General features: G+C 40.8%; 2 protein-coding genes across 4 annotated transcripts; both read left to right on the top strand.

Moving 5' to 3' along the window:
• The first annotated feature begins 7,336 nt into the window (after nucleotides 1-7,336).
• On the top strand, nucleotides 7,337-28,661 carry IGBP1 (immunoglobulin (CD79A) binding protein 1). 3 transcript variants are annotated; one of them, XM_004694453.2, is made up of 6 exons: nucleotides 7,337-7,672; nucleotides 8,022-8,315; nucleotides 14,767-14,959; nucleotides 16,589-16,668; nucleotides 17,368-17,480; nucleotides 28,252-28,661. In XM_004694453.2, exons 1-6 carry the CDS (start codon nucleotides 7,482-7,484, stop codon nucleotides 28,401-28,403), a joined length of 1,023 nt encoding a protein of 340 aa, XP_004694510.1. In that variant the 5' UTR covers nucleotides 7,337-7,481; the 3' UTR covers nucleotides 28,404-28,661. The 3 variants fall into 3 exon arrangements, with proteins under 3 accessions (XP_004694510.1, XP_012589397.1, XP_012589396.1); XM_012733943.1 differs by lacking the exon at nucleotides 28,252-28,661 and adding an exon at nucleotides 19,711-19,834; XM_012733942.1 differs by lacking the exon at nucleotides 28,252-28,661 and adding an exon at nucleotides 19,139-19,670.
• Nucleotides 28,662-38,203: 9,542 nt separating this feature from the next.
• On the top strand, nucleotides 38,204-64,746 carry DGAT2L6 (diacylglycerol O-acyltransferase 2-like 6). Its single transcript, XM_004694430.2, has 7 exons — nucleotides 38,204-38,294; nucleotides 57,567-57,677; nucleotides 58,355-58,425; nucleotides 58,772-58,976; nucleotides 60,336-60,510; nucleotides 63,477-63,688; nucleotides 64,111-64,746. The coding sequence occupies exons 1-7, from the start codon at nucleotides 38,204-38,206 to the stop codon at nucleotides 64,263-64,265; spliced, it is 1,020 nt and encodes a 339-aa protein (XP_004694487.2). The 3' UTR covers nucleotides 64,266-64,746.
• The last annotated feature ends 7,343 nt before the right edge of the window (nucleotides 64,747-72,089 follow it).

Below are 72,089 nucleotides of genomic sequence, written 5' to 3' on the forward strand. Positions count from 1 at the left end.
TTCCTGGAGGATGTGATCCTTGAGTTAAGTCATGATAATGAATAGAAATTTGCCAGATAGACATAGAAAAGAAGGATATTCCAGGCAAAACACACAATCCATGTAAATGCATGAAGGCCTAAGGGAACATAGAGCTCTGGAGATTTAGGAGAGTTTGCTAAAGGTAGAGCTTAAGACCAACGGAGGAATAGAATAAAACAAGATGTCAGCATCAGATCACATCAGATTAGTCCTATAAGACAAAAATGGAGTTACACATTTAACAGCATATCCCCTCTAGGCCAGTTATTCTCCCCAGTCTTACCAAATTATGCTTTAATTGTTTGTTTACCAGTCTCTTTCCTTGAAGTACCATGCCTTTTTCTTAGAATCCCTGGTGACTAGCATTCATGCGACACACAACAAAATTGGAAAGAAGGCAAAAGGGACTTCTGCAAAATCATCAAGCTGTACCAGGGTGGTATCTAGGAAAAGGGGAAGTTCCAGGTTCCCTGCCCCACCCAGAAGTGGGGTGGAGCTGAGCAGAGAATAAGAAGGGAAGGAAGCAGGATGGAGAACAAGGAGACCTGAGGAAACCACATGGAGCAGCAAGCATGTGATGAAGAAACTGGGCTTGTTTCCTGACCCTGGACTGGCTAAGGCAGATGTGGGTGAGATACCTGTAGGGAGGTGACTGTGGCAGTGTTTATATTGATTTTGATTTTGCTCTTTTCCCCCCAGATTTGTCTGGCCATTTCTGACCCTTTTCCCTGGGTCCCGGCCAGAAGGTGCTTTAGTCTAGTGGCGGGCTTTCAGGCCTTGCTTTGGGCCAATCCCTTTTGGGTTGACTTTTGCCCACGATGGGATGGGTAACTTCAGGTGTTTGATTTAGAAGTTATATTCTTTGTGTTCCGTAATGTATATTTACTGTATTAAAGTCCCTTTTCATTAAAGTTTTATATGTTTTGTCTTGTTGCAGCGGATGGTAGAACCCACTTAGAGCAGGCAGGTTTGGGGGCTTCAGGGGTGTCCCTCTCCCCCTGTCCTGTAACAGATTTGGTGTCCTATAACAAAGCCACTCCACAGCAGAGACAACACTCAAATCTAGGTTTCCAGAGTAATTTTTTTAAGATTTATTTATTTGTGCATACAGAACTGCAGTACAGGCCAGAGATGCAGGGGAAGTGAGATGATTCACCAGAGAAAGAGTGGGGAGCAGAACAGGCCGACTGACAAAGCACACTGCTGAAGGAAGCAACGGGTGGGTCAGGAGAGGTCTGCTGGGCCATGTGGATCGCCTCCGGGGCAGGCAGGGATGAACCCCTGCGGAAGTGGCTTTAGCTTCTTAGTCTGCTTTAACGGGCTACACCACCAGGGAGGGCCCTCCAGTGTATTTCTAAGTGTTTCACATTCCTCAGCAGTGTATATAGAAGCAGGTATTTAAATATTTCATTTAAAGCAATACTCATTGTATTGAAGGTATTTTTTTTTTCATGGCTTAATGAATTTCTTGTCACCGAAGAGGCAAATGCAAATTTCAAAAGTACTTGGTGAAGGGCCCTCCCTGGTGGCGCAGCGGGTTAAAGCACAGCACTGAGAAGCTTAAGCCAGTTCCACATGAGTTAGATTCCCGCCTGCCCCGGAGGTGACCACATGGCGTGGCAGACCTCTCCTGACCAGCCCGCTGCTCCCCTCAGCAGTGTACTTCGTAGATCTGCCTGTTCTGCTCCCCACTCTGTCTCTGGTGAAGCCTCTCACCGCCCCTGAGCCTCTGGCCTGTACCCCAGTTCTGTATGCACAAATAAATAAATCTTTAAAAAAAAAAAGTACTTGGTGAAGCTAGTTTGAACAATAAAGATTAAAAAATTAGTTTGAAGGTTATTTTTTGACAAGTGACAGACTGCTCTTAACTTTACACAAGTTAGTCCCGCTCGGCTAGTGACATTACAGACATTAGAGGTATGAATATCAACAGAATATCACTCACTTGAGAAAAAACAGCAATAGTCCCTCTAAAGCAAGCCACAGAAAGTCTAATCAGCCAAGCAACTCTGACAAGAGAAATTCAAAGAACTGTTTTAATTCTTTATTGTCCAACATAGTAAATCTCTGTGAACATCGGATCATGACTAATCAATATTCATCATTTCCATCAGGGATTCACAAATGCAAATATTTACAAGGTCATCCCATTTCTTCAGTGACGCATAGATTACTTAAAATGCTTCCTGCCTTTCTCCTGGACTTTCCGTTTCTTCTTATCCCAACTCACTTCACCTATAGTTGTCCAATTAAATTTATGTCTGATCTTGGGCAAGTCACCTAACTTCTCAAGGTCTCCGTTTCCTCATCTGCTAAATGAGGGCGGCAGGCTACTTAAGTGATTTTTCTATTGTGCTACTTAGGAGAAAGATGGGCCAGAGGCTGAGTTGGAGGCGCTTGTGTATCCACTTCAAACACAGCAAGCCTTTTAGATACAATGTATCTGTCTAAAATTTGGTTTGGAAAGATTGTAATGTTACTACAAAAAGAAGTACAGCAGTCTTCTAGTAACATTGTTTAGTTAGAATGTTGATGAGAAAAATATCAATGGGTTTCAGAGCCACTGCCTGTGCAGAGTGTGCTCATTCTCCCCATGTCTGACGGGCTTTTTACCAAGTACCCCAGTTTTGTCGGCTTGTCTAAATTGTCTCAATCTGAGAAAGACACACACACACACAGAAAGTGAGCCCTGTTCACGGTGGAGGCTCGCCTTATGTCCTGAACTGCCAGCAGAGACGCTAGCACCCTCCACCCTAGACTAGAGGGCTGGGAAATGACTAAATGAATAGAAATAATTGTTTCTTATTAGAAGTCTTTTGAGACTTTATTTAGAAGTTTGGTGATGTTGTTGTGACCATACTTATGCCGTAGGAAGCAATTAGTCTATAGTGAAATTGTTTTATGCATGGTTCGGTTCTGCTTAAGGTTAGTTTCCAAGAACCTCTTGGTGATGATGACATTAAGTGAGGACTTATTGTACCACTATACTTATATGATTTCTAACGCCTCTCGCTCTCCTAAACAAAGTCTTTAAACATTTTCCCATACACATTAGGGGTTTAATGTAATAAAGTTTTACACACAGCTACAGCATAAACAACTGTTTTTTTTTTAAGATTTATTTATTTATTCATACAGAACTGGGGTACAGGCCAGAGATGTGGAGGGTGAGAGGATTCACCAGAGACAGAGTGGAGAGCAGAACAGGCAGATCGTCGAAGTACACTGCTGAGGGGAGCAGCGGGCAGGTCAGGAGAGGTCTGCCTCGCCATGTGGATCTCCTCTAGGGCAGGTGGGGATCGCAGAACAGGCTTAAGCTTCTTTGTGCTGTGCTTTAACCCGCTGCACCACCAGGGAGGGCCCTAAACAACTGTCTTTATTATTACTATTTTCCTAACCACTTTTTAATTTTGGCATCATCTTAAAATAAGATGAATGCAATACTTAACATGGCAATTCTAGTATGTAATATGTACTCTGAAAGTAGTTGACAACTACTATAAAGACTGTCACTTTGAGAGGCCTGGAAAATGGCTTACAAAGTTCAGGACCAAATTCAAATTGTGCTTGTTTTTCCTCTTAGGCAACAATAAAGCAATGTGGGGTTTTTTGTAACATTGGTTTACATCATTCCATGAATTCCAGGTGTACAGCATTATAATTCAACATTTGTATACAGTAACTCATGATCACCATCAAAAGTCTTTAAGTGCATCAACATACACTTAACCCCCTTTACCCATCTCACGGATCTCCAAACTCCCCTCTCCTCTCCTCTTGTAACCAATCGCCAATCTGCTCTTTGTACCTAAGAGCATGTTCTGTTTGTTCACTCACCAAGCTATGTCTTAAGCCAAGTAAATTCGAGAAATAAATGATGTGTAATTTCACAATTACTGAGTTCCCAAGTCTCTCCACAAATAGTATCTTTCTTCTTTGTCAACCAGGGCAAGGCTCACCCTGAAAGTTCAGTTTATTCGAATCAATATGAAACTGGAAACCCATATCACACAGTGCAGGGCAAGACAAGTTCTTTCCCTCCACTGCCTCAGCTATGGAGCAGGTGGGTCAGGGTGGTGGTTTCCCACCCACTGCCAGAGTTGCCGCCTGTGGGCAGCCCCTCCTCAGGTGCCAGGTGGTTTGAATGCTGGACCCCCAAAACTCCCACAGTGGCAGAGTGGAAGTGTTCTGCTGCCCAGCCATAGACGATCTCTGGGCATCACCCAGGCTGTCCTGCAGCTTCCAGGAGGCTACAGAGGGACCAAGCGCTGATGAGGCTTGATGGGTTTTGAGCACCTGAGCATCCCTACCCCCTGGGCTCCAGTGCACAGCTCCAGAAGCTGGCAGGCAGGGCTAGTTTTATCAGCTGGCAGGCATCTTATTACCCACCAACAGTGGCTCTGCTGGGGTTCAGGTTGTGGGCAGAGGCCGACAGTGATGGCAGGTGGTATGGGATTCCCCTGCCATACTTCAAGGTTACCCTGTGCCCAAGCAAACTCTGGTGTAGGAAGCAACAGCTAGCCCCACATTCCCTAGTTCAGGGCCCCAAGGAGGAGCTCAGGCCCCACTGGACCATCACAAGCAGAAGCTGCAATTTTACACACAGATACAATGGCTGAACGACACAAGAAATGGCCCAACATAGCTCAGCGAGGCTCCTGCTCTAGGTCTTCACCTTCCCTGCCAGGCTGTAACAGCAGCAAAACAAGACTGCTTCAGTCGCTTGGCCAATTGCAAAGCCTCCAAACATTTCTTCATTGAGGTTGTCTGCTGGAGGCCTCTCCACATGCTTGCAGCAGCCTTCTGGAAGATTGGTGCTGTGGAGGCCAAAATCACTGATCTCGGAATTGCTAAAGACCCCCCAAAACACTAACTGCCAAACACTGAATGTGCAAATGTTGAATCCTCAACCCGGTATCCAGGGGCTGCTTCTGCTGTCCTTTATATTTCTTATCAGTCTCTATCCCCATATGTGATACTTTTTAACATTTTTCCTGGGGCTATGTATCCTCACCAGAAGCAGCCTCCAGGGGGCACCACATGTAACAGTCTTCGGCTTTACCCACAGTTACAATCTCAGTGACTCCAGCTGTGAGCACCTTCAGCTGCCAAGGTGAGTTGGATCTTGACCTGCTGCTTACCGGTTTGCCATGAGCTCCAGGCCCTCATCTACAGGACAGCACCATCTTGAACAGCAGCCTTTGTTTGGCACTTTTGGACACCGTGGACACTATCTGGGGTGTAAGACCGAGCCACCTGCAGAGAAACAAAGTTTCCCCTATTTGTTAAATAAACCCCATTGCTGTTGTTTCCCGGACCTGCATGGTCTTGATTGTACATGCAGGCGAGAAGCTACAGTGACCTGTTCTCTATCTCAGCACTGTCTTTTGTCCCTTGAAGCACTGCTGTAGGTCTGTTTCAGATACACAGCCTCCATGAGATGTTCACCTTGGTGAAGGTTATGAGCCCTGCACAACCCCTGAGCTGTGGTATCCACAACTAGCAACAATAACGGATTTCAGCCAAGTCCACTCTCTTTGCTTTCTCAGCCAATGTAGTTTAATTCTTCTGTTCTCAAACCCCAGTCATAAAACCAGTACAGACTCCCCACCCCTTGCACCTCCCAGACTTTCATGCCCCAAGAGGTCTCCTTGCAGTACCCTTTTCTTGCTCTTTGGATAATCAAGAAATGCTGCCTCCTCACCTGCCCTCACCAGTGCCTGTGGCATCTTCTTTTCAACCCTGACAAGAAGGTCTCAAAGCCCTTTACTTGGCTTGGGAGCAAAAACCTTCAGTCTTTCCCTCTGACTCTTGGCAGGTGGAGCAGTGAATAGCAGTTGGTAGTGTTGCAGGGCAACCCAGTGTGAACTGGGCTACCTGTCTGTGGGCCCTCACCTGCCAGGACATCCTTTCCCCATAACAGGAGGCTGATAAATTACCACCTATTTTGTGGGGGAGATTGGGATCAGACTGAGAAGTCCCGAGCCTGTTATCTTGTTGAGTAGTAGACGTGAATGATTTGTAGCTTCTTGGTTTTCCAAGTCTGTAACACATTACCTAGTTTCTACATATTGTCCTATCATGACAGGTTTTTTCCCCCTTAACTATACTTTGAATGCATTTTGTTAGGAAGATAAATCTCTATGTCAGGTATTATGTGTTCTACTTAAGTCTCTTAGGACAACTTGTCCTAAGATAACCAGTATGTATTTATATTGATGTGTTCAAAACAATGACAACGCTTCTTTCAAAGTCCTGGAGTTGTATTTTACATTAGTGTTGTCTAATAGAAATATCATGGGGACCACAAATAAGTGCCTGGTATGTTATTTTAAGTTTTCTAGTAAACACATTTAAAAACGTGAAAAGACACAAGTTATTATTAAAATTGATTTTAATAATATAGTTAATCCAAATGTATACAAAATCTTCACATCTCAACATCTAGTCAGCATAAAAATTAAGATATTTTACATTCCTTTTTAAAACCAATGTGTATTTTACTTTTACAAAGCATTTCATTTCAAAATAGCCACATTCAAGTGCTCAACAGCTGCACGTGGCTGGTGGCTACTATCGGAAAGAGCAGTTCTGCATAACTATGCTGCTTTTCAGCACATCCCCAATTTTTCTGTTTACGTGACACCGAACACTTAATAAGTACCAGGTACTGGACTAGCTATAAAAGTGCAAAACTTATCAAACTTATTCTGGTGAGAAAAATCGGTAAATCACTGGCGACAGCACTGCGCGTTGTGTGTTAGGTTTCACGGATGACATCTTAGTGTTTGAACTGGGGCACAAAAGGAAGCCGGCTGTGGGATGACTAGAGTTGCAGGTTACCAAATTATCTGGACTAAGAAAAGATACGTGTGTGTGTGACTACGAGTAAAGGGGACTAAAGGACGGAGAGGACTGGTTAGCAGGAACCCAGGACTCCGGCTGGTAGATGGAAGCTGAAGGGGAAGTGGGTGCTACGGAACCTTTGAGCTTACGCACTCAGATCCGCCACCCCCGGCCGCCCTACGCCGGACAGGAACCCCTGCGGCTACCATCCGTCAACACTGGGGGCGCTCCGCGAAGTGGGGAGCGCGCCCGCCCTCGCGCTCTCACGCGCAGAATTCCGCATCGCCCCCTCAAGGTCTCTGAGCCCATGGAATTTACCGTTCCAGTGTTGGCGAATAGAAGCACCTAGTAAAACAGCGCCTGGCGTTCTGCTCGCTCGTTTGATTTTAATGGCCGCCCAACCACTTGCAATAGGAAGCCTGGTCGAACGAGTTTATAGAAACGGTTGCCGGGGCCGGTAAACAGAGGCCGGAAGTCGCTTGACGCTTTGGTAACCTTGTAGCAACTAAACCAATGGCGCACTTCTTCCTGTTTCGTGTGTCCTCGCCAAGTTCTTTTCCACCTAGGTTGCCTTTGATCCCGGAAGTGAAGCCACGGCTTCCTTCTTCCCCAAGATGGCAGCGTCTGAAGACGATTTGCTCCCGCCTCGGCTCCCGGATCTCTTCGAAACCAGCAAGCAGCTTCTAGACGAGGTGGAAGTAGCGTCTGAACCCGCCGGTTCCCGCATTGTCCAGGATAAGGTGTTCAAGGGATTAGAACTCCTGAAGAAGGCTACCGAAATGTTATCACAGCTTGACTTATTCAGGTATGGGGGAGAGGGTGATAATGGCTGAGAACGTAGGCAAATAATGGTAACCAAGGATGGAGCCATTTGAACCTAGGTTCATTAGATAGGGAACCTTTCTTTCCTACCGCCCGCTGTGACCTTGTATGCATTGTTTACATTCTCTGCCTCTCCTCCGAGGTGGTCGATCATTTTCTCCAGCTTCTTGCATAGGTACTGGGTGTGAGCACCCAGCCACTTTAACTGCAGAAAACCGGCCTCTGTTTCCCGTGGTTCTTCCCTTTGCCCCAATCATTCCTTCTCGCAGGAAGCAAGGGCCGCAATTTGAATACCCATCCAGGCTTCACAGCCTCCTCTTTGCTCTTTCTAGCCAAAATGAAGAACTGGAAGAGATATCTTCCACTGACCTGAAGTACCTATTGGTGCCAGCATTTCAAGGAGCGCTCACCATGAAACAAGTCAACCCCAGCAAGCGCCTAGAACATTTGCAGTGGGCTCGAGAACACTTTTTAAACTACTTGTCTCAGTGCCGATGCTATCACATAGCAGAGTTTGCGCTGCCCAAAACCAAGGACGACTCAGAGGAAAATAACACAGCTCATTCCTCGGTGGCCTACCCTAACCTTGTTGCTATGGCATCTCAAAGACAGGCTAAAATAGAAAGGTAAGTAAGTACCTTTATATAAATTGAGGCCCACCCAAAGTGAATGGTATGTGGTGTTCTTTTGGTGAGAGTAAAACTTAGTAACAGTATTCAGATGTTACAGTGGAGTAAAAAACTTTGAAGGGCACAGTATCTTGCAGCTGTAGTGTATTTACAGGTTGAGAAAGCTCTGTTCTCAAGAGTATTGGATCAAGTGTGTGACACCCATCCTGAACTAATCTTAGTCTTGGAGTAGCTTCATTGTGACACAAGGTGTTCAAGTTTAGTTTTAAAAAAAAACAAAACATTTAATGAGTGCCCTTTATGTCTGGGAACTATGTTAGACACTTGGGATATTAACTGAATATGGGTACCTCTAAAAAGGTGTAGGTTTTCTCTGCTCTCTAAAAGTAGAGCTTTTTTTTTGTGAAAGCTTTTATAAGCCAACATGGTGTGAAGACATGCAATTATTTTTAGTTCATATGGAAAAAATGCTGAGTGTTCCCAGATCCAAACTATAATCTACCAAATAGTACATAAACCCTGAAATAACTAACATACAGGAAAAGCTAGAATGCCCTGATACATATACTGCCTGTATAAAATAGTTCTCGGGCATTGAACTTGGTACACCATTCTTGCTGTGGAAGGTGAGTGCTGCCTCTGACAACTTCCTCAGCTTCTGGGAACAGACACTGAAGACTGTTTCCATGCCCCACCTTTTGTCATAAAAGTGGAAAACCTCTTCAGATTTTTCCATTAGCAAAAACAGATGTTAATAACAACTCTTTCATAAAAAACCAAGTGGTGTAATGGGACCTTCCAAAAGTGAGACTGCCTGTATTATTTTCATTTGCATTTCTTTGGGTAACAAGCTCGATCCTCTGAACAGAGTTTTTAAGTGTCCAACAGAGGAGATAACAACATTACCTTTTGCTGATGGTCCCCATATTTGTATCACTAGTCCAGACCTCTTCTGAGCTTCACACTCCTTCTTTCGGCACCCTACATGGGTGGTTTGCCAACATAGAATGCCCTAATTGAACCCTTGACTTTTAACCCCCCAAAAGTGTCCCCACACTTTAACACCTTAGTAAAAGTACCACCATTTACTTGGCCTTAAGCCAGAGGCCTATACTGTAGTTTCTCTTCCTCCCTTCTTCTGTATTGCCACATCTGCTTCATCAGCAAGGCTTGCCAATTCACCTTCAACATGTATCCTAGGTCCTGTTTCCACTTCTACTATCATACCTTAGTCTGGGCCACCAGTATCTCTTGTCCAGAACAGCCAAACCACTAACTACAAGGTGATCTGGTGCCTGCCTCTTTCCAGTCTACTGTCTTCCTGTTCATTGGACTCAGCCACCATGGCCACCATGGCCACCTTTCACTTCTTCAGAAAGACAGAGCACCTCCTTTCTACTGTCTTTGTTCTCATTGCATGGAATACCTTCACTTATCTCTCTTTGGTTCTCTCTCTTTCACCAGTACATATTCCATGAGGGCAGGACCCATTTCTGACTTGTTCTCTGGGGTATTACTAGTTCAGTGCCTGACATGTAGAAAGTACACAAGAAATATCTGTTGACAGAAAGGAGGAACAATATGAGCAAAAGCCCCCTAGTAGGTAGTTTGAGGTATGTGTGGGGCATGAGAATAGGCTGGTTTGGCAGAAGCTAAGAGTAGTATTGTGGGGTATCTGCTTAAGGGAAGAAAGCAGAAATACAAATTATGTATTAATAGTACTTAGACTAGGAAGAAGGAATGAGAATGAAGTTACAGCAATCAGACAGTACTTTTCTACAAAGCATTTAGATGAACAGAAACAAATTATTCAGATTCTTACTTACTGTAAATCCTTACTTCCCATCATGACTTTTATTCTGAGACCATCCTACATAAAATACTCAAATGCTACACCCTCTCTCTCAAAAACCTGTTTTTCCAGTTATCTTCTCTGCTCTAATTCCCATCTTTGAGGAGTAAGTCTGATTAAGTGCACCTCCTTTCCTATGAGGAAAATAGAGAAAAAAAAATGGAAGCTGAGTAATTAGTGAGCCTAGTTTTAGATTTACTAGCTTTAGGTCCTAAAGGAACAACTGGATAGCCATGTCCATAGACGGATGGAACTATGCTTCTAGAACTTACAATCCTAAAGGAACAACTGGATAGCCATGTCCATAGACAGATGGAACTATGCTTCTAGAACTTACAAGACTGTTTTATAGTTAGTGCCAAACATTTAGAAACGTTGGTAAGTGTGAATAGTTTGTCAAGCAAAAACATGCAGAAAGAAAAAAGCCAAGGATAAAACTTTGGATGTAAGGGAAAAAGAAGAGGAAGAAAAGAAATTGAACAGGGTACAGATCGATGGACTTGTAGAAGTCTGAGGAAAGAAGAAAGCAACTATCACATCCTCCTTTAAGCTTCCCTTTACTTATGACACTTCCCAGATAACGGTAGCACTTGAGTTCTGTCACTTACCACAGCATAACTCTCTTACTCGCTAGGTTTGGAACTACTAAAGGTCAGAGATCATGACTAATTGCATCCGTAGTATCCTAGTAGTGTCCTTGTTGTCCAGACCCATAATAGGATCATACAGACAGAGGACAGATAGAACAGTTGTCAGGAAAATGGAAGCAATATGATGTAGCAGAACAGACCTGGACTTTGGACTCAGATCTGGGGTGACCAATTTCTGCCACTTTAATATATGGGGCCGTGTAGCATGTCCTACCCTTAATTTTCTCATCAGCTAACTATTATTACTGTTTGTAAAGCATTTTCATGTGTATTACTTAATTTGATTCTCTTTGCAGTCCCATGAAGCAGATACTACTGCTGTGTTAGAGAGAATGATTTTCAGAATTGATTTACCTGAAACTGTATAGCCAGGCTAGAAGTCTTCAACTTCATTTCTAGTGCTAGTTCCACCATAGCATAGAAAAGAGAAGGTTGGATATTTGAAAAGTTAGAACGTGGGTTAAGGGAAGGTATCTCAAGGGTAGGGGGAGGCGCTAGTAGGGTGAAAGGTGTAAATGCTCACGTCAGGGAGGGTGATTGACAGAGTGACACCCGGAAGAATGTGGATAGAGGCTGAGAACAAAAGCAGGATGGTAAGCAGATTGCCTTGGTAATGGCAACATTATCTGCTTAAACAGGAATGGAGACACAGTGAAACTACGGAATTAAGATGAAGGCGCAATGGCTGGCCATGTGGGGATGTGATGGTTATATGGAATCCACAAAAAATGACTGCAGTGGTAGCTGAGCAAGAATGGCCGCTCAGCTGGTGTTTTATAATGTGAATTTGCATTCCACCCACTTGACACAAATTCGTAATTCACTCTTTCTTCAGCAGCTTAGCAACAGAAAAAGGAGTGGTGAAAGTTGCCCAGTCAGAGGGGGACAGGAATTGATAATTCAGGAGTTTCATGTTTTGGTGTCAGGTTTGCCATGGGGGCTAGAACAGTGATGACAGTGGTTTTTAGTCTGTTTGTGCTCTGAGATCCCATTGCAGTATCTGGGTAGGAGGGATTGGGAGCCTTCTTGAATAACCAGGATGGGTTGTATCTATTGTTCTCTGGGGTTCCATATAAGCTCTCATTAGAAGAAAGGGTTCTACTGCTGAGACAAGTTGTTTTAAAATTCTGGCCTATAAGAATAGGTGTTAAGGAGCTAGAAGTCCCACAGGTGACAGGGAGCAGGCATAAGACCAAGAAGGTAGACCAGGGAAGGTCAGAGAGGACCAAGAAGGTAGACCAGGGAAGGTCAGAGAGGGCCATGTGTGTGTGTGTATATATAGAGGTTTTTTTATAGATCTATATATTTTTATATTTAAAGAGTAAGTTTATTAGAAAGAGACGGGAGAGGAAAAGGCACTTGCATAGGCACAAGTGGGCAGGAAGAGCTGCCCTGAACGGGACAGGTTTGCAGAGAGTGAGAAAGGCCTGCAAGGTTGCAGGCAGATGGCCTTAGGAGAGCGGCCTCCCCTGAGGGAGGTCAGTGCAGAGAAGTCCCGACATGGTACAGGTCACGGGCAGGCTGGAGGCTGCTGCCCAGCAGAGGGAGAGAGTGGGTGGAAAGAAGCACCTGCATAGTCACAGGTGGGCAGAGGAGTGGCTGCCTAGATATAGATATTTTTTTCTAAGACTTGGAATGCCTTCTCTTTCCTGACTTAGGTACATCCAGCAAAGTGGGTGGAGGGCAAGAGTGGGACTCGTGACATGTTCTCCAAGAGTATTCATGAACTAGGAATTGACCTTTGCAGTCAGAAGTATACCTCTGATTCCATGACCATGACAATTATTTATAATAGTATATAAAGTGCCTGCTTGTTCAGTTAAAGAAACAGAAGGAGCCTACAAGTTTTCACAATAAAAAATTGTTTCCAATCAAAACTGGGGACATGGGACTATGGTGATATCACACAGGTGAAGTGATGGTGGGAAGTCCACAAGGATTGCAACTGAGATGAAAAATGTGCAAAATAGGGCCCTCCTTGGTGGTGCAGCGGGTTAGGATGCAGCACTGCAAGCTGGCCGTAGCCGCTTCAGTGCAAATTCGATCCCGGGCCCTGGAGCTGACCTGCATGGCGCGGCAGACCTCTCCTGACCTGCCTGCTGCTCCTCTCAGCAGTGTACTTTGTCCATCTGCCTGTTCTGCTCCCCACTCTGTCTCTGGTGAAGCCTCTCACCACCTCTACATCTCTGTGTTTGTACCCCAGCTCTGTACAAGAAAGAAAAATGTACAAAATAAAGAATGATGTAAAAAATATATAAAATATAAAAAAATACAAATAAATAAATAAAAGTATGGTCAGACCAAGGAAAGGAAATGTTTCCAGAGCAGTGGAAACACTTGTTTTCATAGGCTATAGCCTTCATGGATAATTTGATAAAAACCGCAATGCCTCTACCTGGCAAAACAAAACAAAGACCCTACATGTAGAATTTGGTAGGAATTTCAGAGAGTTCAAAAGATAAGCACCCTTCCCGCTCACCTGCCTCTCCAAAAAGAAACAAAAAGAAAACCTCTGTCCGTGGACCGCAGGTTAAGAATCTCAGGCTTAGATAAATATCTACAGAGAACATCTGATTTTGGAGGTTTAGAGTAGGGTGCTAGGCATAAAAGATTTCAGGACACTTTCCTGGGAATGTGTGGAATTCTTCATTGACTCTTCAGTTGTCCTCAGATCCTTACATCCAGTCAATCAGCAGTTCCTTCTGGTTTATATTTTAAATGTATCCGCACTTAGCACCTCTCTGTCTCAAGCCACTGTCTCTTACCTGAATTGCTGCAGTATCTCTTAATTGATTTTCTGCTTATGTCCTTGCCTACAGTCTCCTCCACAGCCAGAGTGGCCCATACCAAAAAGTCTTTTCATGCCACTCTAGCCACGTCACATATTCTCTTCAAAAGCCTCTAGTTGCTTTCTCATCTCTAAATATGGCGTCTGATACTTTGGGTTTACAGACTACAGGATTCTACAAATGATGTCTCTGGCTATCTCTCTGACCTCACTTGCTGTTATTTGTCACTCCATGCCAGCCATGTGAGCCTTCTTGCTATTTCCCAACCAGGTCAAGCCAGACACGCTGCCATCCAGACATGCTGCCATCCCAGAACCTTGGTATTTGCTTTTCCCTCTGAACACTTCTGGATGTTGCCGTGGCTTGTTTCCTTCAAGTCTTGTTCAGATGACACTCTTCAGAGAGGTCGCGCCTGAATATTAACAGCACCCTTCCTTTCAAACCATCACTGTCTGCTTTGCCTTGCTCTTTGCACCACCACCTGACTCATCAACTGTTCCTTTTTCATCTGTCTTCTCCCACTAGAGTGAAAAGTTTGTGAGAGCAAGAACTTTCTTCCATATACTGCTCTGTCTTCAGCTATCAGAATAGAGCCTGTCACACATTAGGCACTCAGTAAATACTTGCTAGATGACTCGTAGAACACACACCACAACACCTGCCGGAAGCAGGCAGGGTGCTTAGGGGCCTTTATATTGGGATGGGTCTGAAGAGCTGGGGAGATTTTGCTCAGAAGAAAAAATGGCACCATTTTTTAAGGTTGTTTCACTAGGAATTCCTGCACCAGTGGCAGGCAAATGACCTGTAAGAGTCTGAGTCCCCAGTGGGCATCCTGTGATAGTAAACACCTGGCCTAGTTAGAGTTGATGTATCAGAATGACTAAGGTACTCCCTCCCCAAAGCTAATGGGAGGATTTGCTTGGGTGCTAGTATTTGTGTATTTTTTTGGCTTCAGGAAGTGTTTCTCAGATTCTGCTGATCCCATCGTTGTCTTGTAGCATTAAGGAAACTGCCTTAATGGCAAGCTCTGTATTTTTGTGAAGATGGAAGTTGGCATGTTCCTGCCCGGACATTTACAGAGGTAAAATCTAATTGTGGCCTTCTCTTGAAGAACTGTTTATTTTTCTATTCATGGGTAATGCTTTTCTGTGCAACAGATACAAGCAAAAGAAGGAGTTGGAACAGAGATTGTCAGCACTGAAACCTGCTGTGGAAAGTGGTGAAGCAGATGAGGAGGTTGTACGTGAATATTACCTCCTTAACATTCGAAGATGGGTTGGCATCAGCTTGGAAGAGATTGAGAGCATTGACCAAGAGATAAAGATCCTGAAAGGAAGAGACTCTGCAGAGGTAAGCCTGGTCATTCCTGTATAATTCAGAGTGACTGTCAGAGACTTGAATATTCTACAAGAAAGTAATTAAATTCCTTCAAGTGTCTGAAATCCTTAATCTTAGTATAAGATTAGTAGAAGATGGCAAGGTTCACTGGAGAACTTTCAGCTTACAGTATTGCTTCCCAGTGCTTTCTAATCTTTAGCAGTCTTCTAGTCATTTGTAATTTTGTGACATGTCACGGGGGTTGGGGGGTGTCTCTGAAGTAAAATTTGGTTTTAGCTATGGGAAGTCATGACTGCTGAAAGAAGACATGGGGGCTAGACCATTAAAGTATGTACTGGACTGTAATAACGGGAACAAGGAATAGGATGGGAATGGAAAAAGAAAGGTGGCAGGGGAGGAGCGAGATGAGTAAAAAGAACATACAGTATGTTTCAGGTGGGGAGGAGTTAGAATTGAACCTTCTCACACCTTTAGATCACACAGGTTTGAGACACAGCAAGGCATCTTCGTGCCCCAAGTGTCAAGCAAACTGGGAAAGAAAACCTGGTGTAGCGTGGCTTTGGCTGTCTTTGAAGATCATAACCTTGTTTTAGAGCTGCTGCTTCAGAAGATTAGACTCTGCTGCCACTTTTTGTGCTTCCACTTTTTGGTACAGGATGCAACTTGTTTTGTTTTGTTTCGTTAAAATTGTATTTATATATATATTTACATTATTGTTCATTTTAAAACAATGTTTACTTCCCCCTTGCCCCCACTTTGCCCACCCATCACCACCATAGTCTCCCACGTTAGAGGATGCAACTTGAATTGAGTTGAATTTATCAGCTAGTCACAGAAAATTTATTTAGGTCCTCAGTGAACCCCCTTCCTAATTTGATTTGTACTAATTAGCCCAAGAGCTTTTGCCTTAGGGTAACATCAACCTAGTTCCTCATGTTAAATGATCAAAGAATGAATAAGGCCCCTTGAGCATTTGTAGGTGAGTGGTTTTCAAGCATTTGAGGCTGGATTCTTCTGGGTCCTTGCCTTCCCTTTCTTTGTTGGTGGGGGGGGGGTTGTTTTTAATGCTCCCCCATTTGGTATTGTATTGACTCTGGAAGTGATAGAGATAGAGATATCTCTTCATGGTCCATTGTTCTTTCTATTATTCCCTGGACAACCAGACTTTCTCAAAACATTTCTGTACATGAAAGTTAGTAACTGATTCTTCCCCTTTGCATTTAGAAACATGCACTTGTAAAACACCCCAGAAGCTCTTGACCATAGATAGCATAATTCCACTGAAGAGCTTTTAGAGGGAGATTTAATAATTGGACTTCAGCCTGACAGCTGAGGAAAGGGCCTTCAGATTCAGCTCAGGGGATTTAAGACAAAACATGGAAGAAGGCTTTGGTTCTCCTTTAAAAACAAAGTAATTTTTATGTGAGATGAGAGAATTCCTGGGAGAGCTTTTTCTTCCTCCCTTTCAGCAAAGCAGTAGGGAGAGCTAAGTGACCACCTTGATGAGTAACCTGCATCCGCATCTTAGAGAGTAAGTGCAGTATGAGTATAGGGCCTTTCAAGCACCTGAAAACTTAAGACTCTGCTTCATGGGGTGGGCACAATGGCAGATGTACTTCTGATAATTAATTTCCTTTTCAGGCATCAACTTCTCACTCATCTCAACAAGACAGGCCTCCAATGAGACCCTTTATTCTCACTCGGAACGTAGCCCAAGCCAAGTAGGTAGTACTGAAAAGTGGGTTACTTTGTCATCCATCCCGTTTTTTATGGTTCACTTGTAGTGCGTGAGTAACAGAAAGGGAATTGTCAAAAGGTCATGGCTTCACCTGCGAGGGCTATTCTTTCATCAAAGGGATATTAGCTCTTCTAATTCATTGTCCTCATTAGACATTTCCCTCACAAACTTGTGCTTAAGACTAAGCACACAAGAATGCAAATGAAAAATAGAAAGAAAGAAGAAAGGAATCTAAGGGAGAGATACATGCTTCAAATTGTTTTCCATTATTGTTTTCAGCTGCAGTTCTCAAAAGGCTGTATTTGCCTGTCTCGGATTTAATTGAGTCTTTGAGATGCTTTTCCATAGGGTGGCAGGTGATCTCCTTCCTTTGTATACTGTCTGGGCTCACCAGCTATAAATACCCCCTCCACAATGCCAGTAATGCTCTGTGAGACATCAGCTTCTCACATTGCTTACTGGAAGATGATTCTGAACTACCTTCTCATAAAAGCTTCTTGACTTTAATGCCTCTGCCTTGGGTGCCTCCTTTTAGATGTCCTTCCAAAAGTTTGCACAACTCCTCAAAAGAGAGCTAGGTGAGAGAGCAATGATGAAACAGACACAGATTTTGTCACTGAAGAAGAGACTTTTATAAAGAGACTTTACATTTGGTTTTCTAAATGCCGTGTGATTCTTGCAGAGTATTTGGAGCTGGCTATCCAAGTCTGGCGACTATGACGGTGAATGACTGGTACGATCAGCGTCGGAAATACGGAGCATTGCCAGATCAGGGGATAGCCAAACCAGCACCAGGTACGAGTGGCGGAAAGAATATAGAAATAACTGCTATGTCCCTTACTTGGTTGCATTTAAATTGACACCAAGTATTATTGCTCTTTAGGAGCAGAGCAGTTTGGACAAAGATTCTGAATAATAGATTCTAGGGAATATTTCATTTATTATTAAATTAAACAACAAATGATACTGGGAGGATGGGAGCAGTGGAAACAGTTTTGACTCCATGTATCTTGGCATAAAAATGGATTAAGCAACTAGATTGCAGTACCAAAGTCCATGGACAGCAGTTCCACTTGTGGTAATGACAGGCTAGTTTGTATCAAGCCAGCCTCTCCTACACGCATGCACAACAGTTACAAAGTGAGCTAAATAGAACTTTAAAAACCAACTCCTCAAGACACTGCAGTGTAACCAAAAGCAAATGTAGACTGTGGACAGTGAGCACTTAGGAGAAGGGAATAGTATTTGGAATTTCTAGAAGGCAAGAACTTTGACTTACTGTGTTCTTGGTGCCCAGCTTGGTAATTAGGTCATAGTAGGTTCTTTAAAAAGGAAAGGTAAGAGGGTGGTCACTAGAAAATTGGAAGCAGTCTGATGTTGCAGAAAAATAACAAGCCTGTAATAATCAGTTCTTCTTACCATTTAATAGCTAGGACATCTTCTGGCCTCTCAGTTTCCTTGTCTAGTATCTCACTTGATCTTAACAGTGCCACTAAGCAGACATTCTTGGCAAGATTTTAGGATGAGGAAATGCTGTTTGAGATCTGACTTACCCATAGTTAACATAGCTAGAAAGTGGCCAGGCTTGAATTTTAACTCAGACCTTAATTTTCCTAATGCCAGTGTTGTTTCTACAATAGCATAGAGAAAGAGAAGACTGGCTATTCGAAAGGGTTTTCTATTTTCCATAGCATTTCTTCTGTGGGTAGACTACTACAATTGTTGTGATGTGGAGGATAGGTAAAACTGGACTAGAAAGTTAGCCAAAGGACTATTTTGGTCAAAGAATGAGAAAACTGACTTCAGGATGACTAGCAGTTGAAATGTGAGGGGTGGGATTCCTTAAAGGAGAGAAGCATAGAGGAGTATCCCTACCAAATTCTCTCTAACCCCTGCCCAAATTGCTGCCTGCCTTCCTGGAGTTTGCATTCTCGGGATAGACTCCACATACCCCAGTTAGGGCTAAAATTGCTGAATGGTGAATTCAACTGCTGCCCAAGGCACAGGAGGTAGAATTTGGTACTTTGGTTCTAGCGAAGTGTACTGCCTGCTAAAATGAAAAATAAGTACACTTCAAAGGAATAAAACAATGTAAGATCTCTACCACATACCACTCACAGACTGAGATTCAATGCTAAACTACTATTCATGTGGGGGAGGGGGGGAAGATGGGGAAAATGTGACTTTTCCTTAAGAGAAAAAGCAATCAGTAAGGCCACTTCAGAATGACTCAGATGTTGGAGTTAGCACACAGGGACTTTAATGCAGCTTATTTCTCTGTTCAAGGTGGGGAGAGGGAAATATTCTTATAAAGAGTGAAAAGATAAGAATTCTCAGTAGAAAAATAAAGTATACCCCAAAAGGTCTAGAACTGAAAAATCTATAGAGTTTGAGAGTCATTGAATGAGATTAATAAATTGGCACTACTAATAGAAACATCTGTTAATTTGAAGGTAGGTCAGCACAAGTCACCCTATCTGAAAAACAAGAGATCGGAACAAATTGAACCAAGCCTCAGTGACCTGTGGAACAGTATAAAATGGACTAACAATAAAACAATACCAAAAAAATACCAGTAAACTAGTTATATTAAAAGGAGAACAGAAAAAGAATGAAGGGGTCAGATAATAATACTTGCAGAAATGATGACAAAGATATAGATTTAGAAATATCAACAAACCCCAATCGTGTTTGAATACAAAGAAAATCACATATGGGCACATCACTGTCAGACTGTTAAAAACCAAAGAAAAAGAGAAAAAATTTGAAAGTAGTAGAGATAAAGTACATGTGAAGTACATCAGAATAATGTTATGAATTACTGCTTGCTTCCTATCAGAAATAGTGAGAGCCCAGACACGGGGAAGTAACATCTTTAAAGTGTTGTGGGGGAGAACCTGTCATCCCAGAATTTTATGTCCATGAAAACTGAAAATATCCATAAAATTGAAAGCAAAATTAAGATATTTTCAGACAAATGAAACTAAAAGAATTCTTCACCAGCAAATTGGCACTAATTCTTCAGGGTGAAGGGAATGATACCAAATGGAGACATGGATATTCAAGAAGGAATGAAGAACAGAAGTGGTAATTACATGGGTAAATACAAAGGACTTATCTCCATTCCTCACCGCAGCCTAATTTTTTAAGACTACATATGGCTTCCTTTATATATATATATATATACATATATATATATTTTTTTTACATCGTTCTTCATTTTTATACAATGTATGCTTTATCATCTTATGTATGGTCCCCAAGAATTTCCCATCACCAATATACCTGTGTACCATCACCATAGTCCTTTGTGTTCTTCCCAGCCCTGTTTTGATCCAGTTTCCTCCCCCCCAACCCCCAAAGAGTGTCAATGGTTTATAGTTGCCTGTTGATTTGATTTTTACTTTTATTTGGGTCCCCTACATCCCTCCTATAGGTGAAACCATCTGGTATTGTTCTTTTTCTTTCTGGTTTATTCCATCCATATTGCTGTGAATGGCACAATTTTTTTTTATTACAGAGTAGTATTGCATTGTGTATATCACATCTTGATCCAGCCATCTATATTTGGGCATTTGAGTTGTTTCCATAGCTTACCTATTGTAAATAGTGTGTCTATACTTGGGCATTTGAGTTGTTTCCATAGCTTACCTATTGTAAATAGTGCTGCAATAAACATAGGGATGCAGGTATTCTTTTGAATTAGTTTTTTTGTGTGTTCTTTGGGTAGAATCCTAGTAGTGGAATTGCTGGGTCATATGGTAGCTCCATTTTTAATAGTCTGAGGAACGTCCATACAGCTTTCCATAGTGGTTGGACCAGTTTGCATTCCCACCAGCAGTGTAGGAGGGTTCCTTTTTCTCCGCATCCTCTTAGTGTAAACTATAAGTAACTAGGAAGTTGGGGGTATATATTGTGTTCCCTAGAGCCACTACTAAATGAAGCACCAAGAGAATGAGAAGACAATCCACAGACAGGCAGAAAACATTTGCAAAGGACATCTGATAAAAGACTAGTGATGTAAAACACACAAAGAATTTTTGAAACTCACCAATAATGAAACAACCCATTTAAAATATGGCCAAAAGGCCTAAACAGACACTGCACCAAATAAAGATATACAGAGGGTAAGTAAGCATGTTGAAAGATGCTCAACATTCCTGTCATTAGCGAATTTGAGATTAAAACAAGGTACCATTAAATAATTTCTTGATTGCTAAGTGACCAAAATCCAAAACACTAACAGCACCAAATGTTGGCATGGACATTAAACAGCAGGAGTTCTCATTCACTGTTGGTGGGGATGCAGAATAGTATAGTATTGGAAGATACTAGAAGATAGTTTATCAGTTTCTGATTAAGTACTCTTACCATATAGTTTAGCAAATGAGTTGAAACTTAGGTCACACAAAAAACTGCATGTAAAGATTATAGCAGCTTTATTTATAATTACCTAAGCTTGGAAACAACCAAGATGTCCTTTAGTCGGTACATTGACAAATTATCAAGCCATAAAGAGTTATAGAATGACCTTATATGCGTATTGCTAAATTAAAGAAGCCAATCTGAAAATGCTTCTTTCTCTGTAAATGCTAACAATCACATTCTGGAAAAGGCAAAACTATGAAGACATTTAAAGAGCCAGGGATGGCCAGAACTGGTGGAGAAGTGATATACAAGCAGGGCACTGCAGTTTGGGGGCAGTGAAAAGACTGTTTCATGCTATGATGGTGGATGTATGTCATTATTTATACATTTGTCCAAACCCATTGAATGTACAACACCAAGGGAAAACTCTGAAGTAAACTATGAACTTTAATTGTAACAAATGTGCCATTGTGGTGCTGATGTTGATAGCAAGGGAAGGCTATACCTGTGTGGGAGGAGAGGGTATGCGAGAACACTAATTTCATTCAGTGTGTGAACTTAAAAACTGCTCTAAAAATACTCTTTAAAAAATAATGTAAAGAGTCAAAGCTAAAATCTTAATCAAGAAATTAAAAGGGAAGAAGACAGGAAAGAATGAACAGAGGAACAAATGCATATGAGATGAAGCAGAATGGTAGATCCTAGTTCAGCCACTTCAGTGTAAGTGGAATCAGCCTTTAAATCAGAGAAAACAAAATCAAACCTTAAAAATCATGGTTATCAAACTCGACTTCATGCTGACTGTAGAGATGCATTTTTAAAAAAGGCACAGATTGATTGAAAGACGATAAAAAGATATGCCATGATAACAGCATGAGAAAGCTGCAGTAGCTATAGTAATATCAGACAGACTAGATGTCAAGACAAATGGTGTTACTGGGTATAATAGGACATTTCACAGTGATGAAAGGAGTAATTTATTGGGAAGACAGAATAGTCATACACATGATTATACCTAATAACATTTCTGATTACATGAAGAAAAATTAAATGGAGAAGTAGACAAATTTATAATCACAGTGGGATACTTCTAATAACTGATATAATCACTAGATAGAAAATCAATAAGGATATAGAGAATCTGAACAACACTAGCACCCACTAGTGCTACATCCTGGGCCATTAATATCAAAATCACTCTGAATATGTTCTCTGACCACAATGGAAAGAGAAATGAGTTAGCAGTCATCAACATAAATAAGAAATCCCCAAATATCTTAAAATTAAACAACACACTCTAAATACTGATAGGTCAAAGAAGAAATCACAAAGAAAATTGGAAATTATTTTAACTGAACCATAGTGAAAATGCAACATCAAAATTCTTGGGCTGCAACAAAAGCTGCTGACAGGGAAATATGTAACTCTCAGTTACCTAAGGTTTTCCCTTAAATTGGAAGACCCAAGAACAAGGCCCAGAGAAAATAGACAAAACAGTGGGTTGAAGGCTTCAGGGTTAGTCATGGCAGTGAGGCATAAACTTGGACATGAATTACCTCCAGGCCCCCAGTGAGGCAGTTTCACTTCTGGGTTTATATACCTAGAAGACATTGACCCGATGGCCACAAAAGACTTGTACAAGAATGCTCGTGTGGCATTATTTGTAATACCCCAAACTGGACACTACTCCACTATCCATGTATAATGGAAAGTTTAAGTAAATCTGATATAGTCACACAATGAAAAAATGTTCCGCAATGAAGTTTAACAGTAGATCTTCAGCTCTAAGTGGAAGGTGTAGCAGAACTTTGCAAACATAATTAGGAAAAAAAAGGACAAAAATATATACTGTATGATTCCATTTATATAAGGTTCAAAAACAGGTGAAACTTATATAAGCTGACTTAAGAGCCAGCTTGGTATTCATCCTTCTTAGGGACTGATGAATGGAACTGGATTTGCTGGGTCTACTGAGGAACTAGTAGATGTTTTGTATCTTCATTTGTGTATTGATTATGTGGATGTATTCTGAGTTAAAAGTGCATTGAGCAATGCTGTTTCTGTCATTTTCTGCATGTTTGGTATGCTTTAATGAAAACCAAAAGAACAAAACCCCACAGACAGTATTTACAACAAAACTGGTTACAGTGCATCTCAAAATAAAACAGAATGTTGGTTACTCAAGGGAAAGAGGTGACGTGTGGAACAGGTAGAGATGGGTTGATTGGTTAGTGCTAGATGGTGACGAGACATTTGGTGGTGAGCAAGGTCAGAGACAACACTTGAAATCTATATAGTGTTGTGAAGCAATATTCCCTCCATCAAAACAAGAGATAAAAAGCAAAGCATCACTCATAGTCACAAGGTCTGTGTAAGAAAGAGCAGAATTCTGATACACAGGAAAATTCCAGAACAGCAAACAGGTATTCACCAAGTATGATGGTCCAGTTTTAGAGCAGCAGTTGAAACTGGTGTGATTTTACCTCAATAAAAACTGGGTGAGTACCAGGTTCTTTCATGTCATTGAAGTTTGTCAAACATGTACAAAACTACAGAAGGTGTGAAAGGGAAGGAGTAGTCTAGTCCTTAATGAATTCAACTGACCTGCCAGGTCTCCCTTTCTGACAGATTCCCACACTGAAAAAGAAATTGCCTTGAATAGAAATGAAATTGAACAGGACTAAGAATGAACAACAGATATTAATGATAGGTATAACAGCTATGAAAGTATTGAAAATCACTGTACTGCACACTAAGTGGGTGAATTTTATGGTATGTGAAATTTATCTCAATCTGTAAAGATAAGAATAGAAAAGTCAAATCCCGCACACAATTATAAGGGTAAAAAGGGAGAATCAGAAGCACTCCAGAAAGACACGCCAAAAAACAAGCTGTAGAATATACTGTTTGAAAATTAGTTGAAAGACATTAAGAAAATTATATGAAATATGGAAGAGAATTGTAAAGCAAGGTTAGGAAAAATCAGATGTGATAACAACTGGAGTAAATTAAGAAGAATCATTTCAAAATTGAAGGCTAAACCAGCAAGGATGAACTAACACAACAGAAGATGCTTCACTGAGGTAAAATATTTTAAACACACACACACACACACACACTAAAAAGAAGCCAAGGTAAGCAGGATTTGGAAAAATCCACAAATTATTAAAGCCAGCGAAAAGGCCTGCCATGTGGATAATAAGGGTATCTGAAAAATGAAACCAAAGCAAGGAAAAAGAATAAATGCCATCACAGCTAGTGATATCACATTTCAGTGATATCACACTTCAGGGAAGAAATCCTATATAATCAAAATCTTGACAAAGGTGTAAAACAATTTAACTTCATTAGTCTGAAGGGAAAAAAAGGATAAATGCTAAAAACTAACCTTAAAGAAACTTTACTGGAATAAAAAAAAATTGATTTGAAAAAGCACTGTGTACCTGAGAATTCTGACACAAAATGACCAAGAACAAGATGCAGTCTAATAAAATTATTAGACTTTTATAAAAGGGAAAAATGCTTTGACATTTCAGCAAAATCAGGCGATTTATAAAGGAACGAAAATAGATCACCCTCAACACTTTTTGACATGAACACTTTATGCCCAAGAAAAATGGAGTGACAGGTATTAATACCCTAAAGAACATTTAATCTGGTAAAATTGACTTAAACCACCAAAATGATGAGGACATTGACTTAAGGACTGGTGATGAGCATTAAATGTATAATTACTTCTGGAATTGAAACTGAGGGTTTATGTGGTGAGTGTATGTGATGCTTTGTTCAGTCCTCAGGTGACAGGTAGATGTGGTTCCTGGACAAGGGGACAACCAGGCCTGACACCCCTCAGTCCAGCTGTACTCTTCCCCACACAAGTGGATAAGCTAGCAGCCCAGCAGCTCTTGCAGAAGTCAGGGATGGACCAAGGGGACCTTCTCCCAAACCCAGGAAAGGGCTCTGGAGACTGGGCAAGATGGAAAAGAGGACTCCACAGACACAGGCCAGGGCTGTGAGGAGTCATCATTTGTTGATAAGCAAAAGATCCAGGAGAGAGCACTCCGGAGAGACCTCTCTGGGCACGAGAGAGACTGGGGAGGTGTGGAGGCTCAGTGTCTATGTAGGTTTTAAGACTGGAGCTTGAAAAAAAAATGAGTTAAGCTTTATTTCTGAAAGCCCAAGGAGAGTGGACTTAGCTAAAGTCCACTACTGTTGCTGATTGTGGGCACTGATCAACTGCCTCAGGGGGCTGTGGGACTCGTGACCATCCCCAAGTGAATGTTTCGCAGTGGCTGAGTGCCTGCAGCTCCAGGCCCCGCCGGTCTGGTCTCCAGGTCTGTGACTCTTCTGGATCTGCAACTCCCTTTTTCCCATAGCAGCCAACTTGATAAGCTGTAGAAAGGTATCTCAGAAATGTTGAAAGGGGAAAAAATGAACCAAGGAAATCTATGGCAATAAGTGTCTTGACCTAAAGTCATCAGGTTTTTAACCTCTTGTTTACCAGTCCATGGGAACAACAAAATTGTTGCAAAAATTTTGCCCTTGATTCCTGTCCCATCCTTGTCCCGGGACCCTTCCTGTCTCAATACAACTATTGTTGAAAATGGATAAATAGGGAAAGCGTATGTGAAAACTGAACTATGCTCAGTAATATTAGTGACAATATTAGTGTTATTTCAAGACTCTGTAATATGAATGAGTAATTATGAGATATTCTAGTTCTGTCTGCCTTTGAGAACTAAGCTGTGTGGAAAAATACAGATGTAATTCAAGACTTAGAAATAAAATAATCCTGAACATGAATTCCTGAGAAATTTTATTTAGAAATACGCACTTAGCCACCTACATCCCTTTGTTTTATCCACCAAAAAGACTTAACAACAACCAACTCGGTAGCAATGAGCACACTTAGTAACCCAGAGTGTGGTCTTGAAAGACCATTCCCAGCTGTTTCTCTGGGAATAACTGTTCCTAGTCTGGGGCCGGAAGTGTACAAGATGAGCTTGGAACATCTTGTCATAAAAGATAGGGACACTTTCAAATATTATTAGAGTCATAGCAAAAGGACATAGAAGCCAATTTGACCATGGCTTCCCTGGTTAAAGTCAAGACAATTTGACTTCAAGAAAGATAATTGCCAGGAGCGACAGGCACATCCAGCATCCAAATCTTGGTTCCTGACATCATTCTCAGATAAAAGGACCAGGGCTCCTTAGAAAAAATGGCCAATTCTAGGTCTGGGTCTGGGTCTGGGAATATTCAGAGTGAGCCTGGAGCGTTTTTGTAGTACTAGAAAATAAACACAAGAAACAACAAAATTGAGGTATATTAATGGGGGAGGTGGGGAGCTAAAAGTTCTGAGCCCAAACTGGGCCACACTGGCCCAAACTGGAAGAATTTAAGCTGGAAATTAACAAATAAAATAATTATAGAAATGTTAATAAGGATAAAGAGATAGCTCCCCCATAATTTCTTCCTGAGTAACTAAATAGGAGATAGAGGGAAGCTTCTCATTAGAAAAGTATTCTAGCTAATTAAAAGTGGAGAGTATTACCATTTTGAAAGCCCCAGAAAATGTAAGAATTTAGATACTGAGTGTCGACAACTGCTAACATCACAACACATGAGGTAAAGGTATCACGTACCACCTGTAATGCAGAAGGGATCATCCCTGAGTTAGATCCAGCCTCCCCCCAGTAGTCAGTTTGCAGAAGCACAGACAAGCATGTTGGCCGGCATCCTGACTCACCAGTGAAATCCAGATTTGGGGAAGCTCTACCAGTCAGACTCCCTGCCCTCTTCAATAGATAACTTGTAAGGAAAGAAAGGAATGGAAGAACCTGTAGATTAGAAGGACAAAAAGGATATTTTTAGTGGATAAATCTATCCTCAAATGAGAAATTAGACACAAAATAACACAGACACTTTGGTTTCTGTTATATGAACTCTCCAAATTATTATGTGAACTCTTCAAGACACAATGTAGATAAAGTGTTGCCAGGAGTTTGGGACATGGTGGGGGAAGGAGTGAGAATCCATTTGTGAATGAATGGGCATAAGGGATCTTTGAAGGTGATTTTAAAAAAATTCTAATTGCACTGTGTTGGCAGTTGTTCAACGCTTTGCTAAAGGATCATTGAATAGAAAATGTATAAATAGCCAGGGTGATGACTTGGGATACAGATGGGAAATGAAACTAATAAATTCTAGGCAGTTACTATTGTAAAGAATAGTATGGCAGTTACCTTTGTCAGGAGAAGGGGTTGTGACTTGGAAGATGCTCACAGAGAGACTTTGGGAGTGGGTACAGATTTATTTAATGACTGGTGGAGATTATAAAGGTACAGCCTTCCTATAAAAACATGTTGAGGAGAGGGCTGGTTTCCTTATCTTTGTTTCACAGTAGGAATCAAAACTGCAAGGGTCCTCTCCTTAGTTGTGGGAAGGGATCATATCTTCACATACTCTATTTTTTTTAAGATTTTTAAAATTTGTGTTCACAAGAACTGGGGTACAGACCAGAAGTGTGGTGGGGTGAGAGGATTCACCAGAGACAGAATGGGGAGCAGAACAGGCAGATTTACTGAAATATACCACTGCAGGGAGCATGCAAAAGTGAGATATCTTATATTGGATGTACACCACATAACTAAGTCTGTTCCAAACGCATGCAAAATGCTCTTTCCATTAGGTCCAACTACCCTTGATTTCCAGTTTTACACACACACACACACACACACACACAGACACAAACACACACACACTTGTATAACTTAAAGGAAAACAGATGGAGAAAAAATTCATCAATAGTCCTACCTCCCTGGCACATCACATACAATCACAAATATTTTTTACTTTAGTGGTTTTGGTTTGCTGGGATTTTGTTGATTAGTTTATGATTTTGTTTTCTGTATGGGGTCAGAGTGTTAGCCATATTAGCAAAAATTCTATCCCAAGATAGAATTCATACTGAGAGGTAACTTTGTTTTGAGCAGTCTTGTGAAAATCACCCAGCATCCTTTCTTGCTACATGTCATCTGGTAAGTGTTCAAGTGCTCTCCCCACTTCCCAGTAGGCAGCTAGATCATCCTTACTCTCATTTTATGTGGTGGTGTTCACAGTAGAGCTGAATCCCTGACATTCCCTCCATGTTCCACACCCCCCAACCCTCCACTTTCTCATTTTCCCACCTTGGCAGAGCTTGACCTCGTCAGAGCATCTCAGCAACAGGAAGGTCAGGAACAAAAGGAGGAGGAGGATGACGAGGAAACGCTCCACCGAGCTCGGGAGTGGGATGACTGGAAGGACACCCATCCTAGGGGCTACGGCAACCGACAGAACATGGGTTAATCGCCACACAAGAAGACAGGACTATAGGGGTGAACACCTCCCTGCCAAGGAAAGCTGTGCAGTCTTGCACTCCCTTAGCTCCTGCTTTAGTTGTGTGCATCCAAAGCAAAGATGCTTAACCCTGCTTTGTGTTCAATAAAGTATTCAATGATGAAATGTGTATTTGTACCTGGATGGTGAGCCAGCAGTGTTATTTTGGCATTATTATCCTCATTATGGTATGTCCCGGTTTCTTAAGTAAAAGGAAATACGCATTGAGATATATTCCATGTGTGCATTCTCTTTAAAAAATAATAGAAGATCCTTCTGTTACATATAAACCTGTGCAGAAATATGGGTATCAACTGCTTTGGGGGGTGAGTAGGGACACAGCTGTGGGTTCTGGGGGCTTAGGAAGATCCTGGTCACCTCCCTTTGATCTGTGGCATTGAATTAGGAATCAACTATGATGACCACAACAATCCCTTCTGCCTAGTCTTCTTGTTTTGGCCAGGAGAAATGAGAACAACAGGAAGGGGTTATTAGAACTGTGTTTGCGTGGAAACACTGCATATGGATGAAGTGGTGGCGGGAAGCCCATGGGGATTACAACTGAGATGGAAAAATGCACAAAATGAAGAATGATGTAAAAAAATAATACATATATATATATATATACATATATATATAAAGAAAACTTACAGGACACATTTAGAACTCTGCTAAATCAATTCATAATGGCAAATATTTACTTGTAAAGAGTGAAATAGTAAAGGGAAATCGTTTGAGTCAATTTACATGAAAGGAAATAAAGCTTCAAATAGAAAAATGATTTAGAAAATAGAATATCAGTAAAAGGCTTGAGTATCTTTGAAATAAAAATAAAAGAGCACATCTTTCATGACTAAATCTAGATAGCTGGGTGATACCTACTACCATCTGAAAATATGCTCTGGGTAACTGCCATGGTGGCCATTTTTTTGCTGGCTGGTAAGGTGCCCGCAGTCATGCTGATAATGGTGTGGAGGTATAGAGGGAGGGGTATGGCACATGGCTCTGGTATGTATCTACCATCTGGGGTAGAGAGAAGGCATGACCTTAGCTTGGGTGGAGACACTGAAACAGCCAGATCTGTATAGAAAACAGACTTGTTCTCTTTGGTGTTGGTACACTTCTTTCAAGAGAAAGATGACTCAGCCCTCCTAGCTTCTGCAGGCTAGCTTAGGAGATGGATTTGGAAAGGAGACTTGATGCCCTCTTGTTATAATAGGGTGGTAAGTGGAGGGCTGTCAGGCGATGAGTAGGAGGTTGTGTTTAGTGGGAGATGACAGAAGACTGCCCATATTATATTTGTATACTGCTTAATAAAGGGCTTTTTGCACCCTCACGATAGCAGCTCCTGAAACTGGTAGAAGACATTAAATTCCCCCAGGATTTGAGAAACCGTTTCTAGCTCCCAGTTATTGCCAGGTAACCTCTAGCAACAGCCTGTTGACTGCCCTTGAAGCCGTACAAGTTCTCATAATGGGTCAGGTTGGCATTACCCGCTCAGGTCGGTTCTATTTAAAGATGGGTTTTCCAGAAGATCTTGCTTGATTAAGCCCCTCACACCTTGATGTCTAAGAGGCAAACTAACCAAATTGAGTTAGAATTCTGGCTCTCCATAAGGGATCAAGGCAAAAAAAGAGAGATTGAGACTAACAAATGTAATAGAGTAAAAATGAAAACAATGAACAACTATAAACATTTTATGGGGGCGGGAGGGGGATGGGATTGAAACTGGGGCAAGAAGTGTGCACTGGACTATGGTGATGGCACAGGGGTGAATTGGTGGCAGGAAGCCCATGGGGATTACAACTGAGATGGAAAAATCCACAAAATGAAGAATGATGTAAAAAAATAATATATATACATATATATATATATAAAGAAAACTAACTCTGCTAAATCAACTCTTAATGGCAAATATTTACTTGTAAAAAGTGAAATAGTAAAGGGAAATCATTTGACTCAATTTACATGAAAGGAAATAATAAAGATTCAAATAGAAAAATAATTTAGAAAATAGAATATCAGAAAAAGGCTTGAGTATCTTTGAAATGAAAATAAAAGCACATCTTTCATGACTAAATTTAGATAAAAGCAAAAATATAAACAAAGGAAAATTGAACTATTTAACAAAGGGATGACTTTAAAAGTTTATTATGCATGTGTATACTAAAAATGCCAAAACATTTATGAAATAAGTGTAATTTCAGAAAAATCTCAAAAAAAAAAATCTGGCTCGCAAAGTTGCAAGTTGTGTGACCTTGAACAATAAAACAAGTTTTCTCCATTTTGTCCACGTATGCGGTTGTGAGAAGAAAATGAATGGACTCAAGCGCCTGAAGAAAGAGTGCTTTCTGTCTTGAGCTCAATGCCTGTGGTCTGTGCACTCACAGGAAAGGAAATGGACAGGTATCGGGCCTCGGTCTCTGCCAGCAACTTGGCCCCAGCACCTCAGCTGTATTACAGATGAGGGAACAGACCCAGAGAAGCCAAGTGACTTCCTCAAGTGCATACTAGTCAGAGAGGAGCTGTGCTCCTCTCATTTGCCATGTGCTTCCCAGTACTTTTTGTTACATGTCTTAAAGCTGCTGAAAAAGAGGGAGCTGCTGGGAAAAATCCAAACCCAAACCACTACTTATTCATCATTGGAGCTCTAGAAATTCCTGCATTGCTAACTCACCAAAGAAAGATTCTGCCAGCTCCCCCGCCATTCGCCCCTCAGCTGGAGAATAAGAAAGAGGTGGGGAGCAAGCCCATCTTCCTCCATTTTCTTCTGCACTTCTGCTAGCCTGCCTGCTGGAGAAACCAAAAAAGAACCACCTTCTCTGCTCCCCCCAGAGTCAAGTCTTTCAGGGTCCTAGAGTGAGCTGGGCTTGGTGGGTTGTAGGAAGTGAGTCAAAGCTTTCACAGATGATAATACTGCTGCGTGGTTTACAAAAATACTGTCACATCCACTGCTTCATGCTCACAACCTGACAGGCAGGAGATGGTGGCTTCATTTCACAGAGGACACAAACTGAGTGAGATGAAGTAAGTGACTTTAGTCACGTAGTTGGGGACAAGTGGGAGTTGCCAAATGTCCCTTCTCCTGCTCCCTTCCCTTCTCCCTGTGTGGGAGCCAATTAGGTTTGTAGAAGGTGAATATAGAGTGAGCACAATTGCTTTTCCACCAGTGATCTGTCCTTTCTGCTCTTGCTTCTCTCAAAGACCGTGAGAAAAACAAGGCAGGGGACTAACTGAGCTGATTTCAAACCACAGAGGTTGGAGTTAAGAATCCTGAGCCTCAATCCTCAGGGCTCTGCCAACCCCCTAGCTGGGTGACCCTGTGCCCCCTCGACCCCCTGGACCACTTCCCTCATTCAAACAACCAGAAATGGTGCTGGACCTTCTGAATCAAAAGCCATCTGTCTGCCATCTGAACTCCAAAGACCTTTTCTGCATACTCTGGGCCACCAGTTTGCTCATTAGCACAATGGGCACGGTGCCATCTGCCTTTACTGGACACCCTACACCATCACCTACAGTGTCAGTGTCGTCACTATTGTCACCTTGCAAAACAGCTCTCTCCACCTGCACACCATTTCCTCACAGATTGCTTTTAACCCATTCATCCAAAGTAGTTATAATCTGGTACTGCTTGTCCATATTCCATGAGGAGATTAGGTTCTAGTCCCAGCCCTGTCATTACAGCCCTCCCAGATGCAGGCAACATCTGTCCTACTTACTTTACAGGCCAGAATAAAGAGCGAATGAAATCCAATATGTGAAAGCGCTTTGAACAGTTACCAACACCTCACGAGTGTGTAGAAGAAGCTAAGGACAGAGGTCAAGGTGCTGGGCGTTCAGGAGTATTCCGCAACTGTATTGAAGTCCTGCCCCTCTGGTGCCTTCTGGAGTTTATTTGTGCCATTACCACCAGCAAAAAGGTTTGTGAAATTCTTTTCTTTGTGTGCTGAGGTGATTGACAAATGAGAGCATTGTTACAGGACACAATTTTTGCATATGTGCCCACCAGCCCACCTTAGACCATAGGATTGGAAAGATGCTGACCAAAGTCTTAGATTTTAGTTTCTTGTTTCAACTGTCAGTAAAACTGTCAAAGATTGAGTACAACACAGCAGTGACCTAGGACAGTCTATTCTGGGGTGGCAGGAAGGAAGAGAAGAGTTGCCTGATTATACTAGGCTGTCCATTATTTCTAATCCTCCCAACAGCACAAAGCCCATTTATTCTAGTCTTCAGTGTGTAAATAAGGACATCGCAGGACCCAGACTCCAGGTTGGCCAGAGTGCAAAGGTTGTTCCTTTCCAGGAGACCACCTCCTCTAGAAAGCACAAAGCATAGGGCACAGATGAAGCCTGACAATACCCCCTGAGGACACAATGCTCTAGGGGAAAAAAACCCTCTCTTTTCTGTCCAAGGTGTGAACAATAGTTCTGTGAACCTTGCTGGCCAAGCCTTTCAGGGGCACGTCTTAGGCCCTCTCTCGCTTTCCAGTCCTTGCTGCTCTCCTCTCACTCAGGTCTTTCCATATGCTTTCAGAATGGCCCTCCAGAACTTTCTGGACAACAAAGAGCAGTCCCAGGCCATTGGTCATGAGACTTGGAGGTTAGACTGGGAGGAAGGGTGGCTATCTAAACTCAGGTCCTTCAATACTCAGCAACAGATGCCAGCTCTGCTGACCCCTGACACCCTTAAACCTGGCTCAGTGGCGCTGAAAGCTTTATGTAAACTGTCTTTTCCTTTCCTTCTCAACTCTCCCTGGGTGAGCAGCCACCCCCCACCCCCACCCCCCATTTCCCTGACCACTTGTGTACTAATGGCAAGCCCTCGCCTTGACCGTACTAGTACTCTGCTGAGCTGGATCCAACCATCCACTACAGTTTCTCTTGATGAACAGATGGAAGTCACAGTCCACGGGCTTGAAATGAACTCGTCACATTCTCCACCTCTCTCGCTCATCAGTTTCTGAGGACCCCATGTTCTACTCAGTTCTCACCCAGAGAAACTTGGCATTGTTTCTGGCTTTTTCCTCCTGACAAAGCAAGCATTCAATGTTTGCAGAATGAATTCCTGAATGAATGAGTCTCATCATGAATCACACTTCTTCATCAGGCAGATTCACAACAATCCAGCCTCTTTCTTTTCATATTCAAACAACTTTACATAACTGAAACTCAGAATCCCTCCACCTTAAAGCAGCAGCAATCATTTCTCTGAGAACTTCTTTCATCCTATCACAAAGAGACCACATTTTTACAAAGTACATTCAATGAAAAAGGCTGCTTTAGACTTTGCTTTTAAATCTTAACATATCATATATCACAGAGTCTGCATGACAATAATTTTCATGATTTTTAATGACTGAAGATTAGTCTGTAACATTGCTATATTAAGCTTATTTAGCTAGCCCCAGGTTTTAAACATTTAGGTTAGTTCCAAGTTTTTACTGATCATTCCTGTATTCATTTAACAAAGTAAATTACCTTTCTCCCAATAAAACATCCCTGAAGGGGAGGGGCATTGGGTTGTTGGAGGTCAGGAATGGGAAGGAGACTTTTCACTGGATTCCCTACAGTCCTTTTTGAATTTTAAATCATGTGACTACATTAATGATTCAAAGTAGACATACCAAAAACTTACCAAGCTTTGCACTGGAACTGGGTGTAGGGTGGGGTCTACACTGCCAAACGAACCCGCCAAACGAACCCGCCAAAATAAGAATCGTGTACCTTGGGAACCTAGGGGAGAGAGCGGGGCAGAGTTTCAGGGAGTGACATTTTTACTCCACCTTGAGGGGTGAGTAGGACCTAGAGGTTAAGACCCCAGTATGGCCGAAGGCCCTAAATTGGAAAGGGCACTTCCTGGGAAGGGCGAGACAGTATCCTGTGAGGTGAATGTGCTAGGAGAAAAGGCTTTCAAGGAAAGCAGAGAGCAATGTGGAGATCAAATTTGACCCCAGAGGCAATGGGAACCTTTGGAGGGGTTGAAATGGCAAAATGGGAAAGGGCTTGTTCCACAGCTGTCTGCTGGCAGCACCCTCGAGTTCAAAGGGAGCAGCCTGCTGACGTGCAGGAGGCAGTGACAAGGCCTGTCTCAGTTGCCCAAGATCTTCCTGGTTTTAGCAACAAAACGCCTGTGTTGGCAACTCCTTACTCTGGAGCAAACACCCTTGCTGGTCACACCAACCTGAACAAGGACCCCAGATGCTGATTCTCCCCAGGGGGCTACATGCTGGAGAAGTAAGCCTGTCACCTCCAGGGGATTTTGAAAGATCCTCCCCTCCATTCAGTCCTACCTGCCTTCTCCACAGGCTCCTCCTTGAGCCATCCGTCCTGTATCAACTTTTACTTGTTTCTCTGTAAGGAACATCCCTACTTACCAGTTTCCAGCCTTTTCCACTTCCCTCCATGTACCAGGGGCCCTGTCAAACTAAGCTAGTCCCTGTGCCAAAGCAGACCTCCAGGCTTTTGGCCTTCTGGGCCACCAGAGCAAAAGTCAAGTCCCCTGCTTCATTAAAGGTTAGTGCCCATTGCAGATGGTGATGGGGGGAGGAGAAGAAGAGGCCCTAGTGGAACATGGTGGAGGATTGTGGGGGCACTGGTAGTGGCAAGATGTAAAAGTATACGTTTGTCGAGTTTTAAACCTATAACCCAAGAACAACAGTGATGTAAACCTAATTTGGGGGAAAATATACCACCTCCCCAGAGCTGAACACTACCAGTACTGCTGAGCAGTTCCTGGGTGTAAGGCACTAATAGAGAAGCTTTGTGAACATTACCACTCATCCCTACACCAAGTAAATATGATTAGTCCCCTTTCTCTTTCATCTGGTTTCTCCAGATGAAGAAACCAAAACTCAGTGAAGTGAAGTATCTTATCCAAGTTCACACATCTACTGGTTATGATTCTCTCATGGCCTAATTCTTGTATCAATGCTGTCTGCCCTTTCACTCTTCATCCATGCCCGACCCCAGCCCTGCTACCACTACCCCCTACAAATACACACACACTCACTTATGTGCACATACATCAACCTAGGAAAATGCCAGACTTACAGTAGGACCTCAGTAAAAAATTGGGGAATGAAGAGACTATGTGGGTTTTCCCATAAGTGTTTCTAATTGAGCTGAAAATGCAATGCCTAACCAAATAAGGGTATGCACAAAGGGAAAAGATCAGGAGCAGACACATTATGGCAAAACCTCAGTTATCCCAAGATTCCTGGAACAGGAGTCATTCTGAAGACTGCGGGTGAACCATTGACTACAAGAAGAATCCTGAAGTTGCTTCCAGCATCCCTTCTCAGCTCTTCACTTCCCTTGATCTGCTTTTCTTTCCTCTCTTCTCCTTTCCCTTTTTCTGTTACTCCTTCAAAGCGTCTTAACATCTTCTGCTTTGGCTAACTAATCGCAGTATTTCCTGGACTGCCCTTCCATGCCTAGTCCATTTCGCCTCACCAGTCCCCCTTCTTCTGTGAAGCTTTCCATGATCTCCCCAGGAGTGGGTGCTTCTCTCTCTACTCATCCCCCCCCCAAAAAAAAATTGCACCCAGGTGTCTGTGATTATGTCTACCTCACACTCTAGACTGTCACTTTCTTGAGGTTGAGACGTCATCCTTAGGTGTGAATGAAATTTGCAGGCTTGGTGCTCCTTGGCTGCCTTTCCTTGGGCACTGCTTACTCCGAAGCAGCTAAACTTTTGCTTGTTTATGTTTCATTGTAGTTGGGAAATCATGAGTGCTGCTGTCCAGTTTGTCTCTGACCTACTTATACTTTCTCCTTCTACATTCTCTAATGTTGATGTTACACTTGTCCATTTGGCTCAAGAGAGCTTCAGCTCGGACAGCCAACACTGTTTTGGGGAGGAGGGGTGATGCATCGAGATCTTCACCCAGTCCATCCTGCACAGAAGCAGGGTAGCAGCCCTCCTTTAGCTGCATTTATTTGGGTGCTCTGAGTCGGACGTGAGAGAGACAGAAATGGAAATCTCTTTGGCCTCATCCTGCCACTGGTGCCCTGTGAAAGGACCTCAAGTCCTTTCTAGACCACTTCTAGTTCTCTTGAAAGTGAGGGAGGGCCTACTCCTCAGCCTCGGAGCTCTCTGTCCTGTAATATTTGTTTGTCCTCAGAACTCCAGCCTTCTCCACATCTGTGATCCCCTAAATGAGTCAGGCCTGCCTCTGCTGCTTCTCTCCCTCCTCCCCTGAAAATTCTGAGTATTTCACCCTGAATGTGGCCAAGTAACCCCAACAAGCTTGACAGCTGAGCTAGTCATGGAAAAGAAAAGCAAAGAAAGGGGAGAGACGGGATAGACTGTCAGGTGGTCAGCCAGGGTACATCGGTAGCGAAAGCACATCTCCACAACATACCAAAGAAGTTCTCTAATTTCAATTCTGAAGAGTTACCTTAGTCCTCTCATCTAGAGGCCCAAATCCAAGTTGGGGGGGTGGGGAGCAGGGAGAAAAAACAAGTTCTGCGAATCTTCCCAGAAAGGCTAAGGAATCAATATTTCCTAGTCCTTGTAGAACATTTGGTACCATTTTATATTGGACTTTCCTAGCAACCCTCTATATAATATCCAGAACATTTTTGAGCACCTTCTATATTCAAGAACTTATGCTCAGCATACTGGTCTTTTTCTTTAGAACACATCACAAATGCAAGTGTTTAGAAATCTTTGGTGGATTTTCCCCTGTGTTTAATGTTTGTCTCCTCCATGAGACTGTAAAATCTAGGCAAAAGCCATGTCTATCTTCTTCTCCACTGAATTCTCAGCACTTTTATCAGTGTTTGGCAGACAGTAAATGCTCAGTTACAGAAAAGATAGATCCAGAGATCTGGGACCTGCAGACAATCTTTAATTTTGCAAAGTTTGGTGTGAACATAGTAGTGGCTCAGTAGGCATTCACTGAACTAAATAAATAATATTAACAGGAAAGACTTATACAGAGCCAGCTATGTGCTGGCCCTGTGCTAAGCGCTTTATATCCATTCACTCATTTAATCCTCAGAACAACCCTATAAAGTAAGTACTATTATCATCCCCACCTTACAGATAGAGAAACTCATGGAGGCTCAACAGTTTGTGGCAGGTCTGAGATCTGAACCCCAGCTATCTGACTCTAAAGTCCACATCCCTAACCACTATAATGCCTTCCAACAAAGAATGCCCAAGAGAGATGGATCAATAGCCAAAGATGTCATGGGAAGAACATACTGGAACTGGGACTGAAATCTGGGTTGACTTTCTGTGCAATGCCTCTCCCACTCTGATACACAGTGTCTGGCCCCTGATACAGAGACCAGGGAATAGAGAGATAAGGAGAGAGGGATAAGCTCTGGTAGGTGAGGTGGTTCTCAGAAAAAGACAGAAGAAGCCAAAGAGTATCCACTAGGATAGAAACAACCATGGGGTCATGCATGCACGGAAAGGGAGCTTTTCAGAGATCTAAGGGACTCTGAATTCATCAGGGATTTCCACCCACACAACTAGAGTCACCCAAGGCCATTTCAGCCTCATTGAAGTAGGACATACATGGAGAAAGGATAAATACTAAGATTAGATGGTCTGATCTGAAACCAAATGTGTATGTGTAGGAAGTTGGGGTGGGGCAAGAGAGCAGGAAAGATTAGAGGAAAGGTTAGCTGAAGTCCAAACACTAGTAGCAAAACAGAGTCATTGATAAGAGGTTAAAGCAAAGCACCTACAATCAGCTCAGCTTCAGAGGCTCTGGCCTTCTGTTTGGGCTTCTTGGCACTGAGGAAAGCACTATGGCCATGGCCTTCTTCTCCCGACTGGATCTTCATGAGGGTCTCCGAACCTGCTCTGTTATGCAGTGGATCCCATTCTATATATTTCTAGGTGAGTGAATACTAGGGGCTGGAAAGCACATGGGAAAATGCCAAGAAACAGGCCAAGTTGAAGAGGGCTCAGAAGACATGGTTGGTTCCCTCCTCTGCAAAGTTACTGTGCTTCCCCACAGGAAGAGATGGCTACTGTTGATTCCTTCCCTCCCAACTGGGAGGTACTCAGTCCAGGAGTGAGCCTATGACTCCTCTGATGTAAAGATCACTTCAGCCTTCTCAGGAATACCACTCTGAACTAACTGAAGGGTTGTATCCAGGGAGGGAGCAGAGATGGTGGTGGCTTGCAGAGTTGGTGTAACTAGGTAGATGGGGGGTGATTTTCCAGGGTTGACTATGGTGAGGGAATTCTGGAAAATCTGAGGGGCTGCCTGAGTAACTCATTAGAATTTTGAGAAAGATCTAGCTGTTCAGTGGACTTGATGAAATAAGCATTGGTGCTGGGCAAATGGGCTGAATCCTTTCTTTTCATTCACCTGAAACTGAAATGATAATGGTAGGCAACAGAGCAGGGACACTCTTGCAGCACCTGTGAATTTGTCAGTGATGGACATTCCAGAGATCTGCACTTCCTGTGCTAATTGTTGCAGGTAGCTCAAAATTTCATTAACACTTCAAACTATTCAAAATTCCAGTAGTTATTTGAACTGAACTTAGATTTGGTTATTTGCTGCATAAATCAAGGAACACATTAATATATCAAATCTTAATAATATTCTAATGACTGTGTTTTGAAACAATGAGTTTTATTTATAAGTGTGTATTTTATTTTGTGCACTTAATAATTTTTTCAAAAATATTATTCAGGCGGGTATCCATCGTCTTCCTCAGATTGCAAAAGAGATCTGTGACACCAAAAAACGAGAACTTATTGATTCTTACTGAAATCAAGTGCCAAGCTCATAGTCACTCAATGGCTTGGCTTGATTCTAACTTTAAGAGAAGGAAGTGATTTTTTGGTATTCTTTTTTTTTTTTAAAGATTTATTTATTTGTGCATACAGAACTGGGGTACAGGCCAGGTGCAGGGGAGGTGAGAGGATTCACCAGAGACAGAGTGGGGGGCAGAACAGGCAGATTGTCGAAGTACACTGCTGAGGGGAGCAGCAGGTGGGTCAGGAGAGGTCTGCCGCACCATGTGGTCACTCCCGGGGCAGGTGGGGATCGAACTCATGCGGAAGTGGCTTTAGCTTCTTAGTGCTGTGCTTTAACCCACTGCGCCACCAGGGAGAGCCATTTTTTGCTATTCTTATTTCTTTCTGGGCTTCCACTTTTTTTTTTTTTTTGCTTACTTTATATGTATCTTAACTTCCTCACAAGTACCTCTGTGACAAGTTGCAGTGCTTAGCTGGGAAAATAAGGGGCACAGGAATGTCCCAGGAGACTTGGCATCATCGTATAAGCCACCATCTCAAGTCTGGATCCCAGAAAGAGTAGGTCAGTGTGATGTAGCTAGAGCAGATGGTCAAGATAGAAAGAGTTGGGGCCTCTCCTGAAAATATTTCTCAGTAAAATGTTCTCATTTTTCTCCCAGAAAATGATTTTTTTTTCTGGCATGTTTTTTTCTTCCTTCAACCCTCATGAAGAACACTGCCCCAGACAGGGATAGTGTAGAGACGATATCCAACAATGACCTGCAAGGGCCAAGGGATGCAATGATTAACCTCCTAGAGATTCACCTCCCACCAATCTTCAGTTTCCAGTGGAGTGGGGGCTATTAAGGACAATGAGAGCCATTTATGCACCTACTGAAAACACATATGACTAAACTTAAGTGTTTAATTTTGCTTGCATTTTTTTCAAGTTTTTAGAAATTTTGGCAAAGTGGTTAACATGAAATCTACCATGTTAACCACTTTTAAGTATACAGTTTAGTGATAGTGTGTACATTCACATTACTGTGCAATCATTAGCGTCATCCTGCTCCAGAAATTTCTCATCTTCCCAAACTGAAACTCTGTACCCATTAAACTCTAATTCCCCAACTGCCCCATGCCTCCATCCCTGGCATCCACTATTCTACTTCTGTCTCTGTGAACTTTATTCCTATGATCACTTCATGTAAGTGGAATTATAGACAATTTGTCCTTCTGTATTTCACTTAACATAATGGTTTATTTCACTTAACATAATGTCTGTATAAATCACTCATATTATATGGGACAGGATTAACTTTTAAAGGATAAATAAAGTTCCATTATATGAATAGAGCGCATTTTGGGTCTCCATTCACCGGGTTTCTTCCACCTCTTGGCCATTGTGTATCTTACCATGAACACGGGTGTTTAAATATCTCTTTGAAACCCTGGTTTTAATCCTTTGGGATATATAATCAGAAATGGAATTGGTGAATCATATGGTATTCCATTTATTAAAATTTTTTTGAGGAATTGCCATGTTGTTTTCCACAGTGGCTGGACCATTTTACATTTATACCAAACAAGCTCAAAAATTCCAATTTCTCCACATGTTCACCAATACTTCCTTACTTTCTGTTTTTCTTTTTCATAGAAGCTATCCTAATGAGTGTGAGATGATACATCACTGTGGTTTTGATTTGCATTTCTCTAGTTATTAGTGGTATTGAATACCTTGCCATATGCTTCTGGTCATTTGTCTTGACTTTTTAGATTAATTATCATTCCATGTGTCTTTTACTAGTTTAGATGTTATACACACTGTTTCTGTTTTTTTGGTGATTATGCTAGAATCTGTTACAGGGCACCAAATCTGTTTCAGGACAAAATCTGTTACAGGACAGGGAGAGAGGGACACCCTGAAGTCCCAAACCTGCCTGCTCTAAGTGGGATCTGCCATCCGCCGCAACAAGACAGATCTGTTCACATAGTTATAAGACATTGGCAAATACTACTTATAAGACATTGGCTGTCCTTGGTGAGACTACAACAGTGAATCAGGTAGAGACTCCTTACTATCTAGTTACAGAGAGGAACTAATCATTCATCCCATCATCATTATACCCACTTAATGTGCCAGTGCTGTACACATACACAAATTCCAATAAATGCAGCCTGGCTTTTTTTTTTTTTTTGCATTAAGTATAGTAAGAGCAATGTTTTCATAAATCCAGGGAGAAAAAACAAAATATAGAAGAACCAGTAGTATTTTATTTATTTTTAATAATTTATTTATATTTACCTTACATCATTGTTTGCTTTTTTTTTTTTTTTACAATGTTTGCTTTCTTTTCTCAGGTGTAGGCCCCATAGAGTTCCCACCACCAATTCACCCATGCACCAGCACCATGCTCTTCCTGCCCTCTTTCTGATCCCTTTCCCTCTCCCTCCCCTGCAGAATGTCTCCACTTTATAGTTGTCTGTTTATTATTATTTTTTTTTGCTGGGTTATGTTTTTTATTGTTATTATTTTCCCCTGATCCCGTCTTTGGTTCTCCTATATTCCTCCTATATGTGAAACCATCAATATTTTTCTTTTACTTCTGTCTTATTTCACTGAGCATGATCCCTTCCAGCTCCATCCATGTTGCTGTGAGTGGCGTGAGTTTATCTTTTTTGATGGCTGAATAGTACCCATTGTGTACATATACCATATTTTCTTGATCTAGCAATCTATTTTTGGGTGTTTGGGTTGTTTTCAAGTCTTACCTATTATAAATAGTGCTGCAATAAACATAGGGCTGCAGGTATCTTTTGAATTAAAAATTTTGTGTCCTGTGTAGATCCCTAGAGGTGGAATTGCTGGGTCATATGGTAGCTCCATTTTTTTTTTAAGATTTTATTTATTTGTACATACAGAACTAGGGTACAGGCCAGAGACTCAGGGGCAGTGAGAGACTTCACCAGAGACAGAGTGGGGAGTAGAACAGGCAGATCAACAAAGTACACTGCTGAGGGGAGCAGCGGGCTGGTCAGGAGAGGTCTGCCACACCATGTGGTCACCTCCGGGGCAGGCGGGAATTGAACTCATGTGGAAGTGGCTTTAGCTTCTCAGTGAGGTGCTTTAACCCGCTGCACCACCAGGGAGGGCCCGGTAGCTCCATTTTTAATAGTCTAGGGAAACTCCACAGACTATAGTGGATATAAATACTTTCCATAGTGGCTCGACAAATTTGCATTCCCACCAGCAGTGTAGGAGAGTTCCTTTTCCACCACATCCTCAGCAACACTTGTAGTTACTAGTTTTTTGTTTGTTTTTTTATTTGTGTCATTTTACTGGTGTAAGGTGGTATCTCACTGTGGTTTTCATTTGCATTTCCCTCTCATACTTATGAGGGATATTGAAATCTTTTCTTATACCTGTTGGCTTTTTGCATTTCCTCCTTGAAGTAGTATCTTTTCAGTTCTTCTGCCCATTTTTTGACAGGATTGTTTAGTTTTGTTGAGTCCTGTGAATTCTTTGTATACATTTGTGATCAGTACCTTATCAATTGTATGGACTGAAAAGATTTTCTCCCAAACAGTAGGTATATCTTTGTTTGAATTAATGTATTTCTTTTCTTTTTTAATTCAAAATAATATTTATTTAGACAATTAGTCACTCAGGGCTTCCAAAACAAAATTTTACAGACTGGTGGCTTAAACAGCAGAATTCTATTTTCTGTCTTTCTGGAGGCTGGAAACTGTTTTGGTTAATGTCTCTTCTACTGTACAGAAGCTTTTCAGTTTGATGTAGTCCCAGCTGTTTAACGTTTCCTTCACTTTCTTTGCTTTAGGGAATGAGACTTTAAAGATGTAGCTGAGCAGTACATCTTGTACTGTTTTACCTATATTTTTTTCTATAAATTTTATAGTTTCAGGCCTTACATTCAGGTCTTTTATCCACTTTGAGTTGGTTTTGTGCATGGTGTGAGGTAGTGGCCTAGTTTCATTCTTTTGCATGTAGAGGTCCAGTTTTCCCAGCACCATTTATTGAACAAATGATCTTTGTTCCATTGTATATTCTTTACTCCTTTGTCAAAGATTAGTTGTTCATATATGTGTGACTTTATTTCTGGAATTTCTGTTCCATCAATTGGTCCTTATGTTTGTTTTTGTTCTAATATAAAATGGACCAGTAATACTTTTTTAAATAATAGTTTATTTTCCTAATAGGATTTTTTTCTTCATATTTCTTTATTTTATAATAGTTTATTTTTACATATTTTGTGCCTTTTTCCATCTCAGTTGTAATCCCCGCAGGTTTCCCATCACCAAATCACCCCTGTGCCATCACCATAGTCCAGTGCACTTCCCTGCCCCCCCTCCCGTTTTTGATCCCATTTCCCACTCTACCCCCACAAAATGTCTCTGGTATACAGTTGTTCATTATAATTGTTATTTTCTCACCTGGTCCTTTAAACTCCTGCTATGAGTGAAACCATCCAGTATTTTTCCTTTTCTTTCTGGCTTATTTCAGTAAGCATGATCTTTTCCAGCTCCATCCATGTTGCTGCAAAAGGCATGGGTTTTTTTGGTTGATAAGTTCCATTGTGTATATGTACCACATCTTTTTAATCCAGTCATCTACTTTTAGACATTTGGATTATGTTCATTAGGCCAGTAATATTTTAAGCAAAAAAAAAAAAAAAAAAGGTCCTCAGTGGTTTATCTAGTCCTATATAGAAAATACAGATCTTTTCTTTTTGTCAGCAATTTTTATGAGCCTCTTTCTCCATAAACTTCAACAGTTTATTCTTAGTTCCATGAAAAGTCTGTGCTCCAGAGTAGTTCTTAAAGTCTTTTTTCTTTGAATACAAAACATTATAATAAGTAAAAGCATCTGTAAATGGCAAAAGATTTTAAAATTAATATAAAGATGTGATTATAATATAATTGATGAGAAAGACTGCTCAGTTAATTTTGTGACATATAATACTTTAGAACAATAACCAGAATTGACAAGTTATAATATATCAGAACACATGGAACTTTTAGGAATTGTACATAATTACTAGAACATCCACATATTTTTTACATATATTTTTTATGTTGACAGTGCTTCTTCCCATGATGTTTTAACATACCCAGTAAGCCTAATTTAATATTTCTCCTCCTACAAAGAGACTAATTTTATTGGGTGCCTTAGGAGTTCTTTTAGGACTTCCCATATTTATTTTTATTTTAAAGTTTGATTCTGGGGACATTTTGTCATAGGTATTAAAAAATTTACAACACACTAATTACTATGAAAAATATTTAGTCACCCATAGTAACAAGTAAAGACTCAAGGGGCAAATACATGTTTTGACAACTCATTGCAATGTTGACAGGATTAACTTTTCTTTTAGTTAACCAGAGAACGTGAAGCCCCAGGACTTTAGATTACTAACAGCTTGTAATCTGTTTAATAATGACCCTATTTAAGAATACTTTTATTATTTCAGTAGATGAAAGAAATTAAAATTTCTTTTTATAGAAATACTTTACTGATATCAAAAGCTTAATTTAAAAAACCATTATAAAAATTGATTTGACATATCCAACTTCACCATATATAAACTTTCTTTCATAAGATTTCTTTTCTTTTCTTTTTTGAAAGATTTATTTATTTCTGCATACAAGAACTAGGGTACAAGGCCAGAGGTGTGGGTGGGTTGAGAGGATTCACCAGAGACGGAGTGGGAAGCAGAGCAGGCAAACTTGAGGGGAGCAGTGGGTGAGATAGAAGAGGTCTGCTGTGCCATGTGGGTCAGCTCCCCTGCGAGAGATCCAACTGATGCTGCAATTGCTGCAGAATGCTTTAACCTATTGAGCCACTGGGGAGGTCCTCTTTCATAAGATTTCTTTACCATAAATCTCTGACACTTTTAAAAAATATTTGTTGGGGTAACAGTGATTTGCAGCACTCTTTAAGATTTAGGGGAACAGGTTCACACATCCTCAAGTGTGTCACCACACCGCACCCACCACCTACAGTCCTTTACCATAATGCATCGGGCCCCCTCCCTGTTTTTTTTTTTTTAAGATTTATTTATTGTGAGTGAGGTGCAGGCCAGAAGTGCAGGGGCTATGAGAGGATTCACCAGAGACAGAGGGGTAAGAAGAACTGGCAGACTGATGAAGTACAAGGTTGAGGGGAACAGTGGGTGGGTCAGAAGAGGTCTGCCTTGCCCTGTGGATCATCTAAGGGGCTGGGGATAGAACTCTGCACTGAAGTGGTTGTGGCTTGCTTACAGTGCTTAGTTTTATTTTACCTGTTGTGCTACCAGGGAGAGGGGCCTCCCACAACAATCCTCCTTCCCCCTCTAGTAAAATCAGTTCTAATCACAGTCACTTTGATAGACCTTCTACAGCATAATATACTCATTTAATTTTGAGTTGAGTATCAGGTGAATTTTCTTTTTATCCCCTTACTTTAAAGAAAACCATATTCTTTATTTTTTCTTATTTAGAAAACATATTTTGGGGAGTTTCCCTGGTTGTGAGGTGGTTAAGTCTCAGGGCTACCATTGCTACAGTCTGAGTTTGATCCTCAGCCGGGGAGGTGACCCAGACTACACAACAGACCTCTCCTGTCACCCACTGCTACCCTCATTAGTGAATTTCAATCTGCCTGTTCTGTACCCTACTCTGTCTTTGGGGAATCTTCTCACCACCACCCCCTCCCACATACACACCTCTGGGCTACACCCCAGTTCTTCTATGCATAAATGAATAAATATATAAACCATTTTTGTAAAAAAAAAAAAGAACATAAATTTACATTTTTCCTACTTTCCATATATGGAATCTTAAAATTATTCTTTCTTTTTTAAAGATTTATTTATTCATATAGAACTGAGGTACAGGCCAGAGATGCGGAGGGTGAGAGGATTCACCAGAGACAGAGCGGGGAGCAGAACAGGCAGATCGAGGAAGTACACTGCTGAGGGGAGCAACGGGTGGATCAGGAGAGATCTGCCGGGCCATGTGGATCTCCTCCTGGGCAGGCGTGGATCGAACTCATGTGGAAGTGGCTTAAGCTTCTTAGTGCTGTGCTTTTAACCCGCTGCACCACCAGGGAGGGTCCATTAAAATTCTTATTTCTTCATGAACATTTTAAAAATCAAGGGATGTTGTCTATTAATCTTTATTTTTTTAAGGCTGTCTTAATTTTTGTCCATTTCTACAGGTTGTGTCATGGTCAATTCCCAGGGTGATTACATTCCAAAGAATGACTAGGTTTAAAACTTTAGGTGAGAGAGGAAAAGTGCAAGGACATTTCTTAGGCGTTTCAGGATATATTTCTATTATCATAAGTCTAAGGTAATTTCTATTTAAATTTTTCTTTTTTCTCCAGAGATTTTCTTTCATTTTTCAGGTTTGTTTTTTCAGTCTGCTGACTGATTTATCAACTGTTGGATTATAACCTAGGAATTTCCCACATTTAATTTGAAAGTGTTCCCTATATGCAGAAAGTAGAATGGGACAAAAGAAAAAGGAATTGTAGGTAGTAGCTTAAATGAACAAAGGAACATATTATTAGGCTTTACCCAAAAGATGAGAATTTTTTCATTTCATTCCCCACAAAATCTTAATACTGTTAAGAGGCTTTGCTATATTTAGTCAAAACAACACATATTTTATTTTTTAGGGGGTGTATCCTTGAAGCAACTTCTAAGACACTTTATTTTTTGAATTATTTTATTAGTATTAATTTCACATTTTAAGAGTTAGAGTTAAAAGAACTCTCTTAAATCTTAAATATTAATTTTTAATTTCTAAATTTTAAATAATTGTAAAAACTATTTCATCATTACTCCTTTAGATTGGAAAACTTACAAGTATTTATAATTTTTACAACATGTGCTTTAATTTTTCTAGGTGACATAACACATTTTACTTGTAGGTATTAAATCCTCGTACTCTGCAATGAGAAGACAAAAGTAAACTCAAAATTATAATAATCAATATCTCAGCAGAATGATTTAGATATGCATTAAATTTCTATAACTAAAATTAATAAAACCTTAATTTTTCATACGATATTTGAGAAACATCTTAAGTAGTGTTAAGAGTAAAAAATTAAAGTGGAGTTACCTATATTAAATTTTCATCAAGATTTAATAATAAGATATTGCAGTTTTAATTTTTCCCAGAGATGGTATATATTTAGAATTAAACTAGTAAGGTCGTCTTGCCTGAAATATTCCTTTGAAAAAATTTTTCCCATTCTTTAATTTAATTAACCTCATAAATTACTAAAAATATTTGAGAGACCAATGAAATTATTATTAGAGATTTATATTTCATTTATGTAAAGATTTTATTTCCAAAACAAGTTCATATTTGCCAAAATTATTTGTTCTAGATCATGGTTTCTTAAAAAACATATTGGATTATTTGTTATTATATTTTTGAGTCTAGAAATAATTTACATAGATACTTTTATAAGTTATATGTATGAATTTATTTTAGTAATATCCCTGGAGATGAACAACAAAATATAGGTAGACTTACAAACATACAAATAGATAAAGATTTTTTAGTGTTTTTGTTTGTTAGTTTTTTGCATAGAAGGACTGGTGTGTAGGCCAGAAGTTTGGGGTGTAAGAGGACTCACCAGAGACAGAGGGGAGATCAGAACAGGAGGACTGGCTGAAATACACTGCTAAGGGGAGCAGTGAGCAAGGCAGGAGAGGTCTGCTGGGCCATGTGGGTCAGCTCCTTGGCCAGGGATCAAACTCAGCCCATTGTGGTGCTAGCACTGAGACTTAACCCCAGGCCACCAGGGAAGCTCAAATATATATATTTTTTATTTTTAAAACATTTTTGTGGCCCTCCCTGGTGGCGCAGCGGGTTAAAGCACAGCACTAAAGAAGTCAAAGCCACTTCCGCATGAGTTCGATCCCCGCCTGCCCCGGAGGTGACCACATGGCGTGGCAGACCTCTCCTGACCCGCCCACTGCTCCCCTCAGCAGTGTACTGCGTCAATCTGCCTGTTCTGCTCCCCACTCTGTCTCTGCTGAATCCTCTCACCCTCCACATCTCTGGCCTGTGCCCCAGTTCTGTATGAATAAATAAATCTTTAAAAAAAAAAAACATTTTTGTATAAGTCCTGATGGATGGTAATCAGGTATGCATTTGCTCTTCCATAATTATTACTTACTATAGAAGTTGCTCAATCAAATTTATTTTCAAATTTCAGAGATCTCATTTCTAGGGCTTTAACCCAAGGATTTGAATATGAATACCTTCTGCAACTATTCCTTGTTATATTGTCTTTGTTCCTGGAAATTTAGGCCAGAGACCTTGGTACTCTAAATCAAGAAAGATTTTTTCTGCCTTGTCTATGGTTGAGACTCTAATCCACAGTTGAAGTGGGTTTTAGCAAATAAAGCACTCAAAACAGATTATTTACCCAAAAGACATCTATTTCAAGAACTGTTTTCTTCTCTCAAAAAATGAAAGTAATGTTAAGGGTCCAGGAGCATCAAAATGGAGTGAGAATTCGTTTGAGTGGCCACTCAGGATTGGTGATGGGGATTCCCGCCTCCCTGGGGCTGTAGAATATTGTGCAGGTGGTCTGGGACCTTTGTCCCTGGCACCCATCTGGGTCACCAAATTTGTTATCAAGCAATGAGCACAGAAATTTTATAGCAAGATTGACCAGATAGGAGACAGGAGGCTCACCCCAAATTGGCTTCCTCCGTGTCAAGTGGGCAAGCACTTTTATAGGATTTGTATACCATCCACCTAAATAATTGCAATCACCTCTTTCCTGGCCTCTTCCCTGACCCACCACTCTCCACTTTCTCCTATCAATCCCACTGCCTACTCCTAGAAGAGTCTTTCAAAAGTGTCTCTGATCAGCAGAAGTCCTGCTTAAAAATGGTGATTACCCATTGCTTACTTGATTATGAACAAATGTGTTAATGTGGGCCAAGGCCCTCCTTCATTTTCTGGTTCTAACTCTTTTGAAAAAAGGATTTGTTTATTTATGCATATCAGAACTGGGTTACGGGCCAGAGGTGGTGGGGGTGGTGAGAGGATTCTCCAGAGACAGAGTGGGGAGCAGGACAGGCAGATCTACTGAAGTGCACTGCTGAGAAGAGCAATAGGAAGACAGGAGAGGTCTGCCGTGCCATGTGGGTCAGCTCCCTGGCCGAGAGTCTAATTCATGTTGCAGTGGCTGGTGATAGCTTCATAGTGCTGAGACTTAATCCTTTGTGCCACCAAGGATGCCCCTCTTGCTCTAACTTTACCAGCTCACCCTTTTACTTTTCCCCTATGTGAAACTTGTATTAGAAGTAATCTATTCACAGAAAATACTGAAGGATAACTTATCATTCCTTCATCTCTGCTCCAACTACTCCCTCTGCTGGAAAGGTGCCCTGATCATTCTTCTGGGAATAGCTACAAGATATTTTTAGATATTCTTTATATTTTGAGATACTGCTCTCTACAACATGAGACTACCTCTCCTCTGAGAGTCCGGAGCATCTTGTAAAGTAGACGGACAGCAGTCCTTATGGCCTTTGTCTCCTCTCAGCTCCACGAGAACAGGTGTCATGTCTTATATTCCTTGCAAGCCCATGCTTGACACTAAATCAACAGTTCTTCCAGATTTCTTCTTTTTTAGTAGAGACCCTTAAGTCCGCCTCTTTCTTGTTCCTTTATCCTTCACTTTTAAATGTTTGGGAGAGCCTCCCTTCTTTCTCTGGCTTCTGAATACTACAAAACAAACAAACAAAAAGAAACCATAATCTTGGCAATGTAAGACAGACCAGTTCTGCCACTTCTATGATATGTCCTTGCACAAGTGTCCTTGCACTTTTGTTTTCTGTGTGACCTTGAGCAAGTAGGTAATTTACCCTTCACCATTGTACTAACAGAGCATAGTCCTTGCCTCTTAAGACCATTCCAAAGACCAAAGAGGTGGTCTTAAATTCAGGGCTTTTCCTTCTTTTATAGAAATTGACATTGTTTAAACCCTAACCATAGCACTCCCCCCATAGGATAATTCCCACTTTGCTGGTTGACCCGGAGAAGCATATCAACCACTTCAAGATAGTCACTCTAAACTCTAATTTCATTGCACCTTCAGGAAAAATTCCTCAGAGAATTTGGTACATTCCCATAGGTCCTTTAAGGAATCTTTCACTACTCCCTCTCCTTCACTCCCTTGCATCCAGTCAGCTGCCAGGCCCAGAAAATTCTAACCCATAGTGTCTTTCAAATCTACAATTCCTAGCTGATCTCCCTTCCTAAATTTAGTTTACCTGCTCCCACAGTTATCCCAATTTATCTTCCCAGTTCAAAGATATGTATTTACTGCTCCTCTACATTTAATCGCCTTCAGTGGCTTCACTCCCCTCCAGCATTAGGCCTAATCTCCCAGTGTCTCTCCCAGTTTTATCTCCTCTCCCATTATCTCATGCTTTCTGGACTTTTCAAGGTTATGATGTTACTCAGGGGTCTTACATCCTGCCAGCTCCAGGCCTTTGTGCAAATTCTTCCTTGTGCATGGAAGTTTCTTACTCCACCAATCTATCAAAAAAACTCCTCTGAGGGAGAAGGATCAGGTCAGGAGTGGGAAGAGCACAAAGGACCATGGTGATGGTGCAAGGATGAATTGGTGGTGGGAATTCATACAATGTGCAAAGATGAAGGATGATGTAACGAATATATTTTAAAAATTAAAAAAAAAAACTCCTCTGAAATTCAACTCACCTGTTACTTTCTATAGAAACCTTTCTAGGTTCCCCAGTAAGAAGTGATTCTCTTCTTGAGTTCCTGTAGAACATTGTACCCTGACTATATAGTTCTCCTCCTCTGGAACATTCAAATACCAGTATTTCCCACTACGATTGCTCTGAGTTTCTGGAAGGGAAGAACTTTAAATTCTGTTTGCACTAATGTCAGTTAACACAAAGTGCTTAAAATAGTTCTTGGCACATAATAAAGACAGAACAAATACTAACTACTTTTCCCCAAAAGCTTTAAGTAAGGATATTTCCTGACCTTTCTGAGACTCAGTTTCTTCATATGTAAAGTGAGGATTATAAAATTATCTACTTTTCATGATTATGAGAGGATTGAGATAATGTATATAAAGTGTTGAACAGGGGCCTCCCTGGTGGCAAAGGGGCCTCAATGCTATCAAGCTATCACCAGCCACTGTGGCAGAAGTTCCACCCTGGCCAGGGAGGTGACCCACGTGGCACAGCAAAGCTCTCTTGTCTCATCCACTGCTCCCCTCAGCATTGTATTTCAGTCAATCCACCTGTTCTGCTCCCCACTCTGTCTTTCACACACCCCCCCACACACCTCTGGCCTGTAAAAATAAATCTTTTTTTAAAAATTCCTGAGCAGGGTACTTGTTTATAGTAAATGTGTCGTGTCTGGTATCAATGACCATACTTACATTATTTTTATTATTACTCTCCACATTTACTCTAGTCACACTCCTCCTTCCAATCCACAACCCTGCTGCCATGACTTCTAGCACAAAGATTTCACACAAGGTGTGCTCGCTCAATATTTGCTAACTAAATTTTCCTTTATTCCCATGTGCTTCTAGATTCATAGCTAATTTAGGTCCAATAAGTAATTACAAAGGAACAGAAATGCCTCTTTGACAAACCAACCATGTTCTTGAAATTCTCAAGACTTTGAGCCAACTTAATGAAATATTGGGATTTGCCTTACATTGGAAATAATTGGTTGCCTGTAGCCTTGCATACACGCACGCGCGTGTGCACACACACACACACACACACACACACACACACACACACACACACTGAAACGTCAGAGGAGTTTTTCCTGTTTGGAATAAGGACACTGGAGTTTTCCCTTCCTGTCTGTTTTCAGCTACTACTTGGAGAATTTTAAAAATCAACTTTTTGTGCTATAATCTTATATAACAAATATTTATCATGAGTCATCTCCCTGAGCTTGGCACTGCACTAAAGGTTTTTCAAGAAGTTTACTGGCTTAGTCGGGAGGTGGCCAGACATGTGAATTACTACAGGAGCAAGCAAAATGAAACGTGTTCAGATAGAAGTATAAGTAATATGTGATGGGTATGTCTTTAGTGTGCTGGCTGCATTGGGGCAAAAGAGAAGCAGCATGGATCCTTAGAAGACATTGGCAGTCATCTGGGAGAGAGTGGTGGCATGCAGGTGGAGCACAGGAGCTTTTTGAAAGATGTTTCAAAGACAGAACTGACAAGAATTGGTAAATGACTAAAGAGAAGGAATAACTGGACATTAGTAGTTAAGGCAGTCTCTGCAGTATGGCATTTTGAATTCTCAACCTGGACTCAGCCACCAAGGAACTGTGTGGTTATTTAACTTCTCTGAAGCTTTGTTCTTCATCTAGAAAATGAGAATGACTTGTCCAAATAGAGTCTTTATGGGGAATAAATGAAATTTGCATGTAAAACTTATTTAATGAATATTGGACACTATTAGATGGAAAAAATAAGGAACTGGGATGAATCAGAGATAATTGGACTGAGAAAGGTCTCACTGAGATTCAGATCAGTATCATCTTTAAGCTAGCTATCAGTATTAATTCAAGACTATACAGTTTTAAATTTTTTCTTTAAGTTGGAACCAGAGATAAAGAAGGACGTAGTGCTAAAAGGGTCAGTTCATCAAGAGAAGAAAACTATCCTGATGTGAACACACTAAACAGTAGGGTTTCCAGATATATTAAACAAAACTGAAAAGGAAAATAGGCAGCATAGCACTATATCTGCAGACATCCTTGAAAACCACAAATAACAAAAACTCACCCAAAATAACATAGCCTAGAACTATTAGTTTAAGTAGTTGAATTAAATCTTAAATCTTAAAATTAAATCTTTGGAAGGTTAAGAACCTTCCAAAACAGGAATCTGCAAGCCCAGATGGTTTCAAATGCAAATCTACCAAACATTTTAAAGAAGACATATCACAGATTCTATACAATCTATTCCAGAAAATAGAAGTGGAAGGAACACTTGCCAAGTCATATATGAGGCCAGACCCTGATACCAAAATAAAAGGCAGTACAAAAAAGAAAACTACCGACCAATATCTCTCATGAATATAAATACAATAATCCTCAAGAAAATACTAGCAAATACAGCCCAGCGCTATATTACAAAGAATAATATACCAGGCCCTCCCTGGTGGCACAGCAGGTTAGTACACAGCACTGCAAGTCAGCCACAGCCACTTTAGTGCGAGTTTGATCCCCAGCCCCGGAGGTGACCACATGGTGTGGCAGACCTCTCCTGACCCACCCACTGCTCCCCTCAGCAGTGTACTTCGTCGATCTGCCTGTCCTGCTCCCCACTCTGTCTCTGGTGAAGCCTCTCACCACCCCTGCATCTCTGGCTTGTACCCCAGTTCTATATGCATAAATAAGTAAATCTTAAAAAAAAAAAAAAAGAAGAATATACCATGACCAGATGGGCTTTATCCCAGGGGTGCCAGTATGACTATTGAAATTAATCAATACAAACTACCATATTAAACGAATAAGGAAGAAAAATACACAACCATATCAATTGATGTCGGAAGGTCACATGACTTCACCTTCAATTATGATAAAACCCTTCAGAAACTTCCTCAACTCAATAAAGAGTAACTACAAAACCTCTGTAGATAACATCATACTTTATGGTGAAAGACCGAAAGTTGTCTCCTTAAGATTAGGAGAAAAGCAGAGAAATCTCTCATCATTTGTATCAACAAGTACAGTAAGACAATAAGAAAACAAGAGAGAAAGGCATATATATTGAAAAATAAGAGATAAAACTACCTTTATTCACAAATGGCATGACTTTCTTTATAGCGAATTCCAAGGAATGTACTCTAAAGGCTCCAAGAACTAACAAATGAGGGTAGCAAAGTCACAGGAAACAAGATCACACCTAAAAATCAACTACAGAGAAAAATTGAAAGTAGAAATTTGGAAAACTTTGCCACTTAAATGCCTTTAAAATGAACTGGTTATCAATAGGTTTAACAAAGTCTGTACAGCATTTGTAGGCTGAAAACCGTAGAATGCTAATGAACAAAATTATATACCTAAATACTTGGAGACACACTGTGTACATAGGTTGGAAGACTCTTGATTGGAAGATAACAATTCTTCTCTAACCTATAAATGTAATGCCCTTAAAATACAAATCCCAGAAGAGTATAGAAGATAACAGTTTTATGTAAATATTGAATTTCCCAAATTCAATAATAAGACTGTGGGTGCAAAAAGGGAAAGAGAATGTCTTTATTTTAGAAAACACACACTTAGGCTTTCAGGGAAAAGGGGTTGTGCTCTTTGCAATGTTCTTTCAAAGCTCATATTTAGAGGTAAATCAAGTGTAAAATGTTAATGACAGTTACAGATTTGGGTATAGGATATATGGGATTTTGTTAAAAAATTCTTGCAAATATTCTTGTAGCTTAAAGCAGTTTCAAAACTAGATGTTTAAGTGATAAAATCCCTACCAGGAGTTTCTGTAGACAGACAATATGTTTCTAAAATTTATACAGAAGAGCAAAGGAACAACAATAACTAAAAACAACTTGGTAAAAAAAAATAAGATTAGAGGAATCACACTACCTGATTTTAAGTCTTAGTGTGAAATGACAGCCATCAAGATAATGAGGTATTGACAAAGTAATCTACACATTGATCACTGGAACAGAACATAAAGTTCGGGAACAGACCCACATAGAGATGACCTAATGATTTGTTACCAAGATGCCAAAGCAATGTAGAACAGCCTTTTCAATAAATGATGTTGGAACAATTGGATAGACATATGTAGCAAATTAACCTTGACCAATAACTCATGTCCTATTAAAAATGACCACATAATGGATCACAGCTCTGAAGCACAAAACTGTAAAACTTTCAGTGAAAAAGATAGGAGAAAATGTTCATGACCTGAAGTTAAAGAGTTCTTGGATTTGCCATCAAAAGCACAATCTACAAAAGAAAAAATTGATAGACTGAATTTCATCAAAATCAAGCTTTTGCGCTAAGAAATGCTCAGTTAAGAGAATAAAAGGATAAAATGTTTGTCTATCCCATCTCTGATAAAAGATTTGTATCCAGAGAGTATAAAGAACAATTGAAATTCAACAGTAAGAAATAACCCAGCTGAAAAACAGGCCACGTATCTGAACAAACACCTCACCAAAGAAAATACGCAGGCAATAAATACATGAGAACTGTTAACATCATTTGATATCAGGAAAATGAAGATTATGGTGAGATTCCTCATTTGGCAGTGGTTTGACCATCTCCAGTACAAACTAAACAAGGAGACTACCATATGTGAACTTCCTTTTCATAATACATTCCTCATTCCTAACTTGAGTATGGACAAGATGTTAGTGCCACCTTCTGGTGTCAGGGCCATGTTACCTAAGGGAGAGACACACACACATACACACAAGGAATGATCTTTATCATTCCTTCCTCAAATATCTTTGCTCTCTTCATAAGACTCCTTTTCCTCTTATGAGCTTTAGCTGTTGCACCATTAGCCTATGTTTCTGCTATCGCTTTAAATTCCACTTTTGTCACTATCAGTGACACCAAGGACAGTCAAACAGACTGATTCTGACAGGCATTCCCTCAAAGAATATTACCTTCTCCTGAGGTGCTGAGCCTGCAGTTCAAATAGAGTCCACAAGGGGGTAGGTGTTGCTCAAAGCATTGGCACTTAGACTACCTTTAAGGATTTACGGAACACAATTAATCCACCTATTCTTTTAAAATACTATTGCATTTAAAGAACATAATGCTGACTATACACTAATCACTTAATTTTTACCTATTATTGAAAAGAGAAAAAGATCTTTACCTTTCAGTAAGTCTACAGATACTTGTTAAACACCTACTATAGTCCCAGGCACTGTTCTCCATACTGGTGAAACAAACTAAATTTATTTGAATATATAAAAGAACTGATCTACTTAGAATACCTTTAATTAGTAATGGTACTTACTCAGCTTCACTGAGTTTTCTTCGGAAGCTTACCCAATGTGAGTGTGAGATAGCAAGTTTTTCTTTCAATTTTTAAAAATATATTCATTACATCATCCTTCATTCTTGTACAAAGTATTTCCATGTGAAATTCCCACCACCAGTTCACCTGTGCAACATCATCAGAGGTAGCAGGATTTTCAATTGTGGCAAGTTTCCACAAAATTCCTCCCACCACTAGCTCTTATTTAGTTAGCATCCTTACAACAACCATCTCAGCTAGCTCTTATAAACAAAATGACCTTTTAAAGAAATGTTCACTTCATCTTTTTTCCTGTTATTTTCACCTATGTCTAAAATGCAAGAGACAAACTAGCAGGTAAGCAACTTTTAAATTTCTTCCCCTTTTCTTAAACTTTTATCTACTGCCATGTAGTATAGAGAAGTTTAAAAAGGCATTATCCTAGCTGGGTCTTTTTTTTTTTTATGAATACAGAACTGGGGTACAGACCAGAGGTACATGGGCAGTGAGAGGATTCATCAGAGACAGAGTGGGGAGCAGAACAGGCCGACTGACGAAGTACACTGCTGAGGGGAGCAGCAGGCGGGTCTGGAGAGGTCGGCTATGCCGACCTCCTGGGCAGGGATCGAACTCATGCTGAGGTGGCTTTAGCTTCTTAGTGCTGTGCTTTAACCTGCTGCACCACCAGGGAGGGTCCAGCTGTGTCTTCTTTAATTCACATTATGTATAGTGAGTCCTGCCTTCTCATGAAAGTAGATTTTTTTCAGTAAAATTAATTCCCAACACACACACACAAATTAATTCCCACTCCACAAGGTGTAGCATATTTGTATCTCAGAGCCCCCGTAGTCATTGGCTAGCAGAGATCTTCTCCCCTAGCTCTTCTGAAGCTTTTGGGACATTTTGAATAGGACAAAATGGAACACAGGAATGCAGTTTCTAATGTGTTCTCTCAGCACCTAATGGCCTGTTCACGCTGCAGGCAGCTCCCCTCTGTTGGTATGCGCTGACTTAACACTTTCACAAAGAAAAGTGAGTCAGTCTTTCAGAAAAGACTTCCTTCTTTCCCCCATTTCTTCCAGAGTGGAGACACCAGCCTCCCACAAGGTGCTGCTCTTTCCCCTTGCCTAGGAGAGCTTCCCTTGGACTGCCGCTGAGGGCCTGCTCTGAGATGTCACAGCCCTGCTGTTTCCTTGGGGAATGTCTCAGCCATCAGGGGAGCCAGAGCACAACATAGTTAGGCAAGGATGGGAGAAAAGGGAGACAAAGGTCTCAAACCAGCCTTGGTCTTCAGTATGGAGCAGAGCTTGAGGGTATGAGGGGTGTACTAAAGTTTGAAGGGCACTGAATTGCATGAACACTTTGTGTCCCCTCAGGCGCTATTCCTATTTTGTATTTTCCTTGGGTTCTGGCATGCACTAAGTTCTGGATGGTGCCCGTGCTCACCTTCACCTGGCTCACCTATGATTGGGACACCCACAGTCTAGGTAAGATCCAGAGTGTCAGCCCCTGTTTATACCAAAGGTGAAACCACAGGAGAGGAGGGTGGAAGGAGAGAGTGGGAGATGCATTGGGAAAAAAGGGTGAGGGAGGAAAGAGAAAATAAGGAACAAGGGAGGAGGGGAAGGGAGACAGAAGCAAAGGGGGGTAGGGAGACGAGAACTGAAAGGAGAGAGGGAGCACAGTTCAACGAGGAGCAACCTCTGCCAGCCTACCCCCCAAAATTTAGGAGGCATGGGAACAACCCAAATGCCCAAAAGTGGATGACTGGATTAAAAAGATGTGGTACATAGACACAATGGAATATTACTCAGCAACCAAAAAAAAAAATAATAAACACATGCCTTTTGCAGAAACATGGATGGAGTTGGAGAAGATCATGCTTAGTGAAATAAGCCAGAAAGAAAAGGAAAATTTAAGAGGTTGAGGGTTCTGGGCAGGTGCCTACAGTCGTGGGCTGTTTTCCTGTCACCTTTCTAGCTGGCTCCAGAGGAGCAGGTGCTTTGGAGTCTAGGAGAGTACCCATAGATCTGTGCTCTAGAAATGTGGAAATGTAAGAAGGAGCCTCCTTCTGTGACCAGAAGCTTGTAGGAACAACATTCCACCACTGGGAAGGAGACTGACCACATTCCACCTGTATTTTTCTTGCCTTCTGTTCTGACAGGTGGTAGGCGTTTGCCATGGGTACGTAACTGGACCCTCTGGAAATATTTTCAGGATTACTTCCCAGTAAAGGTAACCACCCTTTGTCTAGATGCCCTTGGTCCTCTCCCTCCCCTTGCCCTTGCCCTCTCCCTCCCCACTCTGGTCAAGGCCCAGAGGCATAAAGCAGACTAGGTCCCCACGGTGTATGGGCAGGTGGGTAGGTGGGTGGAAGGCAGCATTTCCTAAGAATGGCAAACCCAGTTCTGCCTCTGAGCATCAGAACCTTTGGCAATCTTATGGCAATAATGACATCTCAATGAACAGGGATTTGGGGGGTCCCAAAGGGAAACACGGCCTACCTGATGGCTGGAATTTGAGTCCACACATCCTCTCTTCCTTATTTTCTACTGCTTTGACTTCAATCTCCCTCTCACAGCTGGTGAAGACTCATGACCTCTCTCCCAGACACAACTATGTCATTGTCAACCACCCCCATGGCATTGTTTCTTACGGTGTGTTCGTTAACTTTGCCACTGAGGCCTCTGGCTTTTCTCGGATTTTCCCAGACATCACTCCCTCTCTAGGGACCTTGGAAGGGATCTTCTGGATCCCATTTGTGCGAGAATATGTGATGTCAATGGGTGAGTACATAATGTAATTTCATTCTCTGACCTACATCAGGGCTCCAATCAGATAATCAGTCTACCACTCCATGTTCAAAGAAGGCTTAGCAGAAAATGAGATTAGGAATCACTGGACCAGTAAATAAGAGCACTTAGCCAAACATGAGTTTTGTGCAAGATCCACAATACAGGGTTTGTTAAGACAACAGAGTAAATTCTAAGTATTCACAAGAGTTGCAGGAATCCTTTCAGAAGAGGAACCAGAAGGCCAGAGTTCAGAGTCAAAACCAAAGTAGAAAAAGAGAAGGCAAAATCCAAATGTCAAACCCAAATGTACAAAAATCAGGCAACTCAAATTAATTTTGCCAGATTATTTCCAGGATATTAGAAAGCTTCTTTGAACCTGTTGTTTATAGAGAAGCTCTCATCTCAGACCATCTAAAAGACAGGTGGTATCTTGCTGGCTCATGACCATAATGTCCCTCCTTGGAACTCCTTAATTTTTCAAAAGACCTCAAGGCATAGAGTAGTTATCCATCAAAACCCAAGACAATTTTCCCATGCCAGACTGCAAGCCAGGGTACTGTAATGAATGCCCTTCTCCCTGGGTTGAATATTTATCCTCCCAGACAACAGAAAAATGAAGCCAAACAGTAAATGGTAAGATAGCATTACATGGAGGCACCAGGTGGATCACTAGTGTCCCAGAGGATGCTCTCTGGGTTTGTCATGCATCTGGAACAGTGGTCTCACCCAATGGCTGAGGGTTGGTGGAAATTTCTGCCATCCAGGAGAGAACAGAAGGTAAGCAAAAGGCAAATATGGGAAGAAGTTAGGAAACACTATAGTTGAGCACAAGGGTATCATCCTCATTCCAGAGTTCATATACAATTCAGTTTGGTTTGGACAGACTCCTGGATCTGCCTACTCTACAGAAACCCCAAGCAGTGGCTCACTTATGGCAGGTTAGGGAGAGAGTAGGTTGCTAATGGCTAATCCTGATCAACCATGGGGGAAGGAACTCGGAAGAGTGGCCAATGCTGTCAGTCTGGGGCAATTGGATGATTACTGTGGTTCATAGGATGTGCTTTAGTGGGAACATATGTGCTTAAAGACAACTAAGATAAGAGGAAGTAGTCAGAGGAACTCAATGTAATCCCAACTGTAGTATCACAGAACTTTAAGGCAAGCAGCTCACCCTAAGGGCCAACCTCAGGCTATGGTTAACCCAGGATATAAAGGCCAAGGTCAGAAGAATAGAAGTAACAACTAGTCAGGAAACAGAAAAACCATCTCCAGCAAGAAGAGCCTGGAAGAACCTCTTACCCCATGTTCAGGAGCCGAGTTTGTTTTGCTACTTGACTCTTGGTTTCACAGGTATATGCCCAGTGAGTGAGGTGGCCTTGAAGTATTTGCTGACTCAGAATAACTCAGGCAATGCTGTGATTGTTGTGGCGGGTGGAGCTGCTGAAGCCCTCTTGTGCCGACCAGGAGCCTCTACCATCATCCTTAAACAGCGTAAAGGTTTTGTGAAGCTGGCACTGAAGACAGGGTGGGTCCCTAAGTTTTGGTTTTTTATTGTCAAGGATGCCATAGGTCTTCTTTGGCACTTCTCCAGAATGGTGACTTCCTTTGGAAAGTTAGATGGGACTCCTTCCTGATCAACCACGGGGGAAGGAACTCTGAAGAGTCACCAGAGGGGAAAGTTAGAGGAGACTCCCTCTTCATTCTCTTTCTCTCTACTCCCTCACATTGTGCCTTTAGTGTATGTGGGCCTCCAGACACATTTCAGTGGGAACTTTTCTTACTTGAATTTGCAGAAATGACAAGAGAAGTTTTTTAACCTCTGTCCTTTAGCTTGATAGCTTAGGGGCTTGGGAAAATGGAGCTTCATTCTGTATCAACCCATTAAATGAGAGACCCAGAGAACCTACCAGGGGCAAAAAAGACACTAGACTTAATGCTGTGGGGATTTCAAAGCTAAATAAGACATGATTTTTGCTTTCCTCTCCCAAAGGAGTACATAATCTACTTTGAGAACTAGAAAGCATTCATTCAACAGCTTTTGAACACCTATTGTATTAGTAGTAGACATTGAAAATATTAAAAAAAATAAAAAAGATGTGCTCATTGACTTTAAGAAACTCAAAGTCCAATGAGGGAAGATAGACATGCACATACGATTGCAAGATATATTCAGAAGCCAACCACTTACCATCCTGACTATCATCACTTGATTTAAACCAATTGGTTAACAAAAAGAAGTAAAGAAAACAATGCCTTTTATGCTCATATAAAAAATTAAATACCTACAAATAAATAGAACCAAGGAAATAAAGGTCTGTACACTGAAAACCATGGCACTTTTGAAAGAAATTGAAGAAAATACCAAAAATAATGGAAAGACATTATTGCTCATGGATCAGAAAAATCAAATATTGGCAAAATGGCCATTCTATGTAAAACAATATACAGATTCGATTCAATCCCTTTTAAGATCCCAAAGGCATTCTTTAAAGAAATAGAAAAAAATCCAAAAATTTACATGGGAACACAAAAGACTTCAAATAGCTGAAACAACCCTGAAAAAAAAAAAAGTGGAGGCATCATGCTCCTTAACTCTAAATTATACTTCAAAGCAACAGTAATCCAAAAAGTATGGTATTGGAATAACACAGGTACACAGATCAATAGAACAGAATCGAGAGTCCACAAATAAAAACCATACATATATGGACAACTGACTTATGAAAAAGGATCCAAACTGATACAATAGAGAAAAATATTTCCCTTTAATAAATGGTGTTGGGAAAAATTGGACAACCGCCTGCAAAAGAAACAAACTAGACTGCTAGATTATAGCTTATACAAAATTAATTCAAAGTAAGTTGAATACTTGAATATAAGAACTGAAACTGTATCAAGAAAAATATAAATTATCAGCCCTTTGATATCATGCTTAAGGTTGTCTTTATGGATTCATCTCCAACATCAAGATGAACAGAAGAGAAAATAAACAAATGGGACTACATCAAGAACTAAAAAATGTCTTTGTTTACAGTAAAATAAACCATAATTAAGATAACAAAAAGACCTACCAAGTGGGAGAATACATCTGCAAATCATATATCAAACAAAGGGTTTATACCAAAATACAAATAATTCATATAACTCAACAACAACAAAACATATAACCTGATTTAAAAATAGGAAGAGGATCTGAGTAGGTATTTCCACAAAGAAGACTACAACTGACCAGCAAACACATAAAAAGATGTTATACATCACTTAATGTTAGGGAAGTACAAACGAAAACATTAATGAGATTTCACCTCATACCAGTTAAAATAACTTTTATAAAAAACTTCTGAAGTGATAAGCATTGGTGAGAATGTGCAAGAAAAGGGAACTTTGAGCACTCTTGGTAGGAATGTAAATTGGTGCAGCCACTATGGAAAACCGTATGAAGGTTCCTCAAAAAATTAAAACTAAAGCTGCCATATAATCCACTAATCCCACTTCTAGGTATTTATTCAAAGGCTATAAGCACACTAATTTGAAAAGATACATGTGCCCCTGTGTTTACACTATTTACAATATTTACAATAGCTGGGATATGGAAACAACCTAAGTGCCTGATGAAGAGTGATTGTAAAGAAGATAAGTTATATATACATAATGGGATACTAGTTGGCCAAAAAAGATGAAATCTTGCCATTTGCAACAACATGGGTGGACCTTGAGGGAACTATACTAAAAGAAATAAGTTGTAAGGAGAATGACAAATAGTAAGCCCAGTGTCTCATTCCTGCCATGCCCCACTTCCCCAACTCACCCTTCAGGGAAAGCTGTTGTGCCTCGTTCTGTGATGGAAAAACAGTAATCTTAGGTGATCTGTTTTCATGGTTCACAGCATCCAGGGTGCTGGGAGGAACTGGAAATTATCAAAGTTTCTTCAAGGGGATGAAATTAGAGTCCAGTGTTGGAGGGCAAAATAGAATTAGTCTCATGAAGATAGAAAGAAGGCAGTTGTGGGGGAGGAAACAGAATGTGCAAAGATGCATAGACAAGAGAGAACTGGGCAAACTTATTATGGCTAAGAAGATTGCAAGGAACAGGAGAGGAGAGAGCACAATGGCCGCACTATGCCGTGTGGTACAAACTGAGAAGCTCTGGTTTTCTTTAACTGAAACAATACTGCATTATAACATTAAGTTTCAGGTACTCAGGAGTGATGTGTGTCATGTGTAGTTTAGGGACATCGCTGTGGAAGTTGAGCACATGAAAGAAGATCACCTGAGACTAGTCTCTTTCCATTGCAGAACAAAGCACAACAGCTTCCCTCAAAGGGTCAGCTGGGGAGATGGGGAATGGCAGGAATGAGACATGAAGCTAAAGACATTTGGGTGCTTATGTTCTTGTCGTGTATGTGGCAATAAGATAGGTTTCCCTCTATGAAGAAGGTTTCGCTGTAGGAGCTTCCAGAGACAACTTACATTTTTGCCCCTTTCTTTGCAGAGCATATCTTGTCCCTTCCTATTCCTTTGGAGAGAATGAGGTTCACAATCAAGAGACCTTCCCTGAGGGCACGTGGAAAAGATTCTTCCAAAAACACTTCCAGGCTACAATGAAAAAAATCCTGGGACTAAATTTCTGTACCTTCCATGGACGGGGCCTCACTCGGGAATCCTGGGGCTTCCTGCCTTTCAACAGGCCCATTACCACTGTTGGTGAGCTTTCTAATATCTCTGGATCACCCTGGTCCCTTATCTCCTGATCCCAGTTCATCAAGTCTCGGCATGGGCTGTGCAAATTCCAGTGGCTATGGTTGATGGCAGGGAGGGGAGGGCGACTAAGTAAGAGTTGTAGCCATTTCTACATGGGACAGAGACCAACAGCTGCTATGAGAGCATCACTGTTCACACACATCCCTTCAACACTCCCCTGAGCTTGCTCTAATTTTCACTTTCATGTGTGAGGTTAGATGTTTGGAGAATATGGCACCCATATGGGGCTGAAGCAAAGGAAAAGAACAAGGGAAGGGAAAGGGACCCACAGAATGTTTCAGTACATGGCTCCCTCTCTGATATGGTAGTTTGAGTTCTTTGCTGGGGGTGGGGTTCTAATGTCTGTCTCCTTTCCTTCCTCATAGTTGGGGAGCCCCTGCCAATCCCCAGGATTGAAAAACCAGACAAGAAGACAGTGGACAAGTATCATGCGCTCTACACCAGTGCCTTGCTAAAGCTATTTGATGAGCACAAAGTTCAGTATGGTCTCCCTGAGACCCAGGAACTGACAATCATATAAGAGAAGCTGTATTTCCCCCTATAACTAAACCCCAAAAAGGATCCATGATCCTTTCCAGAAAAAGAAGAATTTGGGGAGAGAGTAGGATCCCAGGGGTGAGAGGAGAAGCAGGCAAAGACAGAAAGTAATCAAAATTTAGGGAAGGAACCAGAAGGATAGGGGAAGACCAGGCAATGACCCAATTTGACAGTCTTGTAAGTCCACAAATTGTCTTTGCCCCTTGCCTCCGGCCAACCCTGTGATCAGAAGAATGAGAATGAAAAAACATGGTGCTACTTCCTCCTGCCTTAGAGGCACTGCTACATAGGTTGAAGCTTGGAAGTCTTGGTGAGAACTAGTTTCTTTCTCTTTAGGTCCTTTCCATACATTTTAGGCGAACTCCACAAAGTAAATCAGGGACCTACACAGGTTTCCTTATTCAAATGAACAGGATTCCTTCATTTGGCACAGAGTTCTAGACTGGCAAACAAAATATAATAACCACGGAGTTCTAGACTGGCAAAAAAAATGCAGCAGTTATGCTATTTTTCTTATAAAAATAAAGCTCTGGATTTATAAAATAAATATGATTATTTCCTGATTACACTGTGGTTCACTACTGAACTTTCCTCAAAGCAGACCAGAAGACTTCTCTGTGGAGAGTCATTTTCCTCTTCACACATACTTTATCCTGCTCTCACAGAAAAGGTGAAGTGCTAGAAGCAAACTCCTGCATGGTGTGGGAGACATGAGCAGAACTATGGAGTTGGCACAGGCACCCACTAACTAGTCCACCTCTCCTGACCTCACATAACCACCCTGGGTCAGAAGGGTGACTCATAAGAAGTTACAAAAGTAGAGTTCGTTGAACCCTTTCCCCAGCTTCCCACACACACCAAAAAATGACATTTTATTTAACTATACTACAATATCAAAACAAGAAATTGACACTGGCATAATCCTGTTCATTAGACTACAGGCCTTACTCAATTTCATACAAAGTAATTTGCTTATGAGTACTTATGTGTGTATGCACGTCTGTCTACGTGACTTAATCCCGTATATAGAGTTGCATGACCTCCTTGGCCATTGTGATACAAAGAACTCTTCACCACCATAGAAAAGCTTCTCACACTACCTTTATAGTCACACCCCTTCACCCTCAAGATCTTTGTCCTCTGGCGATCACTGATCTCTGCTTCATTGCTATGGCTCTGCCATTTCAAAGATGATGTATAAGGAATCAGACAGTAGGTAATATGTTTGAGATTGACTTCTTTCTAAGTCTAAGCATAATGACTTTAAGATGCATCCAAGTTGTCATGTAACAATAGTTTTTTTAATTATTACTGAGAATATTCCATGGCCTAGATTATTAGAGTCTAACATTTTATCTATTGAAGGACATCCCATGTTTTTTGGCTATTACAAGCAAAATTGCTCTAAACATTTATGCATACATTTTTGTGTGAACATATTTTGGGGGAAAATGCCTGCCAGTGCAATTGCCCAGCTATATGCTATTGCATTTCTAGTCTTATAAGAAGATATCACACTATTTTCTACAATGGCTGTACAACTTTATTTTTTAAGACTTATTTATTTTTACATACACGAACTAGGGTGTCGGTTAGAGGTGCAGGAGGTGAGAGGATTCACCAGAGACAGCGCGGGGAGCAGAAAAGGCAGATCTACCGAAGTGTACTGCTGAGGGGAGCAGCAGGTAAGACAGGAGAGGTCTGATGCAACATGAGGGTCACTTCCCTGGCTGGGGATAGAACTCGTGCTGCAGTAGCTGCTGATCTCTTCATAGAGCTGACACAACCCCTTGTACCACCAGTCCCATCTGCAATATCTGAGAGGTTCAGTTTCTCTTATTTTAGTCATTATGATATATGTTTAGTGATGTCTTGTGTTTCAGTTTTCATTTTGTTTAGAATCAGTTGCAGCCTGTCAGTAGCAAAAGAACAGGTTACAAATGCCTGGGGACCCTCACCTGGGCCCCTAATTCTGGTGAGCCCTCACAGGCATTTCCCTGGCTGGAACCAAAGTTGTGGGCTGGACTAGCCCCAATGGTTCTTATCATGATTACAAGAGGCACCACAGCAAGGACCATCAGGAAATGGAAAACAAGGTCACAGGTCCTGGATGACACACAGGACACTCAGAGCCACACAGTGAGGTGAGAAGAAATGAGAGCACAAAGAGCTGTGGTTCGTCCTTTAATGGGACCGAGGGTGGGCTACCTATGGTTTTTTGGAATCAGTCTTTACTGGTGAATTTAAAACACAAGAATGAAACCGAAACATGGGAAGGGTCACTCAGTGGGCTAATTCCAGATAGATATCTTTGAAATGGATGCTTCAGGAATCAAAAATTAAATCTCAGGCACATAAATTATAATCAAACAAGCTCATCCTCAGGCCCTTACATTATAATTTTCCTAATAGCTACTGATATTGAACATCTTTTCATGTGCTTATTTGCTGTCAAATACATCCTCTTTAATAAAATGCCTCATATGTCTTTTGTCCCCCTTTTAAATGGATTGATTCCTGTATTACTGCTGAGAGCTCTTTATATAGTCTGGATACTAGTTCTTTGTTGGTCCTGTAGTTTTTAGATACTTTCTCCCAGTCTGTTTTTTGTCTTTTCAACATCTTTTGCAGGGAAAATGTTCTAGTTTTGGTGAGTGAAATTTATCAAATGTTTCTTTTGTGAATTACCAGTTTACTATTGGAGCTGTAGTAAATTATCACAAATGGTGGCTTAAAACAATGAATTCATTATTCTACACTTCTGGAATTAAGAAGCCTGCGAGGCATTTCCCTGGACTAAATAATCACAGTGTTGGCAAGGTTGTGTTCCTTCTGGATGCCCCAAGGGAGAATCCATTCTTTTCTTTTTCCTGTTTTAGAGCCTGTCTATGCCCCCTTGGTTCATGGCTTTCTTCCAGTAAATGCACCACTCTGCTTTTGATATCACATCTCTTTCTCTGACTTACCTTCCTGCCTCATTTTGTAAGGACCTTGTGGTTTTCACTGGGCCCACAATATGATCCAGGATAATCTCTAGATTTTTTTTTTAATCTCTTGATCCTTTAACTTCATAATACATGTAAAGTTTCTTTAACCATGGATATTTGAAAGAGGGCATAATTTCAGTCTATTATATAGATCTTGCCTTTGATGCCATGTCTAAGAAACATTCACCAGCCCTCTGGCTCCCAAGACAACTATCTCCCATGTATTTTTCTTTCTTTTTTTTTTTTCTGGGAAAGAAAATCCTCTTTATTCAATCTCAAACCCACAAGAAGTCAATTACTAGAGATGCCAAATACACTGGTGTGGATGGCTGTGGTCACTCAAATCAAAGAACTTTAACATAGCCTCTTCCCAATACTATATCCACAAAACTAATGACATTTTAAAAAAGCCCACTAGTGTTTTGCCACACACATAAATGCAGAGAAAGCTGAACTCATTTTCTGATGAATGACTTCTGTATTGCAGCTGTTGGGATCTCATATAGTAAGTCTAGATGAAACATTACCTCGTGGACCCAAAGCAAACTTTTCCTAGCTTTATATTTCATATTTAAGCTAATTTTGCATTAATTTCTACATAAAGTGTGAAGTATTAATTTTTATTATGTATAAAGTACTACCCATTGCAAGCCACCAAGAGGACTTATCTCCTTCAAGTGTTTTCACTAATAGTACTTGATATGAAACATAGAAAACACACATGCTATGGAATATAATTATAAGACAAAGATGTAGACCTCTTAAATAAAATAAGAATAAATTGCTTTTACAAAACACTTCCCACCAAGAATAGCTTATCCCACTAATGCAAATATGGTTAAATATTAGAAAATCAATTCCTGATACAACAACAAATCAATAAATAAAAACTACAGAATCATTTAATATATGATTTAAAAGCATAAAATTAAATGTATATTATGATGAAAAAAACTTTAAACTGGGAACAGAAGATACTTATATGATATCATAAATGGTAGCTAGCTCAGTCAATAACCAGCATCATCCCCAGTGATGAAACTCTATGGACAGTTCCATTAAAATCAGGAACAAGCCAAGAATGTCCTTTATAATCACAGTTATTTACTACTATTCCAAATTCCTATACATAATCAGGTAGGTGAGAAACAGTATAAAGTGTGTTATCCTGAGAGTACAAGGTATGTGCCACATGTCACTGGCACTAGAAAGTAATAGGTTAATCATGAAAAATGATATTCCGACTTTTTTATTCCATTAACATGTAAATGAGCCAAGCAATAATTCTGACACATTGTCTCTCTTAAAAATACATAACATACCTCAATTAAACAAAATAATCATAAAGGTATAAAAGAGCATATAGCAATAGGCAGAGTGAGATCTCAAAGGAAAGCATTTCATTCTGAACATAGTTCTGATTTAGCAATTACAGAACTTGATGTTTACTGTAACATCAGAATTGGATTTGAAGAGAGTGTCTTCAGGTCTCAGTACAGAAACATTGAAGGAATTTCCAGCAAAGCTATGAAGTCATTGAAGGTGAAGGCTATAATTTCCAAAGATGTATTAACAAATCTGGACTTAATTGTGATCACAAATCTACAATGGCAAGAAACCGAAATCAAGGCCTGGCTATAAAACAGAATTGTTAGATTGAATTGCTTGATTCTCAAAGGAACTCAGTTATAAAGATTTGATTGAAGTAGGAAAGCAATGTTCATTGCCATAGAAGTTATCCTGCTTCAAATAGTTACCATGAGTCACTATGTATCTCATAGAACAGCAAAACTTTCCAGAGACATAATCCTGATTTTAGTGCACTTGAAAGGTCCTGAGAGTAGTAAGAATGCTTTGTTTGCTCCAGAAATATTTAGCAGAAAACTATGACATCTTCATTTCAAACTCAAGAACATGTATTTTACACTTTTTAAAACATTGAGATACAATTCACATACCTTATAATTTGCCCCATTAAAGTACATAATTCAATAGCTTTTCATATATTCACAATGGGTAAATGGGTATCTTAGGCTAAGCCGTGGAGTGAAACACCCATCTCCCAAAAAAGAAGCACTTATGATGAAGCATTTCTATTTTGTGTTTTGTTTTACATAGTCAGTAGGGGTTTTTTTTTTCTTTTTTTTTAAGCACTGGATTCTCTTTTCTTTCCATGCATTTTCATTATCAATTTTGGTATTTATCACAGTAAGAAATGAGTTTTCAAGAATGAATTACCATGTGTAATATTGTAACACTAAGATGTATTTACATTATAACAGCTGAATGTCTGAACTTGGTCCATAAACAAATAGGTTATGAGTTATTTGAAAAAAAAAGTGTTTAATTTTAAAACTCAAGAGAATAAACTGAGAAATTGTTAAAATTCATAAGAGATCAGTCAAGTGGCTAAATACAATATATGCCAAAATTAATTTTTTCTTCTATACCAACAATAACCAATTAGAAAGCATAGTAGGAAAAGTATCAACAAAAAAATTATTGAGTTATATAAAGGAAAGGGTAAAGAAATGGATAGTTATATACCATGTTTCTGGATGAGATTACCCAACATTGTGTAGATATTTCCAAATTATATTGAATGGCTAATACATTTCAGATTGAAGGATTTTTTTAAAAGATTTATTTATTTATGCATACAGAACTGGGGTACAGGCCAAGGTGCAGGGGCAGTGAGAAGCTTCACCAGAGACAGAGTAGGGAGCAGAACAGGCCGACTGACTGAAAAACACTGCTGAGGGGAACAGTGGGCAGGTCAAGAGAGGTCTGCCACACCATTTGGGTCCCTGGCTGCTGAAGTGTCTTTAGCTTCATAGTGCTGTGCTTTAACCGGCTGTGACAACAGGGAGGGCCCTCAAATTAAAATCTTAATAGGGTTTTGTTTGGCACTTGAGAAAGTTACTGAAAAATTCATCCCAATGAATAAAGTCAAAAATAGCCAAGTTGACCCTCCCTAGTGGTTCGGTGGTTAAAGCACAACATTGAGAAGCTAAAGCTATTTCAGCATGGGTTCGATCCCCGGCTCGGAGATGATCCACATCGCATGGCAGACCACTCCTGACACACCCACTGCTTCCCTCAGCAGTGTACTTAGTCTGCCTGTTTTGCTTCCCCACTCTGTCTCTGGTGAATCTTCTCACCGCCCCTGCACCTCTGGCCTATACCCCAGTTCTGTATGCATAAATAAATAAATCTTTTTTAAAAATAGCCAATACAACCACTATGGAAATTGTTTGGAGGTTCCTCAAACTGCTTAACATGGAGCTTCCCTACGACCCAGCAATCCCACTCCTAGGTATCTACCCAAAAGACACAAAAACACTGATTCAAAAAGATACCTACACCCCCATGTTTATTGCTGCTTTATTTACAATTGGAAATACATGGAAGCAGCCCAAATGCCCAAAAGTAGATGACTGGATTAAAAAGATTTGGTACTGGGCCCTCCCTGGTGGCGCAGCGGGTTAAAGCACAGCACTGAGAATCTAAAAGCCGCTTCCGCATGAGTTTGATTCCCGCCTGCCCTGGAGGTGACCACATGGCGTGGCAGACCTCTCCTGACCCGCCCGCTGCTCCCCTCAGCAGTGTACTTCATTGATCTGCCTGTTCTGCTCCCCACTCTGTCTCTGGTGAATCTTCTCACCGCCCCTGCACCTCTGGCCTATACCCCAGTTCTGTATGCATAAATAAATAAATCTTTAAAAAAAAAAAAAAGATTTGGTACATATACACAATGGAATATTACACAGCAACCAAAAAAATAAACGCTTATCTTCTGCAGCAACATGGATGGAGCTGGAAAAGATCATGCTTAGTGAGATAAGTCAGAAAGAAAAAGAAAAATACTGGATGGTTTCGCTCATAGCAGGAGTATAATGGACCAGGCGAGAAAATAATAATGATGAACAGCTATATACCAGAGACATTTTATGGGGGTGGAGTGGGGAATGGGATCAAAAACAGTGAGGGGAGGGAAATGCACTGGACCATGGTGATGGCACATGGGTGACTTGGTGATGGAAAACCCAAGGGGATTACAACTGAGATGAAAAAAAATGTACAAAATGATGTAAAAATAAACTATTATATTATTTTTAAAAATAGCCAAGTTGTTTTTGAAAACTAAGCATAATGAGTAGGAACTAGCACAACTAGATGTTAAAACACATTATAAATATTTAAATACTAAAACAGAATAGAACCAGTACAAAAACAGATATATAGTTCAATGGTTCAGAACTGAGAACCCAAAATATATTCGATAGATACTGAGCATAGGATTATGGAAGATTCACAAATGAAGAGATGTGGAAAACTGTCCAATCAATGGTATGATAGCAGAAATAAACATTTGAAGGGAAGAGCTTAATGTCAGTTCATGCTATATACTTAAATATCTTCTAAAGAAAGAGTTTCATTTAAAACCTCAAACCATAAGAAATAATAGAAGAAAATGTAGGAAACTTCAGAAAATGGGCATAGAATTTAAATTCTCTATTTGCAGTTCCTACCTGGTTTCCTCCTTCAGGATAAAATTGAGGGGACCTCCTAAGGGTCTGTAAAGAATTTCCATTAGCCCTGGTACCTTCTATGCCAAAGCAGGACCCCCAACTCAATGGCACAACTCTATTGTTTGAGTATGCAACAAAATCAATGACTTAGTTTCCTCAGAATTTGTGGAGCTGAAAAGAATTGAACAGAGTGTCTGTACAAGCATCCCTGAACAGGCTTCCCTCAAGTGCCACATACTCTAGCTCACTTCTACCCCATGGCTGTCTAACAAGTATCAAGAGAGACAT

This window comes from Condylura cristata, unplaced genomic scaffold (genome assembly GCF_000260355.1).
Source record: "Condylura cristata isolate star-nosed mole 26May11 unplaced genomic scaffold, ConCri1.0 scaffold00043, whole genome shotgun sequence".
NCBI classification, from domain to species: Eukaryota; Metazoa; Chordata; class Mammalia; order Eulipotyphla; family Talpidae; genus Condylura; species Condylura cristata.

What these genes read in the sequence shown, in the direction of transcription:
- IGBP1 (XM_004694453.2), top strand. Translation starts at nt 7,482, where the DNA reads ATGGCAGCGTCTGAAGACGATTTGCTCCCGCCTCGGCTCCCGGATCTC. An exon ending in AAGGAAGAGACTCTGCAGAG is followed by an intron (nt 14,960 to 16,588) that starts GTAAGCCTGGTC and finishes TTTCCTTTTCAG; the next exon opens with GCATCAACTTCTCACTCATC. An exon ending in GATAGCCAAACCAGCACCAG is followed by an intron (nt 17,481 to 28,251) that starts GTACGAGTGGCG and finishes CCACCTTGGCAG; the next exon opens with AGCTTGACCTCGTCAGAGCA.
- DGAT2L6 (XM_004694430.2), top strand. Translation starts at nt 38,204, where the DNA reads ATGGCCATGGCCTTCTTCTCCCGACTGGATCTTCATGAGGGTCTCCGA. An exon ending in CCCATTCTATATATTTCTAG is followed by an intron (nt 38,295 to 57,566) that starts GTGAGTGAATAC and finishes GTGTCCCCTCAG; the next exon opens with GCGCTATTCCTATTTTGTAT. An exon ending in TTGGGACACCCACAGTCTAG is followed by an intron (nt 57,678 to 58,354) that starts GTAAGATCCAGA and finishes CTGTTCTGACAG; the next exon opens with GTGGTAGGCGTTTGCCATGG.